Source organism: Protopterus annectens, chromosome 4.part0 (assembly GCF_019279795.1).
Source record: "Protopterus annectens isolate FY-2018-M chromosome 4.part0, PAN1.0, whole genome shotgun sequence".
Taxonomy (NCBI): Eukaryota; Metazoa; Chordata; order Ceratodontiformes; family Protopteridae; genus Protopterus; species Protopterus annectens.
In genome coordinates, this window is record NC_056733.1 from 1,950,301,455 (window position 1) to 1,950,373,543 (window position 72,089).

Below are 72,089 nucleotides of genomic sequence, written 5' to 3' on the forward strand. Positions count from 1 at the left end.
ATGTTTTAGATATACATATGATAAAAACTAATTACAATATTCCAACACAGGACTGGTTAACCTTACAAAGCATTCTAATGTACACTCAAGATTTATGCAGATTAATTAATAATTCCTCATTTAAAGACTTTCCAAATCTAATAAGTTTTCTGTATGAATTTATATATAATAGTTGTGAAAAGAAAAATTCCATTTCAAATCTATATAAAGAGATAATGTGGTGCAGCAGTTAGCATTGCCACCTCACAGCAAGAGATTTTCCAGTTCGATTCTCGGCTGGGGTGCCTTCTGTGTGGAGTCTGCATGTCCTCCCTGTGATCCCGTGGATTTCGTGCTGGTGCTCTGGTTTCCTCCCACATCCCAAAGACATGCTATAGGTGGATTGGACACTCTAAATTGGCCCTAGGTGTGAGTGTGTGCATGTGTGTGCCTTCTGTGGAAGGTTGGGCGCTGGGCTGGCAACTTGACACCGTAAAACTCCACTGCCAATCATGAGTGGACAGGTAATCCGCTATGGTGACCCCTAATGGGGAAAAAGCCAAAAGAAGAAGAAGAAAAAGACGATAAAAAGTTAATAACATATAAAACAATTCCCAAACCATCATACTGGCAGTTCTTAACAAAAGGTCAGCCATTGCAGTTAACAGAAGAAATTAAAACTATCATCTTACTATCAGTTAATTACACATCTAACACACGCTACTGGAAAATATTTAACTGGAAATACTTACATAGAGCATTTTTAACACCAGATAGAATTAAAAAGATCAATACTACTACAAATGTTTTTTGCTGGAGGTGTGAAAAGTCAAATAAAGCAGACTGGATTAATATTTTTTATGAATGTAATAAAATTAAATCATATTGGAATGGAATCAATTATTTTTTACAAGCTTTATTTAATGAATCCTTTACCTTAACTAAAGCATTGATTATACTAAATGTAAATGAAGGTCACTACCTGAATAAGACAAATATGTATTTGTTATGGACAATACTTGCTATACCTAGGAAATGCGTAACCAGAAGGTGGAATTCAAATACACCCCCGACCTTGGAAGAATTCTACACTTTACTGAAGACAACTGCATCGATGGAAATAAAAATCAAAGAACTACAAATCTATCCCAGGCCATTGGTAAATAATCCTTGGAAGAAAGTTATATCTTTGTTGGACACTCTGCAATAATCAATATTGTATCTCTGATAACTGATCTATTAATTCTATATTTAATAACATACAGTATATATAATTGAAAGTCAGGCTATTGTAAATATGGTATATAATTGTTTAAAATGATATTTAAAAATATTATGTATATGTTATTTTAACTGAAAATAAAAAAATATTTGAGGAAAAAAAGCAGTAATCCATCCCACCTGTATGATGTCAGGATGGTATCAAAAACTTATTGTGCAGTGCAGTCTGGCTACCACAGGGAATGTACAATGTGAAAGCAATAAACATTCCAAAGATACATATACACATATACATATATGTATATGAAACTACACATACGCACACATAGATACGTATAGGAAGATACATATTTAGAGAGTGCACAGCATATTGAATAGTCAGTATTCCTACAGTTGCCACCTTATCAAATGGACAGTGTATGAGTCACTCATACAAAAGACAATTGTTGTCTGAAACATATACCCACAGAGAAGTCAAAGGATATGACAACACACACGTTTGCATACATAAGAAATGTTTATTTGTGTACTAGTACAGTTGTATATGCCATGTCATATAGCTGTTAAGACTTTGAAATACATACTGAGCAATGCAACTCTCAAGCAGATCATTTTCTACAGTAATCCAAAATGTATAACATATGTTGCTATCCAGGCCAAGGGCTTCAAGTAGTACAACAGTAAAGAAAGACTGGGCCAGAGGATAACAATCAATCAACAGTAAGTAATGCAGATGTATAGTTCAGCAGCCTCTAATTACACTCTGTACTCAACCCCTAGGGGGAAAAGACTTAAGTTGACACAATGGGATGTATCTGTTACATAACAATGCTTAACTGAAAACATCACAATCACACTGACAAATAGAACAGTCTGTATGACAGTAAGCACTAGGCCACCAATGTTCCCAAAGTGAAATGCATGGTAATGTACAGCCATATACCTTAAGGCAGCTTACTACCGATAACTCTCACATGATGTAACAGCCTAGGTTATATATGGTGCATACCCCTCCCCCATAAACTGACTTACAGGGGCATATAACACTGTTACATACACTGACCTCTGGACTGCAGAAGAGCACACATGTTTTGTGCAGATGAAGCCCACATATATATGAACCCTACCCCACAATATGTGTGGGGGCCAACACAGCACTGGAATGATGGCAGGAATGGCAGCATGGCATAATCACAGGCCACTACATAACCCCTTACTGCATGTCATATGGACAAAGCCTGCTATATAGGTGGAGGACAGAGGCCGGAACACAGGTCCATATGTGAAATAGTGTTGTCATGCACTGAGAAAGTTGCTGGTGTTACAGGATAGACTGCACCATACCCTTAGTCAGGAATATGAAGTCAGAAACACAAATGGATGTAGCCATGTACTAATAGCACTCAACACAGACAATGCCAGTGATATATCTGACAAAAGACCTGTATGGTGGACAGACAAAACATAACAGGCACACCTCTGGCCATCATGTGGATAGGCCCACAGTTGAGAGCTATGCAGACAGACTGCATTCCATGTTAAACTAGTATGTACACACAAACCCTGTAACACTGGTGCTATACAATGCATATAACAACAGTAGTCACACTGTCTGTAGGTCTGGAACCTTATACAAATATGTAGCTGGCCTGAGTCTGCAAGTCCTATTGTATGAGGTATTGCTACCTGCTGCCCACACACCGGAATGATGTCCTCCATCAGAAAAGGTAAAGGGACAATGCCCACATGATGTAGGGATTTATACGAGTGGGTTGCAAGACAGTGGTAATTTGAAGTACTACACAGCATGCTGCATGCAGGTAGCAAGTGGATGACACTGACTGATGCAGAGGCCATCACCTGATCATGTGCATCACCTACAAAATCCATGCTGCAATCTAGTCAAAGCAACTCAATCCATTTACTGGTGAGAGATCAAGAGAGAGAGAGAGAGAGCAAAAAAAAAAAAATGATCCAGCAGAGTATCCAGAAGACAGAAGAGACATCATTCCCACAACAGGTATGTGAAGTATATATGCATGTAACTGAATGTAGTATTTGGTCCATAATAATGGGATAGATAATGTGGAATGATTTATATGTGCCATCAGGTGTTGTTGTAATGATGTCCAGCTGAACAACTGCTATGGACAATAGTGTATGTCCCTGTGTGCAGTGGACCATACCTGTCAACTGTGCAGATCGTCACTGACTGATAAGATGTAAGCCATCATAGTGTGTGATTTGTAATGCAAAACATGTATATTAGTGTGGCCAATAGCTGGTGGTGGAAGTAATGCCATTATGATGGACACATTGGCGCCAGAGCCCAACACTTGCAGGACAGTCAAGTTAACATATAATGTAGCATGCAGAAATGCCATAGGTGTCTAATAGGCTTACCTGAATCTGTCCCTATATATACCCCCTAATGTTAGGCTGTGTCCACATATGGCATCTGTCTGTGTTGTAGCAAGGCAGACCAATGCAGCTGTGTAGAAAGGAAAGTTAGAGAGTGTGGGCCTGATGCCTGAATGCACCCCATATATATATATATATATCTATATATATATATATATATATATATAGATATATATGTGTGTGTGTGTGTGTGTGTGTATATATATATATATATATTTATATATATATACACACACAAACACACATGTATGTCTACAGATATACAGACACCTATATGTGTATCTATCTATCTATCTATATATATATATATATATATGTATATATATATATATATATATATATATATATATATATATATATATATACATACACAATTCATAATATATATTTACACACACACACACACACACACACACACACACATATATATATATATGTGTGTGTGTGTGTGTGTGTGTGTGTGTGTGTGTCTACATATATACAAACACACACACACACACACACACACACACACACACACACACACACACACACGTGTATATAAATACATGTCCCTTATTTTGCATCACAGTGCTGCATGCTATGTGTGAGGGAACATCACACATATCAATACACACATATATATACAGCAGTAAGTGTATGCAAAATGGATGGTTATGTCATGTGTGAACCCCATGTTGGGAACACACTGCCTTTGTTTGTGAAGGTGGGATTGGGAATGTGGGGATAGATAGCTGGTATATTTGTGGAGGATGGTTGGGATGGAAGATAGAGAAGACAGTCTACAGAGGTGGTATATGACACATGTGGTGGGTAAATAACCTGGATGAGGAGTGTTGTCTGCGATGTGGAAGCCACATGGGCCCCCATATGGAAACAATGGGAACAAGACCCCCACCCATGGTCAGTCACAACATCAGCTTCACAGCCCTGAAGGTGCCTGGGCTGGAGGCTGAATAAGAGGAGCATATGGAGCCTGTGTGTACTGAGGGGTTCATGGTGCTGTAGCACATCTCCCAAGTCTCTGTGGAGCTCCCTATTCACCAGACCCTGGACCTGACCTCGCGTGACAGGATCATGTCTGGGTGTGCTCCCAGGGGGGGCACCATCCCTGAGGTGGTTCCACCTGAAGGTAGTGCAGGACCAGTAGATGAGGATGCCCCAGGGTGGGTCCCACATGTGATGTGGCCTGGTAACATGGCCAGATGAGGTGGGAGAGGTATTTCTGCTGGCAACTGTTCCCTTAGCATGCTATTGTGTCACTGTTAAAGAGCATATTTGGGTAGTAATAGTCCACACATTCCTGGATCATGTTCAGCAGCATGCATAGATATCCCAATAACACAAAACAACAGAGGTGCAGCAATCACATAGCAAACAGTCCATGTGCACATATGGAACCATAGTGGGCCTTACAATGGCATGCAGGTGACATTGTCTTCAACAGGCCAGCAATGACGGTGTCCCCACATGGCACATGGCTATAAACACATAGCACAAAGTGTGGTACAATACAAAATATGTCCCAATGGTAGGTATTATGTAGACATACCTATTGAGTTGTATGATTAGAATGTTGTTGCAGATATGGTGGGGGGAGACAGAGATGTTTATTAAAAACTATGATGTAACCTTGCTGTATGAGGTGCTCAGACCTGTTTCTATCTTTATGTCTTTCAGGCAAGATGTCCCATGAGAGGCTTCCTATTTATACAGCGGACAAGAATGAGATCATCATTACAGCACTACCAGGTGTTGTTTGGCCAAACAGCTCATGAACAGCAGGAGCGGAACGCCCTGTGGAATGATCTTGACCAGAGGATAAATTATGTCAGCTTGCATAACCACAGTTATGAGCAGGGCCGGCATCATTGCACAGACTTACCTCGCAATGCCCATCAGCATGCTGCTGCAGTCATGGGGGGATTAGTCTGCAACAGGGGGGTCATGCCATCCATCCTCCTCGACACATGTTGACGAGCTCCTTGCCAGCCTCGAGGCACCTGCCCACCTGCACACACAACACCTTGTGGAGAGCAGAGTGGAGGTGGGTGCTACCCGCGAGCATGCAGGTAAAGCCACAAGGCACATCAGTAGACTACTGTTGTATATATATATATATATATATATATATATATATATATATATATATATATATATATAGTCTGTTGCTGCACAGTAGTAATAAACATATGTACATAAGCTGTAGTAGTGTGGGCTTGTACTGTTGATGTACTGTAATGCTGCACACACCCTCTACCAATGTCACAGCTGTGGCTACTGAGATCACATCTCTCATACACTTATGTAGGTCCCTCTGGTATACCTCCAAAGCAGCAGCCTGTAGCTGGTGAGTATGGTGTTTGTTCAAGTTTGCCAATACACCGGTTATGTTATGGCTATGGTATATTCCATTCACACATTTAACACACCTACCAATATTGCATGCTGTACATGTTCACGCATTGTTGCTGTTAACTGCACCGCATCACAGTGGTCATCATGATGGCGTATCTGAAGGGTATGTCAGACTCCTGCAATATAACATCCTGTCATTGCAAAATGTATGCACAGAGATGAACATAACGGTGGGACAAATGGCCTACAGTAGGAACATGTGTGAAACATCACCCTTATACAGTGCTACAACAATGTATATACCAGTATTACAATGGCAACTGTGACAGTCCTACATTATGCATATCACAATACTGTGGACCACAGCCCTTACAACCTGCAATGTGGTCCTAATATGGGCAATGAGTGTTTAATATGGAATGGTATGTTAGGACAGCAAATATGGCAAATACACACCTTCACAAATACTGAAAGCATATATGTGCACACACTCCAGATAAAATATAGTGGAAGCAGCTGAACACTGGATGACAGCAATGAGTCCTTGTAAAACCGACTCCGATCAAGTCAAAGAGGTACTGGAGTAACAGGTCATGTTTTGTGGTCACTTGTCTAGGCAGTTAGAAGAATGATACATTAATGATTTGTATTAATGAGTGTAAGTTTCCAAGTGTGATGCAGGATGGGGAACTTAAGAGAATAAACTTGGGACAGTCTGTAAACTCAGGGAGAGGTAGGTATTATGGTGGAATGTTAGGGTGTGTGTGTGTGTGTGTGTGTGTGTGTGTGTGTGTGTGTGTGTGTGTGTGTGTGTGTGTGTGTGTGTATGGGTGTGTGTTTATATGTGTGTACTGTTAAGCAATGATGTACAGGTCTTAAAGTGCATTTTTTGTTTTCTCCTCACAGGTGGCGAGGTGGATCAGGGTCTCTCCTGCATGCAATCTGATGCTGGTGTCCATACAGACACTGAAAATGATGATAGGTGTGTTGAGGGACAGACAGGGCTGTCAGAGGCCAAAACTGCACCATCATTTGACATTCCCATTATTCACCCAATCCCCGCACACAGTCACAGTGTCTAGAGATACCCCATCACCAGTGGCCATAGCAGAGGGACAGCTGGCAGTTGGTGGCAGCGTAAATGACAGTGTGGTATCTATGGCTGCTATGTCTGGACACAGCAGCCATAGCCGGATGTCCAGCAGGGTACCACACAGGCAGATGTATAGGAGTGCTCGTGGGAGGGCTGCTGGTCATCATGCCCATGGCAGAAGTGCCACATTAGGTACAACCAGATGCATGTTTCAGGCTGTCATGGAGGCACAGGCACATATGGAACTGTACATCAGACAGGGTCTGAGGCTGCAGAGGGCTGCTTTTTCATCTGTAAGTGACAAAATCCATGATCTTGCAGGTGCCCTCTGTTATTATACAGAGGTCATGGATAGACAGTGGGGTGAGATGGTGGGCCTCCTCAACCATCGATTGTCCATGCTAGAGCATCTGGTGGGAGTGGTGTGATGGCCCCATGCATGTAGGCCAGCAACTCCAACATCTGGTAGTCAATGTGGGCATGCAAGGACACCAAGCTGCTCCCGTAGTGGCTGTACCAGCCCCAGCACTGCAGGGGGGCGCTGTCCACACCACACCACAGCAGGCCACGTGCACATGGCCCTGGCCAGTCCCAGGAGGGTTCTGGTTCCAGTGGACACATCATCAATCAGGGGAGAGTAGCACATTGAGGCTTGTACATGGATGTGCCAGTGGAACCCCTGGCAGGCACAGTTCTCATGTTCATGGCTGGAGATGGCGAAATGCACACCCTGCCAGGTATGGTCTGCAGCTGTCCAATAAACATTTTTATAGGGCAGCCACATGGCAAAACTATGTGCATGTACACTCACACACAATACAAACATACCTAGGGCAACCCCATACCTACACACACCACATCACCACGGCCATATCAGTATTTAAAACCCCTCACTCACACACATGTTGTCAAACATATGGCCCAGCCTAGGTATCTGGCAAACCAACAACACACTCTGTGCATATGATGATACCTGTGCCACATCCCTGTCATCCATAACATCAATGTAGGGATAGGCTAATATGATTCTGATGTACATGGTGACTGTACAACAGTGTACTAATGTACTGCTGTGTAACATGTTGTCAGCAATAATGTTTAATGCTTACATGTCAGGTAGTGTAGCTGTCCAGCCATGGTGCATTATAGCTGTCAGTAACACTGAGCAATTGTGGTCTCCATAATGTTATCCATTTGTGTTGTAGGAGCCCATATGTCAGTGGCAGGATGGTCTGCACTCATATCTCACAAGGGGTATGGCACTGTGGTGACACATTGGCTGCGCCGTATTCTGGGTACAGGTGAACACATGTCACTGGTCTGTATAACAGTTACTGCCTGTGCCACATGGCCGATAGGTCTGGGGTTGGTGTATACAGGTGAGTGCATGGTGGCTGCTGTTAGCAGCCCTTCTATAGTGGACAATGGTAGTTGTACTGGGTTGAACACACCACATGTTTGTGTATAACACACACACAGACTTAGGTGTTGATGCACTACACAGAGAATACTGTACACATATATGTTTGTACCTGTGCAAGGAACCCCTTGTAGCCTGTGTAATACCACCAAGCAGTCCGCTAGTTTAATGTCATAGACGATGGTACTGGCAGGTTATATGTCCCCTCCCCCAATGAAGTGCAATCCTGAACACAGTAAACATATGTGTGCTGGTATGGGTGGCACACCCCTACCCTTTGGAAGATTAGAGGTGCTGTAGAACCACAGATAGTATGATAGACAAATACCTAACCTGTTAGAATGCACTGTACAGTATTACGGCCAGCTACATGGGGGATACACTCAACAGTAACCGCAATTATGTTGCCTGTGTCCACAACAGACACACCCAGCTATATATACCAACCCCAGTATTGCTGCACACCTCTACAGTGGGGAAGAGGCCATTTACACAGCTAACAGTAGTTGTGATGGAATATATGTCCACAGGATGATACCTGTCACATGTTAGCATATGCCACACAGTTCTTGGACAGATGACCCCCCCCTGGGACATGTATATTCTGCAACCTGAAGTTGCTCCCTCTGTATACATGCACACTCTTACTTGGCAACATTGGGACTAGACCCCTATCTAGGTAAGTAGTGCTACTGATGTGTGTGACTTTAATTGCACTCACCCCACAGCTTTTAGGATGGGGTGTGCTCCATGTTACATGCAGTACATCCCTATGCATGTACAGTATGGTAATGGGGGATGTAATGGTTGCATATGAACAATACATAGTGTGACATACCGTCATATACACATTGACAAACAGATAGTGAGACACACATCCGAGTGACCTGGGCCTATCAGTGCTAACTATCTTGCCAGTGTATCCAGTGTGTTACAGGTAGGATGCACACAGCACATGCATAACTGGGCTGGATCATGTAGTCAGTTACCTGTATGGTTGATGGTGACAATGGTCACCATACAGTGGTACATGGGACAAGTACCGGGGGTACCATGGTGTAATGATATTATACCCAGCACCCACACCCCACTGTGGATATTGTACACACTGAAATCAATGATGACACTGACATACCCACCATCACACATTGACCAGGACTGCAATACAACCCCTGGCCTATCCCAAGAGTGCTACTACAGGGATATGCATCTAATTCATATGCCACAATCAGAGTAGGGGGATGCATTGTCATGCCTCTGTTATGGGCAGCAACATCACTATCCCTAATACTGTGTGGCAATGCATATTGTAATAGGAGTATGTGGCCTCGGAATGCTGTACCCTACATATATACATACATGCACAGATACACACACTTGCCAGAACTCAGTGGGTATCCCATGCCTATCAACCCATTTGTACAACAGTGTTGTGCTGGTACTGCAAAGCCCAGGTAGCCCTTAAGGAGAGTGTGTGAAAGTGCATACCCACAACCAATGTGAACACAGCCACATATGGTAAGCAAGCTTGATATTACAGTATATGGACTGTCTGATCAACACCATCTTCATATGCGCCACTCACACACTAACCCTACATATACTGGGCCACGACACAGTGTGGTCCGATGCCTGTCTTTGGTATGGGACATGTGTGTTTTGGCCCCACAAACATGTAAGCTAATAAGGTACCATACACTGAAGCAGCATGTAACATCAGATAGAACAGGACCAAGAACAATGACATCTACCACAGTCTGTACACAGGCCAAGGTACATATTCGCAATACACATACTGTCGACAATCACCATAAGTACACAGACCTCACTACTGTACACAGAACCACAGAATACCCAGGTTATGTCCTCAAATATAACCCCTACTATACATAACATGTCTAGCAGTCTAATATCTGACTGGCTTGTTATCAGGTATGATGTCAAGAAATAATGATGTACAGAACATATGCACCCCTTGCTGCATGACATATGTACAAAGGTTGACAGATTTGTGGCTGTAAGCACAAACACTGGACCAATACTGGCATGTTGCTGTGATACCCTCATACATTTACTGTTGTAACAGGGTTTGTTGTGACATATGTCCTATGAGGGATATGAAGTCAGTAACTCTCATGGTTGTCACCATGTACTGACTGCAATCCTCAGACTATGCTGCTGCAATTCTAAGATAGGTGATCACTGAGTAACACAAGCCACATAAGACTCCAAACACTGACCAGTTTGCAGATAACCGTACTGGTGGGAGTTTCCTCAAACACATAACACTGTCATGACAGGTATTTCATCATGTAGACTAGCCATATCCACACAAACCCTTTTAAACCAACATTACTCCAAATGCAAGACAGTAACACTTACATTCTGTAGTCATGTCTGGAACATCCCCTTCCTGTTTGTTGGCCTGTCTCCACAGTGTATGTTGTTAGAGGTATATCCCACTACCATCTGTGATGTTGTTTGCCAAACACCGACATGAAGTCCTGCTCACAGTGAATGAAAAGCACCAACACCCACATGATGTTCCTAGTTATAGGAGTGTGTTTCCATGCAATTGCCTATGGGAATGTCACAACAGCTGTTCCACATGCAATCAGCTAGTGGGGAACTGCAATTCATGCAGAGGCCATCAGCTGATCATAATCATCACTTACAAAACACAAGCTGCTGCCTAAGCAAAGCAGGTGTACTTCTCCACAACCACTAGAGAGGGAATGAGAAAGACAGACAGAGACAAAGTAAGAAAGGGAGGGGGTGGGAGAGTACACCCAAAGCATGTTTGTGTCACACACTTACTAGTATGGAGTTTCAAACCCCTGCCTATGTATTGCTATCACATGTCTATGCAGTTATTGCATGCGCCACAGAGCTTACATGTTGGGGAAGCTGTCCAAAAGTGTATTCGATGGTGAGTGACATCAGCAACAGTGATAAAGTAGGGATAAGTTAGGTGTAGTACACGTGCCTGTCCACATGAACAGGTGTCAAGGTCAACACAGCCACAGTCTCTCAGGAACTCACACACATTATCACAGTTGGCAGGGTCAGGATTAAACTTCCTAACTAGCTAGTTTGCCACAATACAGTAATATGCAGGTATCACATGCCCCACATGGGTTGTTAGGTAAAGGGTCTGTCAAAGTGTCTGACATCAGAAGGCATGCTTCAGTAGGCCAACTGGAAGTGTAGTGATTTTGAATGGCATCCAAATCATTATACTCTACACACACACACACACACACACACACACACACACACACACACACACACACACACACACACACACACACACACTCACACACACAAACACAGGTTTGCCAGTACTGACATGCATGGGTGCATTGCTTCACAGGTGTGTAGTGGTTGACTGTGCCAGAAGGCTGTACAAGGCTAGGTAAAGGGTATACCTTGGCATCTGGCCATGTGACAATGGTCTGCAGTGTGGCCCAGGGGTGTAGTGTCTGGATTGGCCTACACAGCTGGGTATTGTATTCACCATCCAGTCATATGGGTTACTACTGTGGGTGGCCAGTGCTGTGCAATGTTTGCCATGTATGTGTTCTATATTCCATGACATGGACGGTGTCTGGGATGTGCACACATCCCACATGCATGTTCTGTGGCTTGTGGAAGTGTACCTGGGATGTTTAGGGCATGTTGTGTAGACAGATTGTTATCATCAGATGTGCCATTCCTGACCTCATGTGGTGAGAACTGGCAATGGATGCCCGGTTGACCCTGCACCTACACTGATAGCATGAAACAGGTACTCCCTGGTGTCAGTGGCATCTGTCCATACAGGGCATGTGTATAAGGCATGCTATGTCCTTTGTGGGTTTCATTTGCAGGTTGTACTGTTGTTGCAGTCATCTGGTGGGAACATAGTGAAGGAGCACTGTATGCAACGATTTTCCTATTGTAGGGATGGGACAGGGTGCCATGTCTTCTGTAGTCCACTGCAGTCAGACCATGGTTACTATCTGTGGGCAATATGCAGGGAACTACCAAAATAGTGGTTGTTGCATAGCCGAGTGTGTGTATGAAACATGGGTGGAGAGTGTTCTCTGGGTAATGCAAGGGTTGCCTACATTGTTCGCCAAGTTATGATGTCACATGTAGGGGTATGGATTGTCTACCCCAGCCCCTGTGCTGTTTAACACCTGTTATCCTTGTAAGGTGGACATTGTGATATACAATAGGCCCACCATATAAGAAATTTGCAAAACCCACTCCACAATGAGTTCTGTTGTTACACATTCACAGCTACCTCCCCACAGGATACATATGACACACACACACTCACACACGCATGCACGCACACACACACATGCACACACGCGCACACGCACACACACACACACACACACACACACACACACACACACACACACACACACACACACACACACACACACACACACCAAGTCTCACATCTGCCATGTCTGGGATTAGAACTCCTATCTAGCTAGTACATCACACTACAGCATTACATAAGTATTGCACGCACCACAGAGATTACTGGGATTCTCCTTCCTCAAAGGTGTATTTCAAAGTGAATAACATCAGCAGACCTCTCAAAGTAGGGCAATGGAAGGTGTAGTGACTGTGAATGGCCTCAAAAGCATTGATCCCTACACAGATAAGCACACACAGACACACACACACACACACACACACACACACACACACACACACACACACACACACACACACACACACACACACACACACACACACACACACACACACACACACACACACACACACACACAAAGTTCTACAGTTGCTATGTCTGCGACTAGGACTCCTACCTAACTACTACATCACACTACAGCATTACGCAGTTATAGCACGTGCGATGGAACTTACTGGGCTAGTCTTTCACCAAAAGTGTATTTCAAAGTGAATGACATCAGCAGGCTTGTCAAAGTAGGGCAGTGGAATGTGTAGTGACTGTGAATGGTCTCAAAAGCATTGATCCCCACGCAGACAAACAAACATACAAACCTTTACACTTGCCATGTCTGGGATTAGAACTCCTACCTAACTAGTACATTGCACTACAGCATTATGCAGTTATAGCACATGCCATGGAGATTACTGGGGTAGTCTTTTACCAAAGGTGTCTTTCAAAGTGAATGACATCAGCTCCTTCCCAAGGTTGGGCAATGGGAAGTGTAGGTCATAGGTTTATAGGTTGGTACTAGGCTATCGGCCTTAGGGCCTATACATGCCTAGACATGACAATTCCCTGGCTATGTCTTCACACAATATTTACTTCCCTGGATCCTTGTCTAGCAGTGCAGCTGACATGATCCCTGGGGTCAATTTCCTATCTCCCATCCAATCATCCAGGTTTCTTTTGAAGAGGGCCAAAGAGGCACTCTGCTTGACATGTAGGGACAGTCTATTCCAGAGTCTAGGGAGTCTCTGGGTCAGGAACACTTCAATCCAGCATGTATTGTTCATTGTGATGACAAGATTTGGATCCCTGATGCATGTGGCTGTGAGGGTTTGGAATTCTTTAAGTGTAGCATGTCCAACAGCTGTGGGTTTGACATGGCATGGTATGTTAAGCAGAGATCGCCTCTGAAAACATAATAAATGTTGGAGTATAGCTGGATGATTATCAGATGGTTATTATACAGCATCTGGTTTAGACCTGTGATTCTTTTAGTGAGGTATGTCTGCAGCCTTTCTATTTGTTGCAAATGTCTTGTGAGGTACATATGTAATGGGCCATTGTAGTCTGTACTGGATCTACTGACAGATGACTACAGTGGGACAATTGCCTCCTTTTTCCTGGATGTAAAGCCCTTAGTGGTGAGGTGTGCCACATAGGTGGATTCCCTGACTGTTGTGGTGATGTGTTTATCAAAGGTGAGACCACTGACCACCTGTGTCCCTAAGTCCCTTATCACACTTTAGGTGTTTAGTGTACTGCCACCTATGTGGTACTTCACAGGTACGTGTCCATTCCCAAGGGGGATAACAATACATTTCTTGGCATTGATCTTGAGGCCATGGCTCAGGCACCAAGCATGTCTTTCTGTAAGGCTTGTCTGTAGAATATCCACATCATGTGGAGATTCAATACTGGCTCCCAGTGTGCAGTCATCTGCGACCTTTGTTTGCCAGCGTCCCTTACTGTTGGACTGTACTTCAGAGCAGTAGCTGCCAAACAAGTGCAGTGCCAGGACTGAACCCTAAGGTACCCCAACTGTCACTTGTCTGGGGTTGGTGTCCCCTACATTTACAGTGTGGGTTCTGTCAGTACAGCAGTTGGCAGCCCATTGGGTGAAATAGAGATTAATGGCCAGCTTGATACATTTATCTATGATTCCAAACTGGGGGATGGTGTCAAAGACCTTGGTGAGGTCCGGATAGGCTGTGTGAACCACCTTACCCTCGTCCACAGCTCTGGAGACAGATTCGCTGTTGTCAATCAGGTTGAGGTGACATGATCGACCCTTCACAAACCCAACCTGGTTGGGGTCCATTGTTTGCAGGTTGCCAATGTCCTTGTTTTAATTTCCATGATAATACATTACATGGCCTTGCAGATCAGGCATGTCAGACTGCTGGGCTGTAGTTCCCAGGATCCAAGGTGGAGCCCCCCTTTTTGGACTGGAATACTTGTAGCTGTGCACCACACAGAGGGCATGAAGCCTGAGGTATGACTATGATTAGACATGGCATGTAGGTGAGGTGCCAGTTCATTTTGTAGCTCATGTAGTACACATCCAAGGATGTTGACAGGTCCCATCCCTGCTGTTGTCTTAGGTCTGGAGAGTGTGGTTTATACCTATGTGGCCATTATTACCATAATCTGGCAATCTTTCCATGTTGAGAGGGGCTCTTTTGGTGGTGGGAGGGGGTGCAGTTTACACTGAATTATTCTGCCAGCATACTGGCAATATGCTTGGTAGCAGTATATTTAATACCATCCTGTTGTAACTCAGAGCAGATCTGAGAATTGCCATTTAGATTCCTGACATAGCTATGGAATGGCTTGCAGTTGTCTTTGGCATATTTAGCTATATTATGTGTTATGAGGGATCTCAGCTTCTTACTGTGGCTGGTAAGGGAGTATTTTGCATTCTGCTACTTCCCCCATTTTTGCAACAGTTTCCTCCTTTTGTTGTACAGTATGTTTATGGCAGGGGGCCACCACATTCACTTTCTTTTCTTGGTCGGGAGCATCTTGCTTCTATAACGAGTGGATGTGCTCATACAGTGCCTTCATGTAGGAATCAGCAGTCGTCCTTTCAGTTCCTATCTGCATGTGTGTCATGTTGTTAGTCACGTCTGACATGAGTAGCATGACGTTGGATTTGGAGATGTGTGTTACAGAGGGTTCCTTACTGGGGTGTTGCTGTTAAGGGTGATGAGCTCATGGGGAGACTTGACCACCGATAAGGTGACCATAGGTGTGGAGCATTGATTTTCCATGTTGGTAATGACCAGATCTAGGATAGTTGAGCCCCTGGTGGGACTATGGGTTACCTGATCCAGGGCATTGCAAATTATGACTTCCAAGAACCATTGGGCACAGGTGTTGGTACACAAGTATTTTTCACACTTAATGGCAGGGTAGTGTATGTCACCCAGTATTAGGATGTTTGGCTGTATCATAATATTTCCCAGTATGTTTCAAAAGCTGTAGTGGTAATCATGGGGCATGGTGGGAGATCTGTAGCAAGCTTCACAATTTGGATTGCAGTCTGACCTAGTGTTAGTTGCACCAGGGGTATTTCAGACACATTCTGTTGGGCAAGTAGCCTGATAGTGTGAATATCCCTGGTGAATATGGACACTCCTCCACCTTTATTCTTTTTGTAATGGTTTGGTGGCCAACAGGTGTGGTGAGAGCTGTACCTGATATTGCAGGTGTGCTCTCTGGAGCCTTGGATCAGGTCTCTGTTACTGCATAGATATCGATGTTCTCCATTTTTAGGTGTGCCTAGTGACTGTGAATGGCCACAAAAACATTGATCCTTACACACACACAGAGTTTCACAGTCGCCATATCTGGGAATAGCACTCTTACTTTAGTAATATATCACACTACAGCATTACACGGTTATAGCACGCGTCACAGAGATTATTGGGCTACTCCTTCCCCAAAGGTGTATTTCAAAGTGAATGACATCAGCAGGCTTGTCAAAGTAGGGCAATGGAAGATGTAGTTACTGTGAATGACCTCAAAGCATTGATCCCTACACAGATGAACACACACAAAGTTTTACAGTTGCCATGTCTGGGAATAGAACTCCTACCTAACTAGTACATCACACTACAGCATTACCCAGTTATAGGGTGCACCATAGAGCTTATTGGCCTACTCTTTCTCAAAAGGTGTATTTCAAAGTGAATGACATCAGCAGCCCTGCCAAAGTAGGACATTTGAAATTGTGAGTGTGAATGGCCTCAAAACCATAGATCCCTCCACAGACAAACACAAACACACACAATTGCCATGTCTGGGATTAGAACTCCTACCTAACTAGTAAACACACTACAGCATTACGGAGTTATATGTCATGCCATGGAGATTACTGGGTGACATCTTCCCCAAAGGTGTATTTTAAAGTAAATGACAACTGCAGCCCAGCCAAAGTAGGGCATCTGAAATTGTAGTGAGTGTGAATGGCCTCAAAAGCATTGATCCCTACACAGACAAACACACACAGTTGCCATGTCTGGGATTAGATCTCCTATCTAACTAGTACATCATACTACAGCATTACGCAGTTATAGGACATGCCATGGAGATTACTGGGCTATTTTTTTCACAAAGGTGTATTTCAAAGTGAATGACATCAGCAGCCCTGCCAAAGTAGGGCATTTGAAATTGCAGTGAGTGAGAATGGCCTCAAAAGTATTGATCCCTACACAAACACACACACACTTGCCATGTTTGAGATTAGAACTCCTACCTAACTAGTACACCACCCTACAGCATTACACAGTTATAGGATGAACCACAGAGATCACCAGACTACTCTTTCCCCAAAGGTGTATTTCAAGGTGAAGACATCAGCAGGCTTGCCATAGTAGGGCAACCGAGAGTGCAGTGTGTGTACATGGGCCATAACCTATTTATCTAGAAGCAGACACAACACTCAGGCACAAACAGGTTTGTATTCCACAGGTACATGTATGCAACTGCTAGATGACTACTGACTTGTACAGTTATGTTAGACAGTTAGCACAAGCACCACAGACACTATAGTGCTGAGGGATACCAGAAGCAAATGTCTACAGTGATTGACATTTGCACATTATGTGGTTTTAGCCAATTGGATATGTGCTGGGTGGGACAGGCCTAATGATGGGAGGGTCTTTGTCAGTGTCTGTCACTCTCTTCCACACATCTATGTATGTGTAATTATGGCCTATTATAGTGTATTCCTATCCAATGTGCATGCAAAGCATGACTGGTGTGTACTGAGGAGTGTGTTCACAAACATCTGTGACTGTCAGATATGTATAGTCACTGTTGTTGACAGACATTGGCTTTATTTCTTTAAGTGTGAGAGCATGCCCAGTATGATCTTTCAGTATTTTGTTGTCAGACATGGCCTTCATTTCTCTAAGTGTGGGAGCATGCCCAGTATGACCTTTCAGTATTTTCTTATCAGACATGGCCTTTGTTTCTCTAAGTGTGGGAGGATATCCAGTAGGACATTCTGTATTGCATGTGTGAATCCATTCCAGGTAGGTTGTACTCCAGTGCGGGCTTTTGTGTTCTACACCTATAGCTAGCAACCTGTTTCTGTGGGATATCTGTAGATCAGTTGACAATATGGAGTCAAAATGTTCAAAGGATAGTGGGTTACTGTAGGTAATTGTGTCTGTGCTGCTTCTGCTACATGGTCTTGATGTTAGCAGAGATATTCAGACATATGTACTGTTTTACACTGTGATGTTTTATGTTATCAAGTACTGTCAGATAAACATATTTGCTTGCAGTGATGTCCTGGGGAACACAGGGTGGATGCAGCTGTGTCCAGTATTGTGGTCTGCAGCCTACATATTCTTGCACAATCATGCCATTCTGGAGGGGAGGCTGCAGACACTTGCTGCTGGGTCGGTGTAAATGGTGCAGCACCTTAGTACAGTGGTGGCTGAAGAACCCATGCTTGTACATCCATCAACGTGACAGTATGGCCATATCCTGCTGTGGCCATAGCTCACAGCTGTACAGATTCACACAGGTTACCCAGGGGCAGGGGTCATAATTCTGGACATCACCCCTTCACATTGTGGTTTACAAGCAGGTTTGTAGCCACCCATTACTGTGTTTGCAGGCAGGGATAGTATGTGCATACATCTGAGTTTCGGACTTCACACACTCCATGCTGCCCATGCTCCTACCCCCTATTATTCTATCCTCTTCCAAACATTATGCAAACATTATCTGATAAGTTCCCTATAGTTATCACCTCATCACAGCAGTAATTCAGTGTTGGTCCACAGTTCATGCAGTAGGACATGGTGGACATGTTACTGGGATATGTCTACATGGCCTTGCATTTGGGTTCTGTGGACTGTATTATTTTATTTGGGAGTCCATGACATAACATACATTGGCAGTATGGGTGAGACAAAGGCCTTTGTCAGAGGACTGTAGGCCATTTGGTAGTGATGCAGGCCAGCTATAGCAAGCTGTTGCATTGTGTCACTCCTACAGTCCCAGACTGCAATACACTATATTCCCCTGGGGTGACAAGGTAGGTGTGCAAGGTGTTAATGCCAATACTTTCTGTCATTATTGATCCAGTGGTGCAGAAGCTGGCAGGGTGCTGCTTACAGCTAGGGGCACACCTGCATGGGACACCTGTGCTGCATGCTGCAGTCTTTGGCTAATGCCACACTGAGGTGGGCATCATATTGTACTCATTACCAACAGCAGGGATAAGACCAGAGAGGGACCTGTGGGTGATTGTGGGGTGAGCTGGGTGCATGTGTGCTGTGAACACTGCTTGCATCTCACTCACAGATATGCATGGGGCATTCCACTTATGCTGGCTTGTGCATGGACATCAGCTGTTTCTCAATACTTCATACCTGTGACCTTTGTGGTCTGCCAGTTTTTGGCCAGATGACATTGGTATTCCTTACTACAAGCCCAACTAATGTGCTGCTAACCTGTATGTACAATTTCAAGAGTGTGTCCATTTGACAGTAACATATTATACACTGTCTGCCTGGGGTACTTCCCCTGTGTACTGTTTGTATGCCTGGGCCCACATTCATGCCATGTCCATCTTTCTGATGGTGACACATATTACTTCCAAACATTTACTATGGTTTACTGCTGAAATGTGTTTTGCTGGGGTGCATTGTTTTTGGCACTGCAGTTGTGAGAACTTGGTCCTGTCATCGGCAGTACTGGCCAATGTTCACCAGCACAAACCTCACCATGCCTACATACTGACCACTCTCACACAATATACAACACACACTAACCTAACACACACAGCCCTGCATATTGTACACATACTACAATCTACCCTGCTACTTTGGCAGCTCATGTAATCTGTGCTCCACTGTTATTATACTACACATACATGTTCCTACATTTCTACATAGGATTGGGTGGGCACACATGACTGTTACTACATTTCAACATAGGACTGGGGGGCACACCTGACTGTTACTACATTTCTACATAGGATTGGGGGGCACACCTAACACTTGTACACGTTTGCTATGACTGTACTGGTATGTCGGATACTCCATTTCATTCTGTATTCTGACCTATCATGCTGATTAGAGGCATATAAGTGTACTACAGGTCTTAGATTTGATTGACCTACATTTCAGTTTCAGACTTCTTACCCTTCAGAACTAACATCCCACAGCCTGACCTGTTGTAGTCTGTCTGTGTAGGTCTGGGGGGGATGTTCTCCATAGCCATCAATCAGAGGCCTTAGCACAGCCTTTGCTTGTGTTTGTCTACACCTGTCCTGCTGCGACTGTTGTTGGATATGTGAGCCTCCCTGACTGGCATATGTGTGTCCTATGGACACACATGTGGCCCAGCGCATTTCCTGCAGTGTGTTTTGTCACCTTGTCTAGTACTGGCTACTATGATAACACCAGTATTTGTTACAGATCTCATGCTGCCACTATAGGTGTCTACTATCTGCTGGCATCCCATTCACCCACCCAATTCCCTTGCATGCTCACATCCATACCATAGATACAAGTAACAACACATACTACTCTATTTGGCAATTGACAGGGAGAGTGACTTACCTTGTGGCTGTGCCAATATTGAGGATGGTGCTGGAGAGCTGACTATGTCAGATGCACATAGTACACTCCCTATACATGGTTAAGCACAGGTAGTGTCATATTTGGCATCCCTTTTACAGTGTGTGTGAGTCAGAAAGAGGTGTCATTCCCTGGATTCCTGCCGTTACACTGTAAGTGCTATGCGTTGCCTCTTTGCTATGGCCTGGGCATACTGGGAACACCTCCTTCTTCCTATTGGGGCAGGCTCAGGTTGTCCCTCTTCTGGGTCACTCTGTGCCTGTGCAGGCCTTGGCAATGGTGGGAGGCTGTGTGGCCCTGCCCTGTGCTGTTCCTGCTGCAGCTGTTTCTGCAGGATCAAATTGTGTAGTATGGCACATATGATGACAATTTGGGTACATGTAGCTGGTGAGTATTGCAAGACTCCAACGAATGTGTCCAGGCACCAGAACCGTGACTTGGGCATCTCAGACACATGCTCTATTATGATTCTGGTCTGTGCGTGTACCTCATTATGGAGTTCTTGTTCGGGTGTGTGTGAATTTCTGATGGTTGTCATCAGCCACAGCTCCAGTGCATAACCAGAATCCCCCACTAGGTGGCCATAAGGGATGCCCCCATTGGCAAATCTCTGGTACAGCTGCGTCATATGCCAGATGTGGGAGTCATGATAGCTTCCAGGGCAGCCAGCACACACATTCATTATAATGACTTGGGCATCATACTCGACCTGGGAGTTGATGAAAGGGAAGCCCTTGCGGTTAATGTAGACCCTACCCCGCTCACCGAGTGGTGCTTTGATGCATATATGCGTGCAGTCTATAGCTCCCACTACCTCAGGGTATTCTGCTATTTGGTGGAAGAGACGCATATTGCTGGCCAACACCTCATGGCCATTGTGGAAATATACGTGCTCACCGGCATGTGCTGACATGGCATCCAGGAACTGGGGAAGTACACTGGATGCTGATGCCTGTGAGATCCCCATGATATCCCCAGTTGGCCTTTGGAAGGTACGTGTGGCTAGTATTCTTAGGCCTACACATACCTTGGTAATCACTGGGATGTTTTTTTCCTCTGTTGGTTCTGTTTGTGAGGTGTGGCCAGCACAGCTCAACAATTTCCTGTAGGAGGTCCCTGTCCACCCTATAGCTCTCCACTATCTCCAGCTCATATAACCCCTGGTAGGTTACCCTGGGTCTACACACTATTCTCCTTCTCCTCATTGTGGGTTGGTCATCAGCATTCTCATCCCCACCACCCTCAGCCTCTTCCACATGTTGATTTGTAATAGCTGCTGCAGCCCCTATCATTCTGTTGCTTTTGTTTGGTAAGATTTCCCCACTTGTGTACACTGATGGTGTAGATTTTTGTGGGAAAAAATAGAGGGAAAGATGTTTGCATGGTTTATAGTGGTGTGCTCGGCTGGGCTGGACTGCTGTCTGTGTAATTGTCTGATTCTGATATATATTGTACCTGACAGCTATGCTAGCTCTCCTTGATTACCTTCCTACTGCTGTTTTCCCTTCCAATTGCTGTTTTCCCTTCCCATTGCCTTCCTGTTTAAGCCCAGGGGCATTTGGGCATGCTACACAAAGTGCTCGATGTACACTGAGCTGCTATTTCCTGGTTTACTTTTTTTCCCTTTAAAACACGGTGCACAGCGCGCTCACCCACTTAGGCAATGTAAAGTGTGCTTGGCAGCTTCAGACACCCCCCCTTCCTTAGCTCTGCTTAGCTAAGGGCAAATCCGAGCCACAGGGCTCCAATAAGCTTAAAGTATGCCTGACACACCCCTCTATGATGTCAGCTAGCTCTTAGGCTTGCACCTTAGTCTTCCTGCAATGACATAGTTGAGTGCAGGCTAGCCATGAGGCGGGATCTGGGATTCAGTATCGTTCCTCTCATTTGCATAGCATTGCCTGCTAATGTCTAGGTACAAGCCTGACACTGAGCCTTCCCTCTTAGCAACCACTATTCACTGGCCATGTTGTCATCTGTCTGCTGAGTATAATGGCAAAATTGTGATTTTGGATAGAATGCTTATTTAAATTTTTTTTTCGGCCCGATCCTGTTTGCATGCCGCTGCCCTATGCTTAAACAGCTGAAATCGGCTAAAAAAAATAAACTTTTTTTTTGCAACTCCATGCCAATGGCCATATATTTGGCCACTGGCATGCTTTCCACATTATATACACCCTTTATTTGGAGCTGTCATGGCTCCGTTTTGTAGTCTGCAGAAATGTGCTCGGTTACTAACCGATTACATTTCTGCAGACTACACTAGTCCTGCATGGCCATCTGCCAGCTTCCTGGATCACAAATTCACCTTATTTGCATGGTTTTCACCTGCAAATGGGGTAATTTGCATACAGGAGCTATGTCCATGCAGGAATAGTGCAGGACCGCTCGTGCACGTCCTGGGAACTTATTCCTGGATTGCACGGTGGCCATATTGCCTCCAGCAGCTCCTGCACTATTCCTGCATACTGTGCAGAGCTTGCCGAATCCTGGAGAGGATTTGAACACTACATCATATGCTCTATTTCTCTCTACTCACTTCATTTATGCCTAGTGCCACAGGGTTGAACTTCAGTGCATTCTCTGCAATAATACCTGGCCAGGGTGCTGATGGCCATGCACTGATGCCAGGAATATTTGTGCTACTGATGGTAAGACAAATGGAAGTTTTCACTTTTTTTCCTTAAGCCATGAAACTTGATTGCATGCTGCCATGCAACACCCAAATGCTGAAGGCAGTCAAAAAACTTAGCAAATTGTTTTGGATAATTTAAAAAAAATGTTAAATGAATCAAAGTATATATCTAGCAATAAGCTATGCTTCTAGTGCATTACAATGGCAAATTCAGCCTTCTCAAATCTCCTTACCACAACACTATTATCATCAGGATTTTAGATAGCACCATGGAAATGGAAAAGGGAACAGAGAACAGCAGATATGCTTTCATTTTTCACACACTACACAGAATTAATAGTGACATAATTTCAAATGACATGTTTGTCAGTCAGATATACTCAGTGCTGACATTACTTGAGCTTCCCACCTCAGCACATTCATATACCAAAATGAGTGTCACTGTTTATTATGACATCACTCAGTAAAATGATCTGTAAACAGGTTTCAAACCCTGACCCACCAGTATTGTTTCTCAAGCTCACTTCATTCATACCTTATGCTACACAGATAGGTATGTGACAGTTTGAATTTCTTCACTTAGTACTGTCCAGAGTGTGGAAGAAAGTACACCAACACTAATATCAATTGTACTACTGATTGCACTCTGAATTAAATTTGTCAGATTTTACCTTGGCAATTGAACTGCCATTCACTAGTACTGTATGCTGTCAGCCAGTGGAGTGCAATGCCAATTGGTGTGCAAGGGATAAGTACTTTGAATGCCATTTCTGATGTTTCTTCAACTTTGATATCTTGCAATCAACCTGTATGGATCTGAACCATTACACCAAGGTACTAAAATTAATAACTTCAGATTATTTTCCGATTTGCCACAGACAGATATATATATATATATATTAGCAAGGAGAAAGATGTTTAGACATCCACAAAATATGACAGTGTGTCAGGTCACATTGAATATGTAACAGAAACAAGTTATGAAAGTTGCCCTGTCTCATTTGCCAGTAAATGTCTAGATGATTGGGATAATGGCAACAGCAAGGTGCCATGTACTTACACAATATTAAACAAAGAACAATGCTATCTCATTTTATTGTGTATGGTATCTGTATCAATGAGTAATGTACTCCCTTGAATATGCACATTTGTTAATAAGAGGTAGTAACTGTTGTCATTGAAAAAAACATTTGAATTTTATGAATGTTACTCTATTAAACAGTCAATGTATTTGCAGACATTTTGGTAAGTCTTCTTCCTAACACACCCTCAGTAAATGTACATCAAATTTGGGGGACTCTGAAACACTGATTGTTCCTGCTGTCTGACTAATCATTGACACCTCAAGCTATTACCAGGTAACACTTTTCAATGTTTTTTCTTGCAGTGCAGAAACATGTGCATGCTATCAAGTATCTCCTTACACAATGTTTACCTTCCCTGCACAGTGCAAATTATGATATTCAGGAACTTTAATGATTTACCACATAATTTGAGTACTCACAATGCTCAGAGGACTGAATATATACAATATAAAGGTAATCATGCAGTTAAGGAACTTTTGTCATAGTGGGTAGACAGTTGAGATCCAGAGAGCTTTATAATGCTAAATAGGTTTGTTTACTAGGCTAACCAAGTAGGCCTTTTTAAATCCTAGCCATGCATCCCAAATCTCTGACAAGTTCTTGTACTCTTGATAAGTGTAATTAGTTTCTTGGGATATGAAACATTTATAAACTGCCTGTGTCCGTCAGAGATATAGTTTGCAAGCCACTGATGAATTTCCTGTTCCCCATACAATTATCCATGTTACACTTGAACTGGGTTAAGAAGGAACTCTGCTTCACATGGATGGAGAGCTTGTTCCAGAGAAGGGGTAGTTTCTGAGATACATACCTGTCTCTCCAGCAGGTCCTATTTATATCACAGGCAAGGTTTAAGTCTTTAGAATGGGTAATTCTGGTACTGTTTGTTTTGAATATATGCAGGAGGTCCATCAGGGTGGGGTTTGACAATATCTTATATGCCTGGCATAGATATCCCCATCAACAGCTTGCAGGAAACAGAATACAGGGATAGGGCTTTGAGGTGGTCTGCATAGGTCATATTACTTATGCCCTCTACTATTTTACTGAGGAACCTCTGTGGACATTTCGGTTGTTGGATGTGCCTGGTTAGGTACATACCAAAGGGATACGGCTGGTTAGGTGCATACTAAAGGGGGCATTGCATTCAGTGATAGGTCTGCTGAATGCTAAATACAGTAGAACAATGACTTCCTTAGACCTAGATGACATACCTTTGTTTATAAATTGCACAACATAGAAGAAACTAACTACTTTAAACACATGATGGTCAAAGGCTAGATTACTGTCTATGTGTGTCTCCAAGTCCCTGACTACTAGGATACACTTTGAGGAGAAATCTACTTTCTAAACTGCTTTTTTGGTAAGGTATTTTGCTATTTTTTACAGAATGTTTTAGTTTAACATTATGGATGGATTGTGATGCCCAATAAAGCCATTGTTTTATTTGTCTGCATTTTCTTTACCAGTTACTGTTGACATACCCATGCACATCAGTTATTTCTCTGCATTACAAAGTTTGGTAAAGAATGCTACTTGACATAATTGTGTAAGTTTCATTTTCTGGGAATTTTAACAGTTATTAGAGAAGAGTGCAGTTTAACTTTGTAGCAAGGTCAGTTTTTTTTACACGTGTAGCCCAAATAATGGATTATGGTTGTGGCATCTATATGGCTGCCGTCTACACCAACAGAGATGGCACTATAATAGTTTTCACCATTTGTACTTGTGCATTTTGAATAAGCATTGTTAATGCTGTGATGTATTTCACAATTACACAACTGTTGCCTGCATTATAGAACTTTTATTATTGTTGTTATTTTATGATTTTTTTTTTTTTTTTGGTGGGGAGGGGGTTGCTGGCTGTCTTTACTTGTGTGTAGTCATAGAGAGCATTACCATTTCAGGTGTTGTGTGCATGATGGATGCGTGCATTCATACATAATTGAGTTCACTTCACAACCATCCTGTCTGTGCATTATAAATTTTATTTTGTGTCTGTTTTCTGTTTCATCTCATATAGAGATACGGTGCCCAAGACATATAAACTCCCTAAGTCATCATTAATAGATGCATAAAATAAGGTCATTATCCATGCCTTCCATCACCATAGAGCTTTACTCTTAGGGAGATGCAGAGGTGACAAGTCTTCCCTAGACAGGACATTGCACAGGTGGTTGATGATCTCAATGCCATCAAAAGGCATGGGAGAATTTACTCCCAGATATAACAAAGGGCAAGTGATATGATCTATCTGTCCACTGTATGGAAGTTGCTGTTGTTCAGAAACTGGTAGCTATGAGGGATGGTTCTGCTACTGAACCACTACTGACTGAAACAAAGGAGTTCCTGTTTACTGTAAGAGATCCAGATAGCTCAACAGAGGGTTCAAACAGAATCCTTGATGTTGGTGTTGATGTGGATGACACAGCCAAAGTGTCTCAAGCAGAACTTCCAGGTGTACAAAATAAAAATAATGTAAGCATCATTCTATCTATCTTACATGACTGATATATTTGCAGACAGCAACAAGTGAGAGTTAGATGACATAGTGCAAGAGGGAGATAGAAGAGGATGTTTGGGGGCAGAGTTCAACTAGTCAGTACATTTTTGCATGAGATGATTCTTAATCTGAACATGTAAGAGGGTTGTTCTCTGTTTCATGTTTCATTTGCACTTTATTCTCTCTTCCTTACATGCATTGGGATTGCAGTCTGCAAGATCACCTGCACGTGGTAAGCACACATTTCTTTTATTGTTATTGATTTATATAAGGTAGATTTAGGTCTAACGGAGACTAATATTTGTATTGCTTAAACATCTATTATAGTTTAATATAACTTTTGTATAACAAAGTTTTGATTATTTTCATTCCCTGTTTCTCTCATTGTTGTGTTTAGAGTTTGCTATCATAGATGATTCTAACAGTGGCACTATGGAACTCCTACCACCTGATGTCAGAGTACTAGTAGTGGTATCCTATGATGATGGTGATGATGAAGTGGCACAGTCTAGGGGAGTAAAGGGTCAATCTAGCACTGAGGTTGTGACTCCCACATCCTCTGCCTATATTTTGGACACAGTCAGTATGCCTTCGAATACCCATGGCACAGAGTCCTCTGATATAGGACAGGTTGACAGTGACACAGTTGATCAAGGCAATGTAGTTATTCCTGTTTCAGAGGTGGTTGATTCTTCCTGTAACCAGAGTGATAGTGAGGTGTCACTCAGGAGGGTGGGTAGAGATGCTCATTGGAGGCCTGCTGTTCAATATCCTCCTGATGCTGTTGTGTCATTAGGTGCTGCTAGACATATATGTAGGGGCATAATGGAGCCCATATAGTGCCAATACTAAATATTAAGTATTCTGATGTGTATGACTCCTTGAAACAAATAGGTGACTCCTTTGACAAGCTGATTGACACACTGGATTGGGCAATGTCTGTGATGGAGAATGTGTTGACCAAAAATGTTATATTTTTTCATGTGGACTGCTTTTGCCAGATTCAGGGAACAGCAATGGGGGCATCTTTTGCCCCAATATATGCTGATTTCTTCATATGCTACTTAGAGGATCTGCTTATTTATGACAGTTTGCATAATATGTATTTGCCGGAGACAGACATCTGGAGAAGATTTTTGGACGATTGTTGGTTAGTGTGGCGGGAAGGGGAAGATTATTTGTCTGAATTTGTTCAATATTTGAATGAAAATAAATGGGGGATATAATTTAACCTGTATGTGGATATAGAACAGATTATTTTTTTGGATGTGACAGTCACAAGGGATAGTGACAATACTTTGGCATCCAAAATATATCGCAAATATCCACAATATAATAATTTATTTGCTACCACTTGCATCCCCACCATTGTATAGAAAATATACCTAAGTACCAGTTTTTGAGAGTAAAAAGAATTTGTTAATCTCCAGATGTCTATCGGCATTTTGAGGATGATCTTACTGAAAGTTTTTTGGCTAGGGGGTATCACCCTAATAATATCAGGTCAGCCAAGAGATGGGTAGCTGGAAAAATAGGTTGGATATCCTTGTATATCATCATAAGAAGCTGGATGATGTGGATGCTATTAGGTTCGTCACCATGTATGGCCGAAATATTGTCATTAGGGAGGTCATAGATAAAAATTTAATATTTTGCAAGCTAGTGATGACTGTCTGGGTTACTTTCGCCTAGATGTCAATTTTCCTACAGAAGAGGGCGTACCTTAGCTTCTCATTTTAATCACTATAAACATGGCAATAGAAATTGAAATAGTGAATACCAGGGGACTCTGACTAGTGAAAAAGTTTTTGGTTAATACCCATGTGGCCATTGTTCATCTTGTAAATATATGCTAAAAAACAAACAATTTTCCAGTAAGAATACTAGTAAGGTTTATGATATGGGATTTTTTGCAAATTGTGGGTCAGTTGGCTGGTTTACCTGGTGACATATTTCTGTACTGCCTTCTATGTTGGGCAGACATCTAGGTCTATACGTGTACGTATATCTGAACATCATAGAGACATTTGCACTAAGCGCATGTCAAATGCTTTGTATAAACATACATTGAAACATAACACTGCTAAATTTCATTTCATGGTTATTGATAAAGTTTGGGGGGACAAGATGAATAAATTGGAATGGCATGCTATATTAAATAGAAAGGAAAAGAGTTGGATCATTAAACTTGGGGGTTTATTTTCCCCAGGGTTAAATGACCATATGTAATAGATATGGTTCTGAGGCAAAGGTGTTTGTTGCTTTAAATATGAATGTTTGCCTAATTGATGATAATTAATCATGGTATAAGTATTGGGGACTTATGCTTTGTATTTTATCACTGAAGAAGGCTTGGTTGCCGAAACCGGTCTGATTTTCTATGTTGTGGCCACAACAAAAGAAAATGTATATGCTTTGTTGGTGCTGGCTTTGCTTTTTTGGAGTTCTTGAAAAATTGGGGCCTTTGCATCAGACTTATCATGCAGGGGTGTGTCTTTGAAAATCTGAAAATATACCAATGGAAATAAAAAGTTTGGTCGCCCAGTATATCCCATAAAATTTTTACTTTTCTTTGTTTTTTTTTAAATAAGTTTACAAAACCGAAGACGTCAAATGAACAAAGAAAATTGGCACAGAAAAAATAAGATAATCAGGTATGTTCTGCAAAACTAAAGAAACTTACCTGATTATCATTTTATTTTCTCTGTCCCGTCTCTCACAAATGTTAACAGTGTCCTGATTTATTTTTTTCTTAATAAATAAAAATAAAATACAATAAAATAAAAAAGCAACTGCGAACTTCCTTTCTCTATTGCTTCCTTTACAAAGCACTGATGTACTGCATAAGTGTGGGGAATGCAACTCCCATACACATGAGCAGTACATCAGGAAGACTCTAGGATACTGGAGAAAACAGAGTGGAAAGCATGGTGGCTTTATTCAAAGACATTATTTAAGAAAAGTAAGTCATTTTTCTTAAATAATGTCATTGTATGATATCAATATCCAACTCTGTGGTGTGGTACATTAAGATTTAGCCATGGTTGGCTTTATTTTATCACTAGGGCTTCACCCTCATGATTAAACCACACTACTGTGGGTAAATCTTCAATATACCACACCAACATCATTGGTTATTGCTATAATAACCCTTTCAACAGTTGAAATAAAGAAGAACAGGTGGATCCAAAGGCAGGAAAGTAGTAATAACCAAAAGATGAACCTTGATACAACTGCATGCTAGTCCTGAGTTGGGCAGGTCACACAGGTACTAAAGAACCAGACTGGTCTCCTCTTAGGATGGATCTAGTTTTTTTTAAATGCACCAACAGGAAGTCTTTTCCATTTGGCTAGGTGTGATTTCCTTGTAGAAGGTTTTCTAGCCTGTTTTAATACCCGGAGCACATCACCAGAAAAAAGGAGCCAAAATAGGATGAAAAAAATCTATCATGCATAAAATGGAAGTGGTGGTTTTAAATCTAGGGATAAATAAGGGATTCCTTGTCCTGTATGAGCAAATATACTATGTGAAGATGTTCTTGTAATGTTCCTTGGCCATTTGCAAAAAAAGGAAGGATCAATGTTGTCTGGACCAAAATGAGGTATACAAAGCATCTTTGGCAGAATCAATGTTGTCTGGACCAAATGGAGTTACAAGAAGCATCTTTGTTAAGTCTGTCTTCATCATAAGAAGAGCTTTGGGTATCAGAGAAAAACTGGCAAGGCATTGGGGAACATTCCTGTGCATGGGAAAGAGAAAGCATCTGTTTTCCTGGTCTTTGTGCAAGGAGTCCTGGCACAGAACTGGTTTAGTTGTCTGCTGAGATAGAAAGGAAACTAATCTACTTTTGGGAGTTCAGCAAAGATGGTAAATCTTCTGAAAGAACTCCTGGTGTAACTTCAAGTCATGTGGATCAGTCCTGGATCTGAATAAGGAGTAAGCCTTTGTGTTCTGCTCTGACAGAATATATGCAGCCTGAAGAGAGAGGCTGTTCTTTATTACCATTTTCTAGAAAAAAATCATGGATAGCCTGCAACAGTGATGTAATCTTGCCTTCCCTTGTTTGTTTATATACCACATCACTGTGGTATATATTATTACTAATACGAGTCTTGGAGTCCACAACTGATTTACAGCATATAGAGCTTTCATTAAAGTTATCATATTCTTGAGATTTATATGCTTGAGCCTGAAACGAGGGCCCCACATTACCTTGCCTTGATACCTTGATTTGTATTCTTCAATTATGCTATGCCTTCCTCTGTTAGAGTAGACTATACTTTTTTAATTGTTTAATACTTATTTGATCTTCCCATTATATAAGCAACTTTATTGTATACCGTCGACTATTAATTGCATTATCTTACTACTCTGTGAGTCTGGGTCATGGCTGGTCAGCAAAAATAAATAAATAAAGATCAGTTTGCATCCTCCCAGAGTGTCACTATCCTCACTCTAGCATGGAAACGAATCCCAGCTATCTTTGAAAAAAAAAAACAAAAGAAAAGAAAAATTCTGATACTTCCCTCCATTCTGTTTGTCATTATCAAAGCACATACCATGAGAAGAGGGACATGGATAGATCAGTAAACTTTGACCTTTATCTTCAGACTCACAGTCCAGTACAATGTCTGATGTAATGATTTCACATCTACACCCATCTGCTGGTTAGACACTTGATCTCCTCTGCCTTCACTTATGAACAAGACCACGAAAATACTTTTTCACTGAAAGTAAGGAAATATCTGTTCACTCCTTGGCTGCAGAGAGCAACCTAACTTTTTCCAAGGCAGAACCATGACCTTGTATATTGAGATGCTGAGTCCCCCCCTTCTAAATTATTCACATTCAGTAGCAGGGCATTCTACTCTATGAGGCTAATTACAGTCTCAAGGTGAGACAACCACACCATGTGCGAATAACAGAGATGCAACCCTCACCCTCCAAAACTGGATGTTCCAAAAGCCTTTGCTCTGTCCTGATAAATTATTTTGGAAGATAAATAAGAGGAATGCAAAACAGACCACTGTGGAGCTCAACACCCATCACAAATGTTAGATTCTCTAGTCAATCAAATAAAATTAAATACCTATTACCGGCTTACATTAATTTTTGTAGTGTAAATAAAAAATGTCCTTAATTAGAAATACGGTTTGATCAGTACTACCCTAAAGTTATTGCCATCACTAAGTACTAGATGAAAGATGCTTGCAACATTTTTATGCAGTTACTTAACAAGCATACAGTGTTCACTGATATCAGACCAAATATTAGGCATGAAGGAGGTACACTTTTGCATATAGAATAGGAGGCAAACCTGTCTACACCATGCCGAACAACTGCAAGACAGCCTCAGAAAACAAATCCAACTAGCTCCTTGTACAATCTTCCATGGGGAAGCCATACAATATACATTTGACAGTAAACTTTATTCTACCCCCAACAGCTATTTCCTTCGTATATGCTATATTAATAATCAGACACTCATTATGATGGTTGATCTAAACTTAAATGGGAAAGGCCAACTTAGAACATATTTAAATACATTGGTTACTGCACATGAACATACACAGTTAGTCTCAGATAACATCGGACCAAACCTAACTCTGAAATCATCTTTCTACTTGGTATGATTATAAAAACATATCAGATAAATTAAAAAAGGGGTGCAAATACTCTCAAATTCCCAAATGGACAACTGCCTCATGCTGTCCCTCTGGTCACTGAAATGTCATAAATCTAAACCCAAACCAGAGTAATCCTTAATTCTACTCTGACTGGAACTGCAACAATTGTGTTGGAATTTCTTCTATCAATGCAGTGACCCTATAGCAGTCCTCTCCACATTCTGCAATATTACCTTTTCCATTCAGGATAAACTATTCCCATAGGAATACTTCAAGACAGATAATTCCTTTGGCTTGCCCTAATATCAAACCACTAATAAACAAAAACAGAGATAAAGCTTATGCAGAATGGAAAATAATGTATGTTTAGTAAGGATATGATTTCTCATCTAAGTCAGAATGTGAGAAGTTCCCAGATACCCATCTTCTTTCCAACTGTTGTCTTCACTTGACAGAAGTGCTGACTTCCCCCAATCCTACTTCAAGGCAATTACCACATTACCAAAAAAAAAGTGGAAATTCTTTGAAAACATGGACATAGACAACAGCCCTGAGTTTCACACTTTGCACCCTGGAGTTATAAAATTAGCTATCCATACTCTCAGCATGGCATACATTTTTCATCTGTTACTTACAGCAAAAATCCTCCCTTATAGCTTTAAATGCATCATGACTATTCCCCCTGCCTAAATGTCATTCCCTTTTCTTGGCAAATGTCTTTCGCCTTACTGTCAACCTCTGTCCAATAGCTAAAATACTTAAAAAAAGTATATAATTAAATCCTTGAGTACTTACTAACCCTCATAGATAGGCAACATGGTTTCTGTCATAACTTTTGCACCTAACAGCTATATATTTAGACAAACCATGGCTTTACAAACACTGAATAACATAAAGTAACATGAACCATCTTTATAGATCTTCAGAGAACTTTTGAAGCTGTTTACAGTGTTATTTTTCTGCATAAACTCTGAGACACAGGATTCTCAATAGAAATGGCATGAAGGTTTGAAAACTATCTTGAAAACGGAAATTTCCAAATGACTAAATCTTGCAATGACACTCAGACAAAGAGCAGAATAAGAGGGGTTCCACAAGCTTCAGTCCTAGGCCCTCTGTTATTCTCACTACACATGAATGATCTCTCCTAGGATTGCATCAGATTGTCTTCATTATGTACACAGATGCCACAGTCCTGACCAGGGTCAACAAAAGGATATCTATTTTGAACAGTGAACTTTAGAAAGATTTTAAAACTATATGGAACTGGTCTTGTAAAAAATATATTGCCCTTCAGTGCACACACACACACACACACACACACACACACACACACACACACACACACACACACACACACACACACACACACACACACTGATGCTGTTTGGCACCTCTAGAAAAACTAGGGATCATCCCTAAGTTCAGCATTACAGACCCTCTAGGCACCCCTATTGATATAACAACTCAGTTGAGGTAGTAGGAATAATCTTACACCAAAACAAATCATTCCATCAACACACAAAATATAAGATCAACAAGGTATTAACTCAGCTGAAAGTCTCAAACAAAATATTTAATTTGTTGATCACTGAGGCTAGTCAATGCATTGCCATAAACTCCGTTCATCTACATTTCTCTCTGCACACACATGCTTAGATTCAAACACCAATTTACCAAGCATGAACATCGTTGCATCACTATCATCTCAAATAGTTGGCTACCTGTTACATACAGAACTGCTTTCTTGCACAACAAATTAATCTACAAAATATTAAATTGTAGCTACTGTCCATCATGAATCCTCAGGCTGCAGTTTAAAAGCCATTCCTAAACTTTTAGGAATAATGACAGTATTCAGTTATACAGGTCCTCCTTCACACTTGGAATGTGTGAAACAGCTTTCTACAAACTAGTTTAAGCTGTTTGGAACCATCTCTAAAAGAACATTAGGAATATAGATCAACTACTTACTTTCAAGAAAACACTCACAGACCATCTCCTCAAAAAATGTAAATGTGAGTGCCATGGAAATATGGGCTGATGCAACAGTACACCAGTTTGTAGGTTTATCTGTTGCGATGCCTCCATTCCAAAATTTACAGGTTTAGCCTGTTTGATACTACTTTATGACAACAACAGTGATGAATATAATTAGCATCCCCCTTCTTTTGCAGTCATCCAACAATCACAAGCTGATTCTTAGTCCAACAGCTTATAGCACTGTAAACTATGCAATGTTTGCTTGCAATTCTATATTTATAGTCAAGTTTACTTTCTATATTTAAACATTAACTGTATGTCTTCTTGTAAATGTTATTTAGTGTTTTACTTGTTCACTGTTGCACATCGACTATGTTTTGTACTAGTAATCTTTGTCAATTACCTAAAGGGTAGTATTGTATTTTTACTGCTAACTGTATGGCTTATATGTTATTTGTCTTTGCCATTATTGCCTGGGTCACAGCTAAAAATGGACCCTGGACTGGTTCAGTTACTCAATTAAAGTATAAGTAAAATAAAATAAAATAGAAATGAATGTGTTTGAATTTACGTACAAAATATGGATACTACATTGTCAAAATGCAGAGATCAAACATCATGTAGCAGATGACCTGTGACCCTGAAATATTGTAGCATGTCCAACAAAAACATCTCAGGTACACCATAATGTGGCTTCTTTAAGTCCATAAGACACATTTAGACAGCACTGGCAAATCCTCCTTACTGCTATCTGTGGAAGGACAAGTTGATTAACTGCTCCATGGCAATGGTGAAATATGTATTGTTCCTCCTGAATAAATGAATATCCAACTGTCTGAAGTCTCATTTCCAGCAGTCAAGTTTATGCTTTTTGAGGAGTGTGATACATTTGGAACACAGAGCTGCTTTTCCTTTACAAAAATTGAAAAAAAAATGTTCCAGTCTGCAAGTCGAAAAAGAGATGTTTAACACAGTTCCCCAACAAAGTATTGTGCCTTCTTCATTTCTCACTGACTGATATCTACATCTGGAGACTGGCTTAGTAGAAATGTTTAATTTCTTCATGATCTCATGTACTGGGATGGATCCAGTTCTAACATCTGTTTCAGACATTGCTTCCTCAGAGGAAGACAAGGTCACTAGACTAAGAACTTTCTCAATGTGCTCCTTCAACCTAACAATGTCTCAAGTTGAGGGCAACATTTCTCCACTCCTGTTGAGAATAGCCTGATCAATATCTTATCTCCTCATGGTGGGTCATCCCAAAGCTTACTAGAAACTATTTGAGGCCATTTGAAAATCATTCTCTATCGATCAGCCAACCTCCTTACATACTCCAGTTTTTACTTCACTGGCTGCAGCAGCAGCTTCTTTCATGTATATTAGTAACTATTATTTGAATCTGTCATCCATTCTACTAGCACTGCAGAGAAGGATTTTTTAATTATGTCAGTTGTTTTACTCTCATCTGGAGTCCACAGGCAATTCCGAGGATTTCCACCGTAAGATGCACTGATTACATTTGGCCACAGCTCCTTGCTGCCACCTCATAAATTTGGCTTAATAAAGGTCCATTCATGCTCAACATTTCAAGCTCCCTACATATACAGGGAAAGTTTTTCATCTGATATTATCTGAAATCACTCAACAAAGAAGCACAGACTAGGCATTACCAGAACACCTTCTCTATGTATTTGAGTTTGCAAGCTCTGTCCAGCTTCTGCCCCAGCATTCTGACTCAGGTAATTACCAAGGGATGATCATTTGACAGCTCATTGCATCTCTTCACCCAACTGCCCAAATAGGTATCACCTCAGTGAATTGTAGTAAGCTAATCCGATGCTTGGTGCCCTCCCCTGATCTGGCAGTCCCTCAACTGGATCCTCCCCAAAAAATTACTCTTCCTTCTTTTAAACTGTAGAAACTGACCATCAGGTCTAATGACATGATGACATGGTTAGACAATGACCTTATTAGGCTCCTTGTGTTCAAACATGGTGTGGTTACAGACAAGCTTAAGACTGAGGCAGGTATCTATGTCATTACCCTACATGACCACAGAAGTTCCCAGTACAACTACATAATGGAAAATAGCATCCTGCTCAACACAGCAGCATTATCTTCCAGATAGATGAGTACTTTGAGCTGGCCTTTTGTGTAAATGTTCAAACAATATAGTTTTTATTTATGCAACTCACTGTTGCATATCACATTTGCAGTGAGGCTATAATCTTATTTACTGGTGCAATTTCCAAAGCAAAAGAACCCATCAGTAGGTTTGTTAGATTATCACACCTCTGCATGCCCTCCTTAATTCCAGAATACAGCACCTTACTAGAGAAGTCTGCCTCCTGACCCATATCTGTCTGTAGAAGTAAGAAAAATTAAAAGCAGCTAGTGTTTTGTTCAACCTCTCTCTAAATCTCTGGCTCCTATCACTGAAGAGAAGTGGCATTCATATTAGAAGAACCAGTTTATACTGCAAAAGTCTAGACAATTTTAATCCATTCAAATCTTGCCTGCCTCTTGTTTGGTATGTCAGCTGACTCTTACTTTTTATGTATCTAGCTCTGAGCCTCCACGGTGGCTTCACTCATCTTTTTCAAGCTGAGCCTAGACAGGTTATATCATCAACTAGCCCTTACATGTTTTTCGGCACTCACAGCCATCAGGCTGGTTCCAGGTGTTGGTCTCTCTTTCCATGACCCATGTGAGTTTCTTGAATGTCTTATCTTAATCTTCACAGAGGCATTTTGGATTGCTATTAGTCTGTCTCATCCCTTGAAAACAGTTTAATGATGGTGTCCCAGTTAAGCTCAAGTTCAGACAACATTTCTGCAAGGAACATGATGGCACTGAAACTCTGCCATCAAAATAAGGTCGTTATCAGAGGACAAGATGTACAGCATGCAATAACTGTTGGTTAAATTATTCATGTGGGCTTTATTTATTTATTATTTATTTGCAATTTGATTACTGGGAAAGTCCACTGGGCCAAACTGACCCATTTTCAGTGGAGGCCCGGGGAGAAAAGCTCCAAGATGCATTATACAATTTAGATACAAAAGATAGTTAATATTAAAGATCTTATGTAGAATAGTTACTCATAAATGCATTCAATATCATGCATAGTTAACAAATTCATTAAGCTTGAAGGTAGGGATCACACAGTTTCATTTGAGGAAAACAGATATGGGTTAGGTGTGGAAACAGTTTACATACAAACCTTTTAAGAAAATGTAAATATGCTTTAAATACACACATCAACAGTAGAATGCTATTTACAATATTTACAAGGTTGGGTTGTGTGAGGGTAGCTGTAGGAGGTGAGAGCTTAGAGAGAAGCTATAGAAATTGTTAAGAGATTACATAGGATCATCGGAAGATAACTATGAGAGTTTTAGAGCTTGGGAACCAGAGCGAGAACCCCCTTGGATTAGGTTGGGTGAAGGCAGGTACATTTCCATTTAGTGGACAGGTGTTTGAATAGTTTATATATAATATATATTGATACAATTGATCTGGAGCCCTTTTTCTGAATCACATATTATCATATTTTTTACCTATTGCTTATTGTCTGAATATCTCCTTTAGTGCTGAATTCCTCTGAAAATTAAAAAAAAAAAAGATAATGCAGAACTATATTACTACCATTCTACCAATGAGAAATACAAACTTCTAAAGAAACAAACATCTAATATTTTTAATTCAGATTTATTTCAAGTGTTGAAACATACGTACTTCCTGCCCATGCATTAACAACCAGATACATTATTTCACACTTCTATATGGTACATACCATGTTAAAAATAATGATTTTTAAAATGAAAATCTGCAAGCTCAACAACAATTTTTTTTCAGTGTAAGTATTAACCATTTTTTGCAAATAGCTGAATGTATTTCTACAACCATTATATTTATAGAAATGAATTTTTCATATGAAGGTGTAACAATATAGACCATATCTACTGAGACTTAGAAAGCCCCATTGTTGAGACATGCATATAGTTTAATGCATAATGAACTGACAGTCACACAGACCATAATTCTCTAAATGTCAACGCAAGTATCAGAAGAACTAGGCATAACCTTTATCTTCTGTTCAGGTATTCCATTTTTATATTAATATTTAAACACCTTGGGTTATACAGTTTGAAAAGCATGAGTAAAAATAAAAGCTATTCAAGTGGCACTGCCTATCCATTTCCATTAAAATATTTTCACAAAATCATTTTAGTTTCTATGCTATGTAAAGGTTATCACATAGCAAGACAAAGTCATTTTAATTCTGCCTAAAAGCACTAATTAGTGACAAACTTTTAATTTATCAAAATAGCTGGAGAGTATCTCAACAGAAGTTTTGAAGTTAAGTTTGTATGTAAGTAACACTGACACATGCATTACTGAATGCCCATCCGTGCATAGATGCTGTTATTTAAGATGTAATTATTTAACCAGTCTTTGGACTAAGCTTATACTATATCTGGTAATTATAACTGAAATAAGGAACTGTGTATTTAATTCTAGTCATGGCCTAGCACAGAAATCTTAAGTAACTGAATTTTTTTTTATTATTTTATTAATTTTATTCATCTGCAATCTCTCTAGTCAGGAGTCAGAGTCACACATTTTACAAGTCAAACTAAAGAATGTGAACCCAGAACTACAGACTGAATCTTATCCAGAGTTTATTGCATTAACTATCTCAGCTACACCCATAATTATCTAAGATAATACATCAGTGGAATGTTAGCAGTCATATTGAAATCTATAAGAACTCTTCAAAAAAGGTTCTGCTGCTTTCACGGAAATGACTAAACTGGATGTATACATATCTGATGCAGCGTCATTCCTCTCAACCTGTAAACATCAAAAATCTGGATAAAGGCCAATGAAAAATAGGTATAAATCTGCACTCTGGTTAACATAAAATCTACATACATAATTATGTAACCCCACCCACTCCGATGGAATTATGAGATACTAACTTTCAAATGCAAATTGAAGAACAGACAACCAAACTATGGCCTCAGACCCTGTAGTAAATGGTAACCATTTTATTTTAATATGTAGCAATGATATTCACTGGGAAGGGAGAAGCTGAATCTTAGGATTTTGTTTTTGGTGACCTGCAGTATGTGGGTTTTGTACTACAAGTAGAGCATTTAATGGTAAGCCATATTCTAATCTTAGCAAAAGAATATTATAGTTGGCTAGGGCCTCCAAAAGTCATTCTCCATGGCCTACTAATCAGTGGCGTAGCAAGAGCTTATGCTGCCTGGGGCTGTCTGAGTTTGCCACCCTTCCCCCTCACAAAATCATGGTCGAATGGGACCCCCATACACAGCCCTTCCCCCCTGCAGCCATTACAATGTTCCATTACTTGGTTATTTCACCCCCTTTACCATAAACACTGTAATGTTCATACTGCTTTACTTCTACAATAATTATATGGATTTCATTTAAAACTTTTATTTTACATTTTATAGCACAAACACTAATACACATCTGCTACACAAAGCAATACAGTCTCACAATGAAACTAGACTTAGCATTAAAACTTCTTTGCCCTTGAAAGTAAACTCACATTCATTGAAAGAGCATGGAAACCCACATTCAAATAAAATGCATCTGGCCTGTGGTGGATAATGATTACCTTTTGGCTATCTTAAAATCATAGGCCCCTTGCACACAAAACATATATGTGTTCTTTGATAACTCTTCCTGATTGTATTAAATTATAATCCTTGTATAATACAGCACACTTGTTAGAGCGCATTTTAAATTTATTGTTTTGAACATTTTTCTAGGAAGCAATGAAACAAAATGCAAGAATCAATAATGACAATGCTGCCCAATTCAGAACATTTCTATCATAAACGTTTACTCAAACATCTGCAGTCAACCAGTATCAGAAAATATGCAAAATCTCTGCAGAAGTAAAAGCCATCTAAATAATTCTACATTAAAGAGATCTGTAACTAATGAAGAGGTTGTTGCTAGCAAACAACTTTATATTTCATTGTTTCATCAACAAAGTACCTTTTGCCCTTAGCAGGAATAAATTGTCTATGTTACATTAAAAAATGATAAGCTAGTAATATTGCAATAGAGAATGGATGGTAAACTGCTAACAGGTTCATAGTTATTAGGTATCTCCGCAAAGAGGACATTCTCAGGACTGCAACATCCACCACCTTTAAAATTATAACACAGTACAGTATCAACCATCCATCTACCTACTGTGGGAGTAGAACCCACAGCCTTCTGCACCAAAAAAATCAAGCATTTTACCTGTTGTGCTACTAACAATACAAACAGTCTTGACATAAGCAGCACTAAACTTCTATTCCCTTGAAGGACTATGGAGCACAAGAAATCAGGAAAAAGCCAAAATTTATTGGGGGGGTGGACAAAGGCCCAAAACCAGGGACACATGTTAAATATTGCTTGTATAATCTTAGAATAGTTGCTAGAATAAAATGTTTTGTGTTACCATGCATTTTCTGAAAGACAGGAAGACTGAAACTTAAATGGCTATCATTATTTAGTGAATTCAGTTCTCACTAATTTGCGAGAAAAACACAAATTTTAAGAGGAACAGATGTACCACTGAACATTGCTGGTGTGGGTGGGGAATTCAGGCTCTTGCTCCTTGTACCTAAGGTACAGAGTTTGAGCCTGAGTAACAATAACTACCAGGTATACTTACACACACACACACACACACACACACACACACACACACACACACACACACACACATACTAAATGGACTTTAGTTCTCCAAAGATTGTTTGAAACTTGCAGAACTGCACACATGAGTTAAACACAGCTTGCTTGAAACTAATTATGAGCTAAACACAGCTTGCTTTAAACTGCACACAGCCTGAACAGACTTTAATGCTTCACTGCCTAATGGACTTTAATTCTCCACAGCTTGGAGTTAAACACAGCTTGCTTGAAACTTGCAGAAACACACACACAAGATAAACACAGCTTGCTTGACAGACCTTTGGCCCAGAAGAAGCATACAGTTAATACATGGAGTTTCAACAACTTGAAGATAAGATACACACACTTTCACAACCAATAAATTGGCTCAGCAAGCTTGAACAGACTTTCAGCCCAGCAGAAAAACACACAGTTAAACATAGCAGATGGACTTTCACAGCAGATAAAATACATCTTACAGTGACTTGCAGATAAGATACACACACAGTTCTGTTCTAACTAGCAACGCATATAAGCACAAAAGCTATGCCACTAAGCAACATTACAGGCCCGTTAGTACTTTTTTCTTACCTGGAGGCTAGGACATGTGGGTGGACTCTGCAAAGCTTATCTGCCGCCATTGCTGTTATATTCCCTAATTCTCCCCAAATAGTTCAAAATAAATACAGAGTCCAACAGGCAGTAGCTGATGTCATCACACATGCCCCCATAGGCTGGTGCTGCATGGTGATGTCAGCCATAACTTTAAAATTGTAATACAAACAAAATAAATAAATAAATAAAATAATAAAAAAAAAATTTGGGAATTAAAGGGGCCACTCAGTAATTCATGGCACCTCAATATTTTGCCCTCAAAACTAATACCAAGGAATTCAGTACAGTTGAGCGGTGTGGACAGAGCGTATTACACAACACATACATATATTGGTCATGTGCTGATAACCAAATCATTGTGTGTATGTAACACACTTTGTTGTTCACTGCATCACAGCACATACATTTATTTATTTAACATTAATTTACTGGGAAAGTCTGACTTGGAACAAAGCCAATTTTTAGCAGAGGCCCATGGAGAAACACTCCAGACATATGTCTTTGCAACGTGGGAGAAAAGAAATGCACACAAACACAGGGAGAACGTGCAGACTCCACATAGAAGCCACCCCAGCCAAGAATCAAACTGGAGAACCTCTTCCTGTGAGGTAACAATGTTGCCTACTGCACCACTACACCGTATTACCTGTCTGTATTGGTTGCTTGTCATTCATGCTCAAGTTGTGCCTAAAAGAATATTAGGACCAGCCCACCTACTCAGTTAGAAGACAAATTAATAAATAACTTAAAATCTGTACAAACAGTACTCATTTAAAACAAGTGCACATTATTTTACATGGGGTGGGTCAAAATCATCATTTACCACTGCAGGAGTTATTCACCCCTCACCTTTTTCTAACTCTGAAGTCATCTTTGCCATAGAAGAGACAGTATGGCATCTCTCAGAGTTTTTCATTACGCCGCAATACTTCTGCAAAGGGCAATGTCAAGCATATCACACAATGAGTTTAACATCGCACAGCTCCAAACAGTCTTATTCTATTCACATTACTTATGTTGCATTTACACGCACACACACACACACACACACACACACACACACACACACACACACACACACACACACACACACACACACACACTTCACAGTAAATTTCTCAGCACCATTCACTACTGCATACCATTTTCACAATCACCTCTGACATACTACATCCTCACAGTCCTGCAGTCTAGTTGTTAAGTAGAATCTGTCAATACCTGGTGATAATCACTCTTATAAAGACACTGATTTCATAGATGATACAATAAGTCCATCTGTTTTGATCAGACTGTCAAGAAGCTAAGGCTGAAGTCCTGCTTTGTTTAGTCTGTATAAGCCAAGGTAATCTAAAGTGAAATTTTCATTAGTATCATTCTTTTTATTTATCTTAAATCAGTCTAACAAGGTTACATACTTTTTAATCTTCAATGCAAGGTTCAGCATTAACTCAGCCACAGCACATCAACTAAAGGCAGAAGAACGTTAACTGAAAAAGGTGATGATGTAACAATAATTAAGTATTCAGGAAAATGGCAACAGTAGCTAAATTCTTCTCCTAAATCTTTTCATTAGATTATATGTAAACAAATGTACATTATAATGGATTAATATCAAAAGACGGCTAAGTAAGAAGAAGCAGAATTTTGCAATACCATTCAAGCATATTATATTTAATTATATTCCTGATATTAAACAACCTTAGACTTAATATATCATGGTGGCATCTCAATAACTCTGTAGAATTTGAAAATGTATCCTGATAAAGGTTTGCTCTGCAAAAAAAAAAAAAAAAGGCCATCATGTGATTTTTATTTATTTGTCCATCAGAAATTTGTCTATGGTAAACAGTGTAAAAGAGATAAAAGTTCATGAACTAGTGGAGAATAAGTATTTCTAGTCTTACTATAATGTTTTGGCTATACTTAGCATTTCTTACAGCAATTCCTATTCAGACTGAAGAATGCACTTGTAATTAATGAAATAAATAGCAAAAGTTCATAGACTCATTTGGGGAAATAAATAACAAAATCTCATATTTCTTAGATGCATGCATCCATAAGTAGAAAAATCACATTCACCCAGAGACATAGAATACTGGTGTCTGTACCACTGACCGATTTGGTTCTGCCTAGATCTAGAAAATACATTCCGTATGACTATTCAGGATAGTTTGTCTCAGATCACCACTCAATGTATTCATCAGTTCATTGACTTGAATTTTAAGGTAATTAACTGGTGAACTGAGCTAACGGTCAAACCAGGAATCCACCATCCTCTGTCTAGTTGACCCTCCCCCCCCCCCAGTTTTGTTCCTAGTCATTTTTTTTTTATTATAGTAATCAATGCTAAACCCCTTCTTCCCATTCTAAATGCATTATTCAGCAAACAGATGAAACAGTTCTGTTCTTCTCTTCTTATTCACTCACAGAAATCACTCATCAACTCAAAAAGGCCATTATCAGAGTGATGAATTGCATAGAAGTGCCTCCCTCCACAACATGAGAATGTCATAATTGTCACTGACACCAAAACAGTGTGATCACAATACTTCGAGTTTATGCTAAAAAATAAAAATCTGAAAACCATTAAACTTTAAAACATCTTTTTCCCCTAGGGGTGGGGAGGCGTCACCATCCTAAATTCCCTGATTGAGGTGGAGGGCTTACATGTAAGTATAGAGAATTACACAAGGTACTACATTGTCAATTGTTAATCTGCAAAAGCAACCTTTTGCAGTTTTGTGATTGCATTTTGGAGGATAACAATAAAATAATAATACAAAATAAAAACTCCTTTAAATTTCTGTCTGATGCCTTAGATAACCTCCTTCAAGCTCAATAACAAAAACATTTTAAGTTCAGTATCAAAAGTCAGTCATTCTTTGGAAACCAGCATTAACTCTGTCAGCAGAATCTAATAAAATAAACATGTTGTATTTAATCAGGTCTGCGGTGGAGATGAATAAAACCCTGAATTTGACCCAAGCAACCACGATCAACAAATGAGTGGCCATTAGAGGAGATAATGAAGTTGGGTGGAATCGGATGACTAATATTCCTTTCCCCACTATGGTGGAATACTGTTGGTATGGCCTACTCCAGAAACAGCATATACTGGAGAGACAAGTGCATAGCAAGGATTGTATAGCCTAGAGATATGCAGTCATCATTGCCATGTTATCCACATGTAGCAGCATTCACGATGGATGTCTGGGAACATGTATTATCACAGGGAATAAAGAACACTCTCTCACATCTGCCATATGAGTGTTAGGGTTGAAATAATACAAAAAAGTCTAGCAGCAGGGATGATAACTACACCAATACCCCTTCTTCCCTAGTGATGGAGAGTGAGTGTAAAGGAGCATGGTGGACATAAATGGTTGCTTGTACTTGCTGAGCTTATAATTGATCCTTTTACTGCTAGGCTGAGCCAAAGGTCAAGATAATGCAGAAACAAAACAAAATAGGCGAATATTTAAAAAAACATTCTACAGTTGATTAAACTTTGCAGACTCATATAGAAAGAAATACAGTTCCAAACTGTACTAAGTTAGTAAAAATACCATTCGGGCAGATTTCTCAGCAACTTACCTTGATATGGATGTCGCAGTCATCCAAGCAATTCTGATTTCAACTTTGGCTTCAACTCTAAAATATATATTTTTAGTTTACACTTCTATTTCCACACAAACCAGGAGTTACATTAGATTACATTAGATGTGCAAAATGATTACAACTGCAGTAGCCTAAGCTATGTGCATTTACCACACCTGCATCAGCCATCTTTCAAAAGTTTGGGCACCTTCCCATTACTCCACAGTTGCGAGCATGTGGAGTGATGATATAAAAGGCAGTACTAGAACCAAAACTTCAGAGCCTTTTTGCTGTTGAAGTACACACTTCTTTGGTGGCTCTCCTTTCAGTTGACTATGATTTGAAGCTGGGCAAATAAGTCCACATTGGGGGAAGCTTTACTTTTTTAAAATACATTTCATGTGTATTATTATTATTGACAAGAATTATATGTGTATTTGCCTAGAAAACAAAGTAAAAGTACTGGACTATTTTGCTTTATGTTATGAGTTATGAGTTATGAGTGCTTTTGTGAAAAGTTTGTGAGGAAAACATTTTATTTATGACTAAAACTATATTAGTGTTGCTGTTTAGAGTGTTAGAGAATGTATATAGTGCTTGTTGGGTTCCGTTAGTGTAATACTTTCCTCAATCCCTTCTCTCACATAGTTACAGACGCTTTAAGGCTACACTACTCACTTTCAGTTCTTCCTCTATGGCTTTCATATGAAGCTAAAATGCTCTGCTTAGTGTTACCTTCCCCAGAATACAAAAAGAAGGCAAGTTTTTAAATAGCCTTGTAGGATGTTTCTGGCAACCTCATTGCCTCTGCCTCTGTTATGTGATGATGCTGCTGCCAATCATTATTCTTCAGACCACTTCGTATCTCCACCCCGTCCTCTTAATGTAGTTTTATTAGAGGTTAGTCATGTCATGTGTACGTCAGTAAGCCCAGAGCAAGTCAGGGAGAGGCACCGTAGTCAAAGAAAAGGGCAGGTGCAGAGCTTTACTTTGGATGAGACTGGGAGAAGAATGTGGACGCAGCGCTTAGTTTAGCTAGCAGGTCTACCAGACTGAGGTATACTGCCAACCTGATTCTCTCACTATGAATAGAGCTGATCCACTGTTTTTTGCTACTACTACTACTACTACTACTACTACAGCAACTGCAACTAATACAATTACTAATACACAACTACTATTAATACTTCTACTATAGCTACTAATACTAATAATACTACTACTATTACTAATACTGATACTAATCCTACCACTACTTGTACTGTTATCACTACTACAATTACTAATGCTAATGATAACAATAATAATGCTGAAAGCCAAATAAATAATTTTTATCTTGGATCTGTTGTTTAAAATCTTCCTATTCACCCTCTTAAAATTAAGCAGTCCTGAAACTGTAAATACGTAAGCTAGTCATACCTCTAAGGCTAGCAGTGAATCCCTAAGAAGGTAGCAGTGCTTAACCAAAAATATAATACTTTAGCATAAATGTAATGTGATTACTTGGCCTGTCTGAGCTCTAAAGCATTAACATGACAATTTTTTTAGTTTACTTATTGATGTTAAGGGGTTACCTGAGTGATTCACAGGAAAAAAATCACAGTCTAGGATTTACAGCAGAAAGAGGATAGTGGAATTTTAAAACATACACAGTGACTAGAGTGAAAAAAATAAGTATACATGAAAAAAATGCAAAGAAATAATAGTGTTTGTATATTTGTATAAATATATATATATATATATATATATATATATATATATATATATATATATATAAATACATACATATATATATATATATATATATATATATATATATATATATATATACACATGTATGTATGCATATGTTCACTTCAGAATGTCAAATTTCCAAAACATCGAATTTCATATGGTCGAGACCATATGATCGAAGTTTTGAAATCTCGAAACTCTGAAATAAATCCAAGAAAAATACAAAATCAAGTTTCTCAATGTTTTTGGAGGGGGATAAGTCCCCAGCACCCCTCACACCCCTGCTACTTAAATATATCAACTCCAAGATCGCACTACAGTGAGGAAAAGGAAAATCTCCTGTTCCATGCTGTATGCAGATCTCTGCTCAGAATTTCGAGATTTCAAAACTTTGATCTTATTGTCTCAAAAATATGAAATTCAAAGTTTTGGGAATTCGACATTCTGAAGGGAACCCATATATATATATATATATATATATATATATATGTGTGTGTGTGTGTGTGTGTGTGTGTGTGTATATATATATATATATATATATATATATATATATATATATATATATATATATATATATATATATATATATATATATATATATATATATATATATATATATATATAGATAGATAGATAGATATGTTTGTGTGTGTGTGTGTGTATATGTATACATATTTTATCTATGTATATATATATATATATATATATATATATATATATATATATATTTACAGAGAATGTAGAAAAAATCACTTCACTGACTTTTAAAATAACAATATAGTGGATTTACAATAATACAAATCTAGTAATGTAGAAATGCAGTCACTTGCTGGACTTACAGCATCAGCTACACACTTAAAATCATGAATGTACCATAAAAAAATTTGTGAGAGAATTATATGCATGTATACAGACACTTGCATAAGTATTTTAACTCAGCTGTACCAGAAAGAATCAAAGCTAGAGCCCCAAGTAAAACAAGCTCCCATGGTGGACATCCAACATCCACAAACTTTACAATAAATACAAAACGTTGCTGTCCAAGAAAACAAAGGCCCCAACAATGAAAAAGCACTCTCCTCAGACTCAACAGGCAAATAAGACAACTTGTCAATTCCTCTAAGGGCTCCTTTGAGAGAAACTCAATAAGGACAGCCCAGGATACCCATAAGGCCTTTTACAGCTACATACCACTGGAGACTGCCATCCTACTTAATAACTACTTCATACACACCATCTGCAAATTAACTCAATCGCACCACAACTCCATTTCCCCACATTCTTCTGTCTCTCCTACACATAACAATAAAAACTTTCTCTCTCTCTTAAACCTGTCCCCACCTCCTATATAAAATCGCTTATTCATAAAGTTAAATCTTGCTCTCCATCTGCTGATAAACTATCCTCCCTTCTCAGACTTGCTGCTAATTCCATTGCCTTCCATGTATCTATACTATGATCTATTCAAGAGGGCACAGTTCGAAACATCTAGAAATCTTTCTACACTATACCACTGCACAAAGGAGATATCTCCACAGACCCCTTTAACTTTAGACCAATAGCCATCCTACCAATACTTTCTAAAATTTTTGAAAGGTGCATCCATTCTCAATTGCATAAATATCTAATTCAGGAAAACCTTTTAACCCCTACCCAACACACCTTTTGGCCAAATCAAAATACTGCTACTGCCCTCTTATCTTTTACTCATATAGTTGCTGATGCCAGATAAAATAAGCAGCTTGTGTCCTGTTTTTTCCTTGCTATATCCAAAGCATTTGATACAGTCTCTCACTCTAAACTACTAACAAAACTAACTGATCTTATTCTCTCTTCTCCCACTTTGCAGTGGTTCTCCAGTTACCTTACTACTAGACTTCAATCTGTCCGATGGCTCACTTCCTGCTCCCCCTTCTTTCCTGTAAAAACAAGGGTTCCCCAGGGTTCTATCCTAGGACCCCTTCTATTCAATATCTTTACCAACCACCTCCACACTGCCTGCAACCACTCAGCTCTTATCCAATACATGGGCGACTCAACCCTCATCACCACCTCTGATAACTTGGCACATCTCCACTCACTTACACAAAACGCATTCTTTGCTGTAGAAAATGGTTTAATGAATACAAGCTTATGCTAAACTCTAAAAAAAAAACTAAACTCTTATTCTTCCTGCCAAGATCACTCTCAAATCACAAATCAACCTTTTCCGTCTCTTGTCTAAAGAACACAATTTTCAAGGTAGATCTGCATACTAAACTCCTGGGCACCATAATAGATAACCAACTAAAATTTGTTCTATATATTCAACAGTGCATCAAAAAGACACATCAACACACAGATGGCCTCTGACCAGGCTGGATAAGGAGAAAGTCATGGTTAGTTGTCTGTCAGGTGCCAGAATCTGCTATATCACACATGCACTCAAGTCTCTCAACAACAGGTACAGTTATGACTCTGTCATAGTCCATGTTGGGGAGAATGACGTGAGCTGTACCTCCCTTGATGATTTGAGACGTACCTCCCTAGACTGTAAGAGAGACATGATTGAGATTGAGTTTGCTGGATATGTGTCACAGGTAAGTATGTCCCTAGCCTTAAGCAGCATTCTACCATCACCCATAATGATGCCTCAATACAAACAGACAATAATTGATTTTAACAATTGGCTTAGTTTCTGCTGTCATTCCAGGTGTATCCAGTACTTGACTGCATGGGAAGATATGATCAACAGCCATGATGCTTTGTTAGAGATGGCCTGGATCTGTCTTATTTCAGCTTCAGGCTTATGGCAATGGCCTTTGCCTCCCCCATAGTGCCCTTTTTAGGAAAAGTCCTGAGGGCAATAAAACCAACTTAAAAATGTCAACAAAATGCAAATAAAGGTCGTGCTACTAAACACTAGGAGTCTAAACATGAAACTGCATTCATTGCAAGTTTTATTAACCCTGGAAGATGGAGACATTTGTACAGTCACAGAAATGTGGTTCAAAGCTGAAGAGAGCACCCCAGTCTTACCTGGTTATTCATCCTATAATACACTCAGACCACAAACTGTGGGCAGCAAAGCCAAAGGAAGTGGAGTTTCAATATATATTAAAGACAATCCTCAAAGAAACACAAAGTACCACCACGACTCTGGAAGTCCCAAAGTTTATTGAAACACATGGTCAAGGCAAGTTAAATCAGTAAGGTGCTTCATGTTTCTTTGAGGATTATCTATATATTTTTGCATTTTGGTACCTTTACCCTGCAGCTGCATTTGGACTTTTACTGACTATATTAAAGACACATACATCTCCAGCCTGGTCAAACAGTTTGATGCACAGGAGACACTCCAGGTGCAGTTAACCTTTGCCAAGACCCCTATTCAAATCATAGCTAATTACAGGCCACCAAATTTGACTCAAGATGTCGACTCCACCTATCTGGATCTCTTTGAATCTATTGGGATTCAACCCTTTACCCTGATCCTGGGCCACTTTAACTACCCAACCATAGATTGGAAAAACTACTCATGCCAGAATGCAAATGCCCAGAGATTCTTCAATTTTATCAATGCAAATGCTTTGGAACAGTTAGTCAATACCCCCACCACAAGAGGTGATAATATCTTGGACTTGGTATTAACCAACATGAGTAACCACTGCAGCAACCCTACAGTATCATCCTCCCTGGTAAGATCCGACCATGAAGCAGTCACTTACAAAGTCAGCACCTCCACTGACCCCCCTCTAGCTAAGGTCAAACAAATAAACTTCTCCAAAGCTGATTACAACCTCCTGAGGGATAGTATAAACAGCTTCACAGTCCCCTCCCTCTCTGTTGGAACTGGCATCAATGTCCAACTCTACACCAAAGTACTATGCGAGCATGTATATAGATGCATGGAATCAGGAATACTTGACAGGACAAAATCATCCTCTGCAAGGGTTCATATTACGTTGTCGAATGACAACAATGTCAAATGCTCAGAAGAGCGAAACTGCCAAATATTGAAATTTTTGTTCTGGGGGGGCTGTGCCCTCCACACCCCCCTGCTAAATATATATACCAACTCATAGATCGCACTACAGTGAGGAAAGGGAAAATATTCTAATCTTCATTGTACTGCGACCCCGCAATCTGAACTTCGATATGTGACGGTTTTGCTCTTCTGGGCATTCGACATTGTTGTCATTCGACAACGTAATAGGAACCCCCTCTGCAAGGAAGAGTAAACATGTCTGGTGGACATCTGCAATAAATAAACTATATAACAAAAGGAAAAAAAAATGCTGTCCAGGAGCAAGAAGGAGCAGGTGCTGCCCAATTGGAAACAATCTCTCCTTAGCCTGAATAAGCAAATAAGACCATTAGTGAAATCCTATAAAGCCAACTTTGTGTCCAAAGTGACCACATCTACTAGAGACTATCATAAGGCCTTCTTTGCATATGTCCACAATTTCAAAGGCAGCACCCAAATCTGTTTTGAACTGGTGGTCAAGGACACCACATACATAAATGATGTAGATATAGCAAACCTACTGGCTGACAGCTTTAGTGAAATCTTCACTCCTCTGTCCCCCTATCAGTAAATCGGAACATCCTCAGTACCTGCCCCCCTCCCCTTATCTCTAGGGAACTGGTCATCACTGCCATCTCAAAGTAAAAAAAATACAGCTTCCTTAGGACCCGATTACATCCCAGGCTGCATCCTACATGATGAACTCAGGCATGAACTTGCAGCACCATTAGGCACCCTATTCAACCAAAGCCTGAGTACAAGCTTTGTCCCAGCCAAGTGGAGGACAGCCACTGTCATCCCTTTACACAAAGGTGGAGCGTCCACCAGTCCAGGAAATTATAGACCCATCAGCCTAACTAGTCTGATCTGCAAGGCCATGGAATGGATTATCATGGACATCATTAACAGGACATTGGCAACCTCCAACCACTCAACCCCACACAGTTTGGCTTTGTCAAGGGGTGGTCATGTCTGTTAAATCTGGTCGACTTCTTTGAGACAGTCACCAAAGCCATGGACAAGGGGAAGATGGTGCACACTGCCTACCTTGACCTGGCCAAAGCCTTCTACACTATTCCCCACTGGGGCATAATAGATAAACTCTCTCAGCTAGGCATCAATCCATATGTTACCAGATGGGTAACAAACTGGCTCACTGATAGTACTCACCAAATCAAAATAGGGGAAGCCACCTCAAGCAGTAGACCCATAATGAGTGGCATAGCCCAGGAATCGGTCGTGGGGCCTCTGTTATTCAGAATATACTTCTCTGAGATGCAGGCCAAAACCAGTGTTCTATTTGACCAAGTTTGCAGATGACTGTAAGATGAGCATGGTCATCAATTCCCCAAGTGATGTGGATGTCCTTCAAGATGGTCTCACCCAAACAAATGACTGGTGCCAGAAACATGGCCTCAAGCTGAATGCCAAAAAATGCATCATCATCCCCTTTGGGGAGAGTGATGTCCCCACATATTATCACATTTATAACAATGTGTTAAGCACGTAATCAGTGTGAGGGATTTGGGCACCCAGGTTGATAGCAACCTGACTACTGACCACCATGTTGCTTACATTGTACGAAAGCTTTCTACATGGCCCACCTCATAATTTAGGGTATCTCATCCAGGGATAAGGATGTCATAACATCCCTGTATTCTTTCCTTATAAGACCAATTATAGAGGACAATGCCCCCTTCGAGATGTATCTCACAAAGCACATGCAGCAGCTGGAGAGACCACAGAGGCTCCTCACCTTAAGAATCCAGGGCCTAAAACATCTTCCCTACACAGATAGGCTAAAAGCCCTGTCCCTCTCTTCAGTTTCATGCAGACTCCTCAGAGGTGTCCTCTGTCTGGCATACAAAGAATCTCAGACCCTGCCTTGATGGGATGCTGCATATCCACAAGTCAAATTCCACTCAAGTAACCTACACACGCGACCTCAACCTGGTCTGTGACATCAATAAGACTTGTTGACAGGACAGATTTGTGTCCCAGAAACTCCTCCATCTGTGGAATAGACTCCCTTTACATGTCAAACAGAGTACCTCATTATCCCTTTTCAAGTACAACCTGGATAACTGGATGGGAAACAGAAAATAAACCCTTGTGTTCCTGCTGGACAGGAGCTTTGGGTGCTGACTTGTCTAAACATGGGCTAAACTCTTGGCTAGGCTTATAAGAGCCTCAGAGCCAATGGGCTAGCAACTTCCTATGATCAAAAACTGGGACTACTGCACCGGAACAAAATATTCCTTACACCAGATTCCAAACTATCCTTAGCCAGAGCCTTCTTCCTGCCATGCCTTCTCTATGCTGCTCCCATCCTTACAAACTTACAATCCACATTAACCTTGCAACTCGAACAAACATAAAATAAAATTGTGTACCACTCTTATGGTACATTGACTCCTAGCTGCCTTGATATTGTACATTCCATGCTTAACTTTTGAAAACATTTGTTTTGTACAATTGAAATTGCCAGATTTTGTTTAAACTGATCTCATTCTATTTAGTTTATTGTAACTGCATTTTGCTTAAAATTGCCAGATTCACAACAAACCAACCTTATAAATCACACCATTGCATTGCATTAAAAATATCTGCAATGGACTGAATTCCCCCATCAACTGCTTATCTCACAGCTACAAATCGCACACCCCATCCTATACAAACCTACTGCCTTCCTCTCCTTCTCCCCCCTCGTTTCTTTCTACATCCCCACTAGATCTCTCAGAAGCTCTGACTAACAACTCCTTGACATACATAAACCCAACTAAAACATTGGCAAACTACTTTACAATTACAATGCATCTTTAGCCTGGAACAAACTTCCTAACTCTATTAGAAATATCTTAAACTCAAATCTATTCAAAAAGCAACTAAAACTTTCCCTGTTAAGCTCATGGATCTGCCCTTGCCAGGAGCCTACATGAATCCATCTCATCACTCCGACCTTTCTCTCTCTTCCCTTAGCCTTAGTTATCTTCTCCCACAATAACTTTATCCCTACCCTTCTTATGAATCTGTTTCTCTCAGCTTTGAGTAGCTAAAGCAATGCAGTATTGTGACTACTATGCATTCACAATTAAAAACAATATAATTATGTTTGCAGATACTGACACTCTTATGGTATATTGACTCCTAGCTGCCTTGATATTGTACATTCCATGCTTAACTTTTGAAAACATTTGTTTTGTACAATTGAAATTGCCAGATTTTGTTTAAACTGATCTCATTCTATTTAGTTTATTGTAACTGCATTTTGCTTAACGTTTTGTGCACATTTCATGTTTTTATTCATTTCTTTTTTATTATATTGTACAACTTAAAATCTCAAATTGTATTATATTGTATAACTTAAATCACATTTTTTTCTATGTGCTGTTAATTATTGAATGTAATTTCCTGGAGCTTTTCTCCTCGGGTCTCCACTGAAAATGAGCTTCAAGCTCAGTTGAATTAACCCAGTTAACAAATGACAAATAAATAAATAAATACATAGCCTAAAAGCTAGGACCCAAGCATGTGCAGGACTAGTGGCCAATGGTATCATACATACTGACCCCACAGAGAAAGAAAACCTGCTAGTGGATAGGTTTGGTAAAAATTTCACACCCTTTTCCCCTCCTAACTTACTACAAACCACCCCTCTCATATCTGAAGACCAGGTCCTCAAAGCCTTGTCCAAGGTACACACCCACACAGCCTCTACTGGACCAGATGACTTTCCAAGCTGTCTTCCAAACAGGCTAAAACATGAACTAGCATCACCATTAAATATGCTTTTCAATCATAGCCTTACCACAGGCTTTGTTCCTGTGGAATGGAGAATAGCAACAGTTATTCCTCTCCACAAAGGTGGCCTAGAAACAGACCTGAGGAATTAGAAACCCATATGCCTGGCCAGCCTCATCTGTAAGTTCATGGAACATATCATTATGAACCTCATAAATAAAGACCTAGGCAACCTCCAAACCTTGGATCCTACCCAATTCGGCTTCATCAAGGGCAGATCCCGCCTGTTAAATCTGGCATACTTCTTTGAAAATGTGACCAAGGCCATTGATGAGGGCAAATCTGTGTACACTGCATACCTCAACTTGGCAAAGGATTTTGACATAATCCCACATTCAGGCATTACCCATAAACTTAGCAAATTGAATGTAATCCCCTTTGTGGTAATATGGGCTGCCAACTGGCTCAGAAACCATACACACACTATCATAGTGGGTGACTCCATATCAACAAGCAAACCTGTTACCAGCGAGGTGCCACAGGGGTCAGTGCTGGGTCCCCTACTCTTTGGTTTATACTTCTCAGAAGTTCAGGTCAAAACTAAGGGGTTGACTGACTAAGTTTGCAGATGACTGCAAAAAACTAGGTGCAATCACTGAATCCCCAAATTATATCAGTATACTCCAAGAGTGTCTCAAGCAGACCAATGACTGCTGTGTTAATCACAGCCTCAAACTGAATGCAAAGAAATGCATCATCATTCCCTTCAGCACAAACAATGTCCCTTCAAACTATCAAATCAACAACAATACCCTAAGTACCCACAAAGTGGTAAGGGACCTGGGATCACAAGATGACTGCAATTTTAACTTCAACTACCATGTGCCTACTATAGTAATGAAGGCTTTCTATGTAGCACACTTGATTAGTAAAGACATCACCTCAAGAGCAAAAGAGGTTATAACCCCTCTATACTCAGCAGTAATCTGGCCCATAATTGAGTATAATGCCCTTTTCGGCATGTAATGCAGAAAGCACCTGCAGCATCTGGAGAGACCTCAAATGTTTCTAACAAAGAATATCAAGGGACTCCAGCATGTGACTTACACAGACTGATTAAAGTCCCTAAGTCCCTGTCACTATAGTCCATATCATATAGACTTCTTAGGGGAGACTTGTGCCTGGTCTACAGAGCAATTCAAGACCCAAACCTAATGAACTTGTTGCATATCAGTAAATCAAAAGGGACTAGGGCTACCCATTCCAGGGACCTAAATATGGCTTGCAACTTAAATAAGATATGCTGGAAGGAAAGATTTATCACCCAGTGACTGCCACATCTTTGGAACAAGCTACCAATTCATGTGAAACAGAGCACCTCTATAACACTGTTCAAGAAGAACTTTGACAAGCGGATGGGGCACTGTAAGTTCTTACCAGGAGTAGTGCCCACAAACATCATAGACATGGGCAGTCATCACTAAATGCAATCTTGGGTATTGACTAGAATTCTGATGGTATTACATTGGGATGAAATGGCTAGGCTTAAAGTGACTTCTGGGTCGATAGCCTAGTAATCTCCTATGATGCTATTTTCTTATCATATAATCAAAAACACTATTAATTGAACGCTTCTTAGTCGAACACTAATAAGCAAAAAATGTCAAACTAACATTTCAGTGAAAACTTTCCCTGAGTTAAAAAACAGTTGGCTAACCTAGACAACTACACAAAAACATCACCAAATATAACCCATTCTAGTGGGGGACTGTGCCTCCACACCTCCCAACTAAATATACCAACTCTGAGATCAAACTACAGTGGGGAAAAGGCAAATCCCTGATGGCGGACAATCCCAGTGAAACGTTTCACTAAAATGTTCATTCGACATTTAGACTTTACACGTACTATTGTTCGACTAATAAGCATTAAGCTAATAGTGTTTTCAGTTATATGATATAGACCCAATCCTATGATACTATGATCCTAGTTAAGGTATTTAACAAGGTTTGCAAATTGAGAAAGAGTGGAGTAACAAGACATGGTTAGCTGTGACTGAGTAAGAAAGGTTAGATGTTAAAGAAAACAAATGTACATTAGTAATTTACACATTCAAATATACAAGCAAACATCTTAAATGATATCCACTCACTGAGCAGAATTACTGAAGTATCAAGTAGGTATGCTGTTATTATATATTAACTATTAACAAAGCATTATTTTTTCCAGTAAAAAATTGTAATACTTCAATAAATGTGTTTAAAAACACTTTGCTTTTATACTGTAAACACTTAAAATATTTAAATCCCTTTGTAAATATATAACATTCAAATCACTGTTAACAGATTAATCACACACTTTCTCCTTTAACAGGTGATATGTAAGCTGAAATGAAACCTCTCTTTTTCTTTCTTTTTTCCATTTTGCTTCTTGCAATACTACTTATCTTTTGTGCCTTCCTTGGTGTAAAGAAGTGAACCAGTTTTCCTATTCAACATGTCTCTTTACTTCCAGACCACATATTCATAGATAGGGACTACACTATGATTTATGACATGTGAAAAAGCTTATTCAAAGAGAAATAATGTAAGTGTATTTAGATAAAGGGCAGGATTCACAAAACCTCCGTGTAAGAGTTAATATGTCTTACACGGAGGTTGCAGTTAAACAGTGTGACGTCAGCATGCCATGCATATTCATGAGGGCATGCTGAATCACATCCTAGGCTAACACGGTCCGTGTAGGAAAGTAGGGGGCGTGTCCGCACGGTGAGTTCTGCAAGGGGACACGCCCCTAGAAGAGTCACTGTCCTGAAAGTAAACACCCACGAGTGAGTCCGCGGAAATGTCAAGAAACACAACACCACACATGCCCCCACAGACTATAAACCCAACTGTAATGTAAAAAGTAAAAATCAACAGTTTAATTTTTTTTTTATAATTTCAAAAATGTTTGCCCGTAATTGCACTCGTTTGCGTGGGTGTGCCCTTCGCTCAGCCACAGTTAGCAGTCATTGAAAAAGCATATAAGATCTAAATATGCAAATTAAGCCAAGTAGCAATAGTGTAGCGGTAGAGACGTTGGCCAAAGTGGAGGTAGTCATGGTTCGAGCCCCAACAACATAATTTTCTATTTTTAGGCATGAAACAATCCCCTGACATATACGTATATATATGTATAACTATAATTTAAGTAAATTGTAATGAAATGGGCCGTGTATTTTTGAAAAAATCACACAATAAAAAAAAAAATGTATAAGTGCCCATAGCTGAGCAGCGCTCTAACAAGCTGAATATGACTGCCCGCAGGTGAGCAGTGGTTTAACAGGTGTAATATGAGTGCCCAGAGCTGAGCAGTGCTTTAACATGCTGAAACTGTGTGCCCGTAGCTGAGCAATGCTTCACACAGCGTAATATGCGTGCTCATAGCCAAATAACGCGTTAACCAGCGTAAGCTGTTTGTGCGGAGCTGCGCAGCGCGCCAACTGGCTTACTGGCGGGCAACGTTGAGCAAGTTGTATCAAAGCCGCCTTTACACAGACACACACCTCCTAGCCTGTCTAGACAGTAGTAAAATAAAAAAAACAATGCCCAGGCTCGAACCCAGGATACTGGGCATCATAGTCAAAGTACTGATCCACTAAGCCGTTGTACTGAGAAATGCAGTATTAGCATATATATAGGAATGAATGGAAATAGAAGCATGACAAAGCAGGTTTTTTTAAGCTGATACATTTCCAAAATGACCAATCACAGATAAGTGCGGGAAAAACGACATATATAAGCCCCATAGGTGGGAATACACAGCATAACTGATTGTGGAACCTATTTGCAGTCAGGATGGTAGGTGTAGGAGTGGGCAGTTGCTTCCGAGCACAGAGGTGGAGTGTTGTGGAGTCCAAATATATGGTTTGGCTCCTAGTCCACGATCATGAGGCTCAAATCATGCATGGCCAGGTTCTCTGGGGTGCGTACAAGGCAGAGGCGTGGAACCGGTTGGCACATGATCTCACCAGTGCCACAGGCATACCAAGGACTGGTGAACAGGTCCGTCACCACCATGCGGACTTGAAGAGACGAAAGCAGGACCAACTGAACTGTTGGATCCAGGAGGCCCGGCAAATGCCCAACGCCCCACTACTGAGTAAGTATCCATGTAATTAAATATGTAAGAAATTATCCTAGCTGATATTATGGAGATGCATGTTTCAATATTACTTCATTTATATTACAGCTGCAGGTGTGCGTTCCATGAATCGGCAAGCCTATGATGATAGGCTAGTGCGGTTGCGCCACCAGGCAGGTTAGTAATTATTTTGCTGTAATTGTTATAGAATATAAGTAAGACAGCTTGTAAAACAGTTCAGTGTTGTTACATATTAATAAAGTTCAAATAACACTAGAAGAAAGATTCTGCTAGTACTGTATGATTAGATAAGTGATGCAGCCTGCAATCCAGAAATAAAAATGAAACAAGTCTGAAATAGAGATTTTCCACCTGTATTGTAATATCAGATAACTTGCTTCAGCCTGAAAATTACCGGTAAACAAGCTAAAGACGATAGACATGTGTCAAATACATCCCCTTTTAAAATCTGCCATATGAAACAAGTGAGTCTGTTGGAAAGGATTGTTGTAAACAAGTAAGAAATGTTAATAACGCCTAGACTTAAGTACCATCTTGAATTGTAAAAATAAAACAAGTGAGAGTGTGAGAAAGAGGTATGACTCGACCAAGAAAGCTGTAATAAGTCTTGAATAAAGTTACACTGCAGTCAGTACATAATGAAATGAATGAGACAGCCACAATCAAAGAGTGAAATGTTTGTAATAAAGTACTGAAGCTGGAATGTGTCTGTCCCACAATTTGGATATGTTGCTGTACCCTTGCAATATGCAGATAGTATGGTTGTATGAAATACTGAACATCCACAGTTGTCTAGAGCCATATAAATCAAATGTAGCAGGATGCTGTACCTGAACACAGCCAGATATGAACGTGTATGAATAAAAATGCAATGTATATTAATGTAGCAGTAACATTCCCATCACCAACATTCCTAAGGTTACATATAGGAAACTGTACTAAGACCTGTAGGGTATATATATCTGCAGCTACTAGAAATGTACAGCATATGTATAGGTAGTTGAAGTTGTTAATGAAATATTTCTTCACCCTACCCTATTTTCACAAATAATGCCATTCCACACCAAACTGGGTATGTGTACTCACAATTAATTCCCATGGACATTTGTCCTGTTGGTTCATACATATTTGCATGTACGTTGATGCATGTGCCCTGTTCACATATCCAAACCTGATGGCCTGTTGCCATCAATCAACCCTGCATGCTGTTGGATTGTGTACTGTTGTTCAAAATATGCATGTGTTATGCTTGCTGTTCAATGTTTGGAATTCATGGGTGTTTGGTTAATGGGAATACTGATGCATGCTGTTACAACTAATTTTGAATGGTATTGTTTGTTACTAACCCAAAATGTCATAAAATATTGCTAAACATAGGACAACAGGGGAGGCGGGTTCCAGCGGACCCACCTCTCCCACCTCAGCTGGCAAGTGCACCTGGCACTAGTGCCCAGGCCGGAACCTCCTCCGGTGGCCCTGTGCCACCTTTGGGTGGAAGCGCTGCAGGGGATGGGGCTCGTCCCCCCTCTGCAAGTGTGGCCAGAGGAGAACGTCTATTCACCCTCCAAAGTGTCCGGTCTGTGGTGCGTAGCGCGAGCAGGCATTCTGTGCTTGAACCCCTATGCCAGCTTGAGGCATGGGTGGCGCAACTCATGGGTGTGCCTGCCCGTCCTACACAGCCCCCAGCACAGCCCCATTCTGGGCAGTGAAGGCGCAGTGGCAACTGCCCATGGGTGGGGATCTCAGTTCCACTGTTGCCATCTGTGGGCTCATGGGCTCGTGATATCCAAACATCCGTCCCTGTCAATTGTGTTTACCCCCCACATGTGTCATACTCCTCCCCTGTTTTCATCTTGTTTGTCTTGTCTGTTAACCTCCCCTATCTACCTCCCCAAATATACCTACTTCCTGTACCTCACATTCCACTCTCACCTGAAAAAAAATAAAAAAAAGGGCACTCTGTTCCCACAAAAAAATTACGCCCCATACATAGCTGCCCATTTTGCAGACATGTCTGCTGGACATGTCAACTGCTAATTACAATTCAACAAAAAATCAGGCTTAAATAGTGGGAAGTATACTTGCTGTGTTCAATTCAAGTCAGTCACAAAAGGTAACCAAATGTTCCACAAAAAGAAACGAAGCTGTAACCTACAAACCGCTTTACTTTGCGAACTCTTAATCCAATAGAAAAGAGTCAAAATCACCATAAAGTGTTCATTCGAACCTACTCATCCACTGGGCAATAGCTTGTAGAAAAAACACGTAGCCAGCATGTAAAAATAAATCCAAGCGTCCAGTAGAAACCACGTTTATTAAAATAATTAGAACACAGGGCTAGCGCTTTCAACGAATCTTCATCAGGCCACTAACAAACAAACATACTAGCATCCCTTTTATAGCAAAATGCTAGAGTCAACTACTGATGTCACATCCTGTTTGGACATGCTGAAGTCAACTCTGATGTCACATCCTGTTATACATAAAATATTTAAACTGACATCACTTTTGTAGTAAGACGCTACAAACAACTCTGATGCCACATCCTACTAAATGTAAAATCTTATAAAATGTTTTAAATCATTTAAAATATTTAAAATATATATGCAGACATTTTGTAAACAGTGTACAATAAAAATGTTCTAAAATAACATTTCACCCTACTTTAACTGCTGCTGCATGTATCATTCAAAATGTTTTAAAATAATTTAAATATCTATGTAACCATCTCATAGACAGTATGCAGCAAATAAGGTGTTTCACAATTACATACTATCTTCCTATAAATACTGCACTTATATGCACGCTTGGATTTATTTTTACATGCTGGCTGCGTGTTTTTTCTACAAGCTATTGCCCAGTGGATGAGTAGGTTCAAATGAACACTTTATGGTGATTTTGACTCTTTTCTATTGGATTAAGAGTTCGCAAAGTAAAGCGGTTTGTAGGTTACAGCTTTGTTTCTTTTTGTGGAACATTTGGTTACCTTTTGTGACTGACTTGAATTGAACACAGCAAGTATACTTCCCACTATTTAAGCCTGTTTTTTTGTTGTATTTTATAAGTCTTGTTTATTATCAGGCTAACAGAGTGTAGTGAGCATTACTCTTTGTTTTTAAACTACGTGACTTATTTTTTGCTCACGCACTCATGGCTGAGGGAAGCAGTCAAAATTCAACAGTTGAACTACCCTACAATCCTGATATGCTTAGAAGTACCAAGTCAGGTACATCTAATATTAAGAGCAGATTTGAAGATGCTGTTACTAGTGACATTAATCCACTGCTATCTTTCAGTCCATTGGCTGAGACATATGATGAACAGAGTTGCAAAGAAGATTATCGAGGGCTTGAAACTCTAGTACAAGAAATGGAAGGAGATTTCCTTAAACTGAAATGCCTCCAGTTGCAAAGGCAACACTTCGAAGCATGCATTACTCGCAAAATCGTTCCAAGGGGTTTAAGGATCCTGAAGATGCCAACTACAGGTACTGTGTATAAAGATTTGTTATATTCATGGCAACAGTTAAACTTAGATACTAGCCTGAAGTACATGGAGCTAATGAACAATTACTTCTTACCTCATGAAACATCATTGAGGGAGAAACTACAGAAGCAACAGCAGAGCTTATCTACCATGTACCCTAGACCAGTGGTAGAAGCATCTATTGACAAAATGTTAGACAGCGTTTTCATTTATGAGAAAAAACTGTTACAGCAAAAATGTGATAAACTTAGAAGGGACATAGACGATTTTAAAAAAGGCCATGTCTTTACTTGGCCCAGAGTGGAGAATGGAGCCAAGGGATGGAAGAACACACGCCTTCAAAGTGAAATGAAAGACAATACCAATATTGGTCTGGCCAGAGATGGGCCAGACACCAATGCTGATGGTTCTAATGTTATTGTCATAGATAAACAGACAGGGGGTAAGAAAAATACCATTGTTACCACAGCAATAATACACCAGGATGGTACTAATGATACATGCTCTTCCCCCGCTGGTAATGTTCACAATATATCTGTATTTGAAGATGCCAATACAAGGATAGATATATGTGAGCATATAGAGAATGAGGACGATAATGTTAATAAGATTATGAATAAAAATCTGAAAGTAGATAAAATTAGCCTAGGCATGGATGCCAAAACTAGATTCAATAGTATGAGTACTGAATCAGTCCCTTTCCCCATCGCCAATCAATGGAGAGGGGGTGGGGGGGCAAGGGAACGGTCTATGAGCAGGGGAAGGCAGAAAAAGCGACCAGCAGGACCAGTACAGGCTGGTCCTACACTAAAAAAGATTTGGCAAGGGACCAAGAATCAATAGTGTGGAACATATCAAGTAAGCTTTTAACGGAAGAAGAAAAGTATGTCTTGGAGAAGGGTCTTACATTTATTCCCTCTAGTAGAAGCGATATCACAAATAGCATTATTGATTTGAAAATGTTTATACGGAACCTCCAAATGAAGGTTGATTTTCGTAATAGCACTAGTTTACCCCATCCGTTTAGAAAACCAAGTACTTACACTCCATGCAACCACCCACTTATCGAGGCTTATTCGAAACTGGTTGAGCAAGGATTATATGAAAATGATGCAAATAATAGAAAAAAGAGATGGTTTGGCAATCTGAAAGCAGTACAAAGGAAAGCACTTAATGGCCTGAAAGATGATAGGACCATTATGATAAGACCAGCCGACAAAGGTGGTCCTGTAGTTATCATGGATATGGAGTTTTATATTGATAAAATGTGCAATATGCTGGATGATTCTGTCTTTTATTTGAAAATCAATGATAGTAGAGTAAATAGGATCATATCAGATGTTTCTAGTAGATTAAATGTTATGTTGAATGAGGGTAAGATTAATCAAGAATTATTCACATACCTTGGAGTGGAACATCCAACGATACCCATTATACAGGGAATACCCAAGATTCACAAAAATGGCTTGGATCCACCTATGAGGCCAATTGTTGCAGGGAAGGGCTGGATCACCGAGCCGATTTCCATCTATTTAGAGTCCTTATTAAGACCCATAGTGGACAAGTACACACACATACTGAAAGATACTAAACAATTCCTAATTAAACTATATGAGAACACCTCGGTGAGTGATGGTTTCCAGCATAAATTGTTTGTGACACTTGATGTCAATTCTCTTTTTACTGTTATTCCTAATCATGAGGGACTCAATAGCATAAGTAGGATTCTTACTAGAGATGGCACATTCTCGAAGGAAGGATAGAAGTTATCACGGAATTGATGGAAATTGTATTAACAAATAATATTTTCTTGTTTAATGGTCAAGTATATCTTCAGAGGGATGGCGTAGCTATGGGCACTTCTTGTGCCAATAGCTACGCCAACCTGGTTATGGCTTACTGGGAAGTTTCTTCTCTATTTCAGATGGAGGAATTTTGTCAGAATGTTTCTTTCTACACTAGGTTTGTAGATGACCTCTTCCTTATTTGGAAAGGTGATGAAGAACAATTGAGGTCTTTCTATGATAAAATAAATCAAGACACCAGTTTTTAAGATTTTCTATGGTTAATTCCAAAGATGTCATACCCTATTTAGACGTATATGTTGAACAACTACCAAATGGTATACTTAACACTGGAGTTTTTCGAAAGGATTGCTATAGAAATAACTTTCTCCATCGAAGCAGCATGCATCCTAAGCATGTCTTTGGTAACATCATCAAAAGTCAAGCCATGAGGGTATCTAGGCTGTTTTCTGAAGACTCATGCTTTAAAACAGGCATAGAAGACTTGAGGAATAAATTTATAGACAGGTCTTACACGGTAACAGAAGTTGATGCTTCTTTAGGTATCATAGGTGAATTGAGAGAAGGCAGGGCTTTTCCCTACTTCTCTAGTAAACGAGATGATAGTAGCATCACCAAAACTAGCAGTGGTGTTATCAGAATACCGATACATTTTACACAAGATGTAAATAGTATTGAAAGCATATATCGAAAACATTGGGACATCTTGCTAACAGATCCAGTTATTTCTGAGATATTGAGCCAAGAACCAAAATTTACATATAAAAATAAGTTGAATTTACACAGAATGTTATGTGGTCCAAATAGGTTTGACATAAATACAACTAGTAATCATAAAATGACTAAAAAATGTCAAAAATGCAATTATTGCAAATTCATTAAAGAAACTGATAAATTCAATCATCCTATTACAGGATAAGAATTTCATTTCACAGTTTCTGCCACTTGTGAGACCTGCCATGTGGTGTACCTGGCAACCTGTGTACACTGCCCTGCGTTTTATGTAGGGAAGACAGACAGAAAGTTTAAAGACCGAATTAGGGAACACTTATATAAAATCAAAGTCAGATGTTCTTCAAATGCTCTGTCTAGGCATGTAATTAATACATCTACCCAACATAGCTTTTTGTTCCAAGTAATTCAAAACAATGTTCTATCTCATAGAAGAGGAGATATTTTTAACACCACGGAACAGATAGAGGCCAAATGGATCATCAGGCTTAGGGCTGATTTGTACCCAGGCCTCAATGACAGAGTCTCCATCAAACCTATACTTAAAGCTAGGAAACTTCATTGAAGCTTTTCACCCCTTTGCCACCCTTTATTAACTTCTGGCTAGTTTTACTTTTATATTTATAACATTTTAATACCTCACATTTTTCCATTTCTGTCTCCATCGTTGTCTCTGTATTTTACTCTGCAGGCTTATTAGGGGCCAATTGTTATGAAAGATGCTGATATACCTTGTATTCCTCTTTCATCCAGCACACATATTTCACCTGATTTTGCACATTTAGTCTCATATATTTTTATGTTTATAATATCAGCTGTTATCAACATCTTTACGTGTGCACATATCTGTTTTGAATGATTTATGCTGTTACAGATATTATGATATTTAGAAGCACACGCTGTACAAATTTTAGATGCAGTCTTTTGAATGATCATTTTTGTACAGTTATAATTATGCTAAATAGCTCATGTGCAGATATTAATATCTTTATTTATTTGATCCCTATTTTAAACATGTATTTATACATACAAGTATTTCAAATGGGATTATCGCTTATTATTAAATACTAAACATGCGTGCCATTTTTGTTACTAGTATGCATATAAGTGCAGTATTTATAGGAAGATAGTATGTAATTGTGAAACACCTTATTTGCTGCATACTGTCTATGAGATGGTTACATAGATATTTAAATTATTTTAAAACATTTTGAATGATACATGCAGCAGCAGTTAAAGTAGGGTGAAATGTTATTTTAGAACATTTTTATTGTACACTGTTTACAAAATGTCTGCATATATATTTTAAATATTTTAAATGATTTAAAACATTTTATAAGATTTTACATTTAGTAGGATGTGGCATCAGAGTTGTTTGTAGCGTCTTACTACAAAAGTGATGTCAGTTTAAATATTTTATGTATAACAGGATGTGACATCAGAGTTGACTTCAGCATGTCCAAACAGGATGTGACATCAGTAGTTGACTCTAGCATTTTGCTATAAAAGGGATGCTAGTATGTTTGTTTGTTAGTGGCCTGATGAAGATTCATTGAAAGCGCTAGCCCTGTGTTCTAATTATTTTAATAAACGTGGTTTCTACTGGACGCTTGGATTTATTTTTACATGCTGGCTGTGTGTTTTTTCTACAAGCTATTGCCCAGTGGATGAGTAGGATTGAATGAACACTTTATGGTGATTTTGACTCTTTTCTCTTGGATTAAGAGTTCGCAAAGTAAAGCGGTTTGTAGGTTACAGCTTTGTTTCTTTTTGTGGAACATTTGGTTACCTTTTGTGACTGACTTGAATTGAACACAGCAAGTATACTTCCCACTATTTAAGCCTGTTTTTTTGTTGTATTTTATAAGTCTTGTTTATTATCAGGCTAACAGAGTGTAGTGAGCATTACTCTTTGTTTTTATGCTAATTACAATTGGCTGTACAACATATTTTGATGTCCTCACCCCTCTCTCAGGGGTGGAAGGTTTCAAATTTCACACCAAATTACACACATATGCACAGCTGTTGCTGATAAAGAAATGGGCAGCTATGGGCCTTTCCTACATCCTTCCTGCAAATCCCGAGCTTGTTTTCCTACTGTCCTACCCTCTTTGTGCCCCCTTTTTCACCACTTTCCTATCTCCCCATTTTCTTTGCTTTCAAAGAAATTAGAGTGGGTGTGCACAAGAGTAAGCACTTTTAAGCAGTAGTCAGCGGGTGTGCGCTTGTGTGTGCTTAGCTAAGTGTGTGTGTGCGAAGCTAAGCGACAGTGCGCATGCGTGAGCACCGTGCAAACCAGCGATAACCCGCTTACAACTGCTTAAAAGTGCCTTAGTCACTCTGAATGACAAGGCATGTAGTCTGCTCAGCAGCAAAATAAAATTCCTCTGTCAGTCTCGAACCCAGGACCTTGGAAACACTAGTCTGCATGACTTACCACTAAGCCATGACTGATATCCAAGAACTTTGTGCTGAAAGCAATATATCATGAAATAGTAGGACTGAATGAAAAGGGAATATAGGAAGGCTATTACACAAAGCTTTTCTCGTATCTTTACTGGCAATTCTTGTGGAATTGCATTACATTAGTGTGATAAGAGAAACAGCCATGCTAGTAGGTAATAATGTGACAGTAGCACCTTGCAAACCACACACACTATCAGAGCAGGATAAACACCACCATATTTGAATAGGTAGGAGGCCAGACCTCACAACTGTGACTGATTTACAGGGATGTTCCTGATTTGCAAACAAATGTTAACTGTGCCCCACTGACTCCCTGTGAAATGTACTAACAGTAGGCAGAAAGGTGTGGAATCCCACATAATGGTAACTCTCAATTAGTTAAAGTACACACTACTTGCATATCAGAAATGGTGTAGTAATACATATGCTCAAAATATCCCACAGTCACAACTGCAGAATATCTGAAATATATCACGGGTGTATCCCACTGATATGTACCATTCCCTGAGGCTGCTAAAATATACACCTGAGAGTATCTGAGGCCTGCAAGTGTCAGAAACTCACAGGCATATCATTCTGTCTGCTGTCACACACTCTGTGAATTGCTGTAGAATTGCTTCCAAAAGCACACCGTCATGTAGGAGTACAACCCAGAAATATCAAAGGATGTAGCCATCTAATAAAATAAGGACAGGATAGCAGTTTACAAGCACTGCACGTGCCTGATATTCATAACTGTTAGTACAAAGTACAAGGCCCCACTACTGCTCAGCAGCAAAATAAGATACCCTTTTAACACCACACCTTGGCCTTACCAGACTGCATGCAGTACCACCAAACCACACCAAACATATAAGGAATTGCTGCTGAAAGAAATATATCATGCATTACAAGGAGTGAATGTAAATGGAAAATAGGAAAGCCATAGCAACACATTCCAGTAAAGACACTTAGCAGGCCTTCAAGGAGTGAATGTAAATGCAAAATAGTGAAGCCATAGCAACAAATTGCAAGAGCTACTGTTGTATACCAGTTAATCCACAAGTCCCACAGGAAAGCACATACTCCCATGTAAACAGTATTAGTATTATTAGGTGTCAGTTAACATACACACTGAGAAGAATGAACTGGAAGAAGCAACAGTAAGGTTCGGTACAACATGCGTTTCAGTGCCTACAACACAGCCTTAGATATGAGAGACACACCAACCTTTACACTCACAGAACAGTGTCCACAGCAAACCAGCATGGTCCCCACCTTGAAAAACTGAAAGGGCTATGCCTACCTAACCTAACATTTTATAGCACTGTCCTGAAATCACAGTGAGAACTGCAATTACCACACAGCAGGCTGCATGCAATTAGTAAATGCAGGCTAACAATTGGTGCAGAGGCCATCACATGCATATGTGCAGATACCTACAAAAGCAGCCTGTACTCCCAGTCCACACATGCAATAATATCATTGCAGCAACTGGAGAGAGAGAGAGAGAGAGAGAGAGAGAGAGAGAGAGAGAGAGAGAGAGAGAGAGAGAGAGAGAGAGAGAGAGAGAGAGAGAGAGAGAGAGAGAGAGAGAGAGAGAGAGAGAGAGAGAGAGAGAGAGAGAGAGAGAGAGAGAGAGAGAGAGAGAGAGAGAGAGAGAGAGAGAGAGAGAGAGAGAGACCAGCAAAAAACATCAAGACAGCAAAGCAAGCCAGCAGCAAGCCATACAGCAACAAGGCAGCCAGCAGCAAGCCATCCAAAACAGCAGTCAGAAACAAAGGTAATGTAAACTACATAATCTAATAATCTACATACTGTGAACCCTCCATATGTGTTAGCAGTCTGTATCTATATTTATATGAAGATGTGCATAGGGCAAGGTCTGTAATGGTGTGATTGCTCAGCATGACTCTGTGTCTGTCATGGCAGTGTGTGTCCTTGGTGTGAGGCCAGAGAAAGATGTGTCAGTTATTGGGATACAAACATACTACATTGCCATATGTTGTGCTGTGGTTCCCTGTATATGACTGCAGTGTAGGTAGGGGTATGGCCGCAAAGACTAGGGTGCATTACCATTGCAATTGTAACTGTGCATTGCATGGGATGACAATATTCCCCATCCATTACCTTAATACATACCCCCAGTGTGAGGTTGTGCATTGGACCTCAAACAGTGTGCCGAGTGCTGGTGTATACTAGTTTGTTGTATGGAGTGTGGCAGGCACTGTCATACAGTTGTTGGCTGAGCACTGATATGTGGCAATTTACATGTGTATCCCCTGAAAGACAGACAGATGCTATATATGGCAGCTCAGAGATATCAGTACAGTAGAGTATTATGTGTGCCATGTTACTTGCTCACATATTTTTCTTTTCCTTCCAGGGCGATGGTGCATTAGCGCAACCCCTGTTATTCGGCTGCAGAGGATGAGGAGATACACCAGAGCCTGGTGCGGGAATTTTCAACACTCTTTTCCCAGACCAGCCAGAACCAGCAGGAGAGGGCTGCACTGTGGCAAGACCTTGTCCATTGGGTAAATGACATAGGCATGCATAACTGGACATATGAGTAGGTACACCATCACTGCAGTGATTTAATTAGAAATGTCCATCAGAGTGTGTCTGATATCCACAGGCAACAGCTTGCCACAGGTTGTGGGGCACCTATACACCCCCCCTCACCAGACTGGAGGAGCTCCTCCTAAGTGTTGTGGCTCCAGCCCAACAACAACATCCACAGACATGTGTAATGATGGAGGCTGAAGCCACCCAGCATGTGGACATGGAGTGTGCAGGTAACATGCTATATCTGTAGTTGACTGTTCCCTGCAATAGTAGTTTATGCATGTGTGAGATGTGTACTGTGTTTGTAGCTGTTATCCTGGAAATTATTGTGCAAGATTGATATTCTCAATATCAGCAGTACACCTGTGAAAGCCAACTGTTGTACTACTGTACTGTATCATACTCACTGTATCAATGGCACAGTTGTGCCCACTGACAATAACTGTCTTATTTGTGCAGGTCCCTCTGGAGTAACAGCAAGGCAGCCAATCCATGTTGGTGAGTGTGTAATAACAATACTTTTAATACTAATGATAATAATAGTAATAATACCCTCAAACAGTATTGTTATGTGTTGGATTGCAGGTGTGTTTGTGTGTGTGTGTGTTTGTATCTCATGTACTGAGGAGTGTGCATGTGCCCATGTGTGCATGTGCCCATGTGTGCATGTGTGCATGTGCGCATGTGTGCATGTGTGCATGTGCCCATGTGTGCATGTGCCCATGTGTGCATGTGTGCATGTGTGAATGTGTGTGCATGTGCCCATGAGTTCATGTGCCAATGTGTGCTTGTGCCCGTGTGCATCTGTGGTAACATTGTGTACACATTGTAAACTGTGTTTCCTGTCTTCCTCTCACAGGTTCTGGTGTTGCTCTGGTGGTGTGCAGCAGGGAACCTGAAGCCACTGCTGGGGATAGTGATAATGATGATACATGTGTAATGGCAAAGGGAGGTGTAACAGGGTCTGTTGTTGGTCAGACAATCGACAGTTCACAGCAGTCAACCCCATCAATGCACACAGTCATCCTGCTGACACATCCATTGTCACCAATGTCCTTAGCTGAGGGACAGCATACAGTGGGCATTGACCAGGGTAATGTGGTATCAGTGGCACATGCATCCCCTCACAGCAGCCATGGCCAGAGTCCTGACATAGTACCACACAGGCAGATGTCCAGGGGTTCTCGTGGGAGATTCCGTGGTCATACTGCCCCTGCCCGGGCTGTAATGCAGGCACAGGCACATATGGAACGGTACACCAGACAGGGTCTGAGGGAGCTTAGAGCACATCACACTGCTATGAATGACACTATGCGTGACGTTGCGACTGCCATCCGTACTTTCGGCGAGGTCATTGACAGACATTGGGGGACACATTAGATCTGTTCCACAACTACATGTCCATGAGCCAGGGCAGTGCAGGATGGTTGAGGCATCGACGTGGATGTATGCCAGCAACATCAGCAGCTGGCAGTCATCGAGGATGACAACAAACTTGCAGCCGCTCCCATAGTGCCAGTACCAGCCCCAGCAATGCTGGGTCTGTGCTGTCATCAGACCGCCCTAGGAGACCATGTGCACGTGGCTCTGGACAGTCCCAGCAGGGACATGTGTCCAGTCATCAACCAACTGCTTCTGATGACAGTACCCAGTCTGGCTTAGTACCTGATACTGTCCGTAGCACCCCTGCCAGGCACAGGTATTGTGTCCATGGCCAGAGACAGTGATCTGTATGACCTGGCAGGTAAAGTCTGTGGCTATATACCCATATATGGCAGCCATGAGGTGGAACTGTGTGCATGCATACACACGTGCATAATGCTAACACCTAGGGCTAACACATACACACACACACCGCATCAACATTG